Source organism: Amblyraja radiata, chromosome X (genome assembly GCF_010909765.2).
Source record: "Amblyraja radiata isolate CabotCenter1 chromosome X, sAmbRad1.1.pri, whole genome shotgun sequence".
NCBI classification, from domain to species: Eukaryota; Metazoa; Chordata; class Chondrichthyes; order Rajiformes; family Rajidae; genus Amblyraja; species Amblyraja radiata.
Window position 1 is genome coordinate 8,236,650 of NC_045999.1, and position 72,089 is coordinate 8,308,738.

The following is a 72,089-nucleotide window of genomic DNA, read 5'->3' on the forward strand; positions in this document are numbered from 1 at the left end:
GGAAGTTTACCAGGATCTTGCCTGGATTAGAGGGTGTTAGCTTCAAGGTGAGGTCGGACCAACTTGGATTGCTTTCTCTGGAACGCAGGGGGTCGCTTGGAGACCTGATGGAAGTATTTAACACTATGAGAGGCATAGATAGTCAGAACCTTTTATCCCAGGAGGGACAAATCAAACACTAGAGAGCACAGGTTTAAAGTGAGAGGGGCAAAGTGTAAAGGTACAAGAACTGTTCCAGAGCCGCTGTCTGAAAAAAGCTCTGAGAATAGCTAAGGACAAACTGCACCCCCTCCACACACACCTGGATCTCCTGCCATCAGGCAAGAGATATCGCAGCATCAAAGCCCGGACTACCAGACTGCTAAACAGCTTCCTGCCACAGGCTGTGAGGCTGCTAAACAGTCACTCTGTACTCACAGTCACCTGATTCTGCGGCTTTGCACTGACATTTTAATAACTCTGGCACTGGCCACTCAAATCAGCTGCCCTGGACATTTTAATGATTGTTTTTACTGTTATTATGTGTGAAATCTTTTTAAGTTCCATGTGCGATGCTCCGGTATTCCCTGGGAAACGTCTTCTCATTTTGCACTGTACAACTGTTGCTTTGCAAGCTGACAATAAAGGTTGATTGATTGATTGAGATGTGAGGGACAACTTTTTTTGACCACAGAGGGTGGTGGATGCCTGGAACGCACCACCAGGGTGGGTGGATGAGGCAGATACGATCGTGGTGTTTAAGAGGCTTTTGGATAAGCATAATGGATATGCAAGGAATGGAGGGACATGGATGTCTAGGTAGAGAAGAGATGGTCTTAGCATCATGTTCAGCACAGACGTAGTGGGCTGAAGGGCCTGTTCTTGTGCTGCACTGTTCTATGTTTTAACTGAACCTGTGAGCAGTGGAGTAAAACCATGCATTATATGAACATTTTTCAAAGCAACCTTACCTTTGATGGTGACACAGCCTTCGCCACTCGTGAGATTCTGATCGACTTTCCTGAAAACAGAAATGAAACGTCTATGTTGAAAATGTGTGTACACGCACACACGTACATGCACACGCACACACACGTACATGCACACACACATACATGCACACGCACACATACATGCACACGCACACACATACACGTACATGCACACGCACACATACATGCACACGCACACACATACATGCACACGCACACACATACACGTACATGCACACGCACACACACACGTACACGTACACACACACACACACACACGTACATGCACACACACACGCACGCACATGCACACACACGTACATGCACACACACACGTACACACACACACGCACACACACATGCACGTACATGCACACGCACACACACAGATGTGTACATGCGCACACACTCACGCACACGCACACGCACACCCACACACGTACACACACACGCACGCGCACACACACGCACACGCACACACACACACGTACATGCACACACACGCACACACACGCACATACACACACACACTGAACTTGTTTCTCTCATTTATTGCACTGTTTACAGAGTACTATGACCACAGATTGTGTTGTGCTGTTGAATGCAGAACTGCATTGTTCTATCTGAGACAATGGACAATAAAACTCTGGACTCCTGAATCTTGAACGACTGAACCCAATTAATGCAGCACGATCCAACCAGGTGAATATCACCAGCAAGCGTGTCGCAACGACACTGGACGAAGGGCAGAGGTGGGACAACCCGTCCGTAACGGACAATCCGCTGTGACGTGTTTAACGGCCAGTTGCCAGAACGGACGGGTCGGTGATTGAACCTGTTGTAGGGTGGACAGGTCTAGCACAGCGCTCCCTCAGTACTTCACTGGAGCTTGTCTGGGTTTCATGAAGAAAAAAACAGAAAAACTCACTTCGAATTAGGCGTGACGGGGATACACTTATTTTGGTCTTTATCCCATCCACAGTAAGGGTCCCTGGCTTGAAGACAAGTTGCACACGACCCGACATATTCCTCACACGCAACCAGTGGGAACCGAGCCAGCTCCATGGTCGAAGTCACGTACAGAAGTTTCTAGAAAGAAAAAGTGTTTTTTTTAATAATGATTATTTTCAATGTTTTTCGATGAACATTAAATACGGGAAAATATTTCTGGAAATTTTCTGGAAATATGTTATTATTAAAATTATTAATAATAATATTTCTGAAAGTATTTTATTAATATATGTTATTAAAACATAATTATTGGAACATAATTCCAGACAATGCTGTTAATAAATACCAATAGTTTAGTTTAGTTTTGGTTTAGAAATACAGGGCAGAAATAGGCCCTTCGGCCCACCGAGTCCGGACCGACCAGCGATCCCTGCACACTAACACTATCTGACACACACTAGGGACAATTTACATTTATACCAAGCCAATTAATCGACAAACCTGCACGTCTTTGGAGTGTGGGAGGAAACCGAAGATCTCGGAGAAAACCCACGCAGGTCACAGGGAGAACGTGCAAACTCCACACAGACAGCGCCCGTAGTCATGATCGAACCCGGGTCTCTGGCGCTGTGAGGCGGCAACTCGACTGCTGCACCACCATGCCACCCATAAAGGATCAAATGCCTTATTTTAAATGATTATTATTTTCAATGTTTTCTATAAACATGAAGTATGGGAATCATTTCCGGTCAATGCTAGAAATGAATACTCTGGGAAAATATTTGTGCTCAATGCTAATGAAAGGAAAATATTTCTGGTCAATTTTATTAATAAGTAATAATTAGGGGGAATATTTCTGGTCATTGATATCAATAAAAATTATTATAGGAAAATATTTTCCGATACTTAGTCTTTTTTAATACCAAAAATCCACGTGGTCACGGGGAGAACGTACAACTCCGTACAGACAGCACCCGTAGTCAGGATCGAACCCGGGTCTCTGGCGCTGCGCCACCATGCCGCTTGGGAAATTATTTCTGATCGATGGTATTAATAACTAATAAGTATGGGAAAACATTTCCCGTCAATGCTGTTATTCAATACTAAATAGAAACATTGAAACATAGAAAATAGGTACAGGAGTAGGCCATTCAGCCCTATGAGCCTGCACCACCATTCAATATGATCATGGCTGATCATCCAACTCAGTATCCTGTACCTGCCTTCTCTCCATACCCCCTGATCCTTTTAGCCACAAGGGCCACATCTAACTCCCTCTTAAATATAGTCAATGAACTGGCCTCTACTACCTTCTGTGACAGAGAATTCCACAGATTCACCACTCTCTGTGTAAAAAATTATTTTCTCATCTCAGTCCTAAAAGACTTCCCCTTTATCCTTAAACTGTGACCCCTTGTTCTGGACTTCCCCAACATCGGGAATAATCTTCCTGCATCTAGCCTGTCCAACCCCTTAAGAATTTTGTAAGTTTCTATAAGATCCCCCCTCAATCTTCTAAATTCTAGCGAGTACAAGCCGAGTCTATCCAGTCTTTCTTCATATGAAAGTCCTGCCATCCCAGGAATCAGTCTGGTGAACCTTCTCTGTACTCCCTCTATGGCAAGAATGTCTTTCCTCAGATTAGGAGACCAAAACTGTACGCAATACATAAAGGGAAGATAGACACAAAATGCTGGAGTAACTCAGCGGGACAGGCAGCATCTCTGGAGAGTCACCCATTCCTTCTCTCTAGAGATGTTGCCTTTCCCGCTGAGTTACTCCAGCATTATGTGTCTATCTTTGATTTAAACCAGCATCTGCAGTTCTTTCCTACACACTAAATAAAGGGACGATTGTTACAGCCAAGCGTATTAATAAATAATTATAGGAACATATTTCAGGTCATTGGTTCTACTGACTATCATTTCCAGGTCAGAGGGTGACCATTGATCTTTGAACTTACCCTGTCAGAGTCGAGGGATATGGACAAGATGGGAGCAGGTTGCTTCAACACAGTAAGCTGCGCTATGGTGAAGGTGGAAGTACCAGTCTCAAGAACCTTGTGGATTGTACCGTCTCCTGTGGGGTGAAGAAGATTGACCAGGGTTATAGAGAGGTGAGAACATTCATAGAGACATAGAAACATAGAAAATAGGTGCAGGAGTAGGCCATTCGGCCCTTCGAGCCTGCACCGCCATTCAATATGATCATGGCTGATCATCCAACTCAGTATCCTGTACCTGCCTTCTCTTCATACCCCCTGATCCCTTTAGCCACAAGGGCCACATCTAACTCCCTCTTAAATATAGCCAATGAACTGTGGCCTCAACTACCTTCTGTGGCAGAGAATTCCACAGATTCACCACTCTCTGTGGAAAAAATTATTTCCTCATCTTGGTCCTAAAAGACTTCCCTCTTATCCTTAAACTGTGACCCCTAGTTCTGGACTTCCCCAACATCGGGAACAATCTTCCTGCATCTAGCCTGTCCAACCCCTTAAGAATTTTGTAAGTTTCCATAAGATCCCCCCTCAATTTTCTAAATTCTAGCGAGTACAAGCCGAGTCTATCCAGTCTTTCTTCATATGAAAGTCCTGCCATCCCAGGAATCAGTCTGGTGAACCTTCTCTGTACTCCCTCTATGGCAATCCTCATTCACCATTCTCATACAAGGCATTCCACAGCGGTTGGCAATATGGTCAGAGATCCCAGCTCAAACATCTCGGAGGAACACTGCCCTTGGTTCATGTTCATAAATGATAGGAGCAGGATCAGACCCATTCGGCCCATCAAGTCTACTCCGCCATTCAATCATGGCTGATCTATCTCACCCTCCTAACCCCATTCTCCTGCCTTCTCCCCACAACCTCTGATACCCATACTAATCAAGAATCTATCTATCTCTGCCTTAAATATACAAATTGGCTTGACCTCCACAGCCTTCTGTGGCAATGAATTCCACAGATTCACCACCCAACAGCTGTCAGGGCCCATTTGGCCCATCAAGTCTATTCCATCATTCAATCATGGCTGATCTATCCCTCCTAACCCCATAACCTCTGACACCCAGATTTGCTGAATTATGAAACAGTAACCCTTGGTTAGCCAAGTAGGCCTCTCTTGCCTGATCTGTGACCTTGTATATGATGTTAGACAGATACAGTATTGTGTACAGTTTTGGTCTCCTAGTTTGAGGAAGGACGTTCTTGCTATTGAGGGAGTGCAGCGTAGGTTCACCAGGTTAATTCCCGGGATGGCGAGACTGACATATGGGGTGCTGGCTCGAAGGGCCGAATGGCCTGCTCTTACACCTATTTTCCATGTTTCTAATGTGTATCGACTGGCTATCAGCACCTACCCATGGCTAGGATCAGCAGGCGGTTCTCTCCACCCGGGCCGACAACGGAATCCACGACTATCTTCTTGATGTGCGGGTCATAACTGGTCATGAGTGGCCGGCCTCCGATGGGACTAATCCAAGTCTCCATTTCAGGGTGATCCTCTACAAGAGCGAGCACTTCGTCCGGCAATTCCTTTGTGTTTTTGACACACTGCGGTGAAGGGGGAGCAGTAACAGAAAGCAAGTTATTTGCCAGTCCAATGTGCTTCAGTGCCAAAGGCAAAAGATCAGAGAGTACCAGACTCAGGAACAGTTTCTTCCCCTCTGTTACCGGACTCTAAACGGAACCAAGGGATATGGGGAGAAAGCGGGAATGGGGTCCTGATTCTGGATGGACAGCCATGATCACATTGAATGGCGGTGCTGGCTCGAAGGGCCGAATGGCCAACTCCTCCACCTATTCTATACGTTTCTGAACAGTCCGTCCATAAATTGGGGAGCTGTTCCACTCAACACGACCCCATTTTGTGTCTATCTGTTTAGTTTAGTATTAGTGTAGTTTAGTGGAGATACAATGCGCAAACAGGCCCTTCGGCCCATCGAGGCCGTGCTGACCAGCGATCCCCATACATCTTATGCACTAGGGACAAATTTACAATTTGCACCAAAGCCAATTAACCTGCAAACCTGTACATCTTTGGAGTGTGGGAGGAAACCAGAGTGCCCGGAGGAAACCCACGTGGTCATAGGGAGAACGTGCAAACTCCGTACAGACAGTATCCGTAGTCAGGGTCGACCCCGGGTCCCTGGCGCTGTCAGGCAGCAATTCTACCGCTGCGTCACCCTAGACTGAACCACGTATTGGTCCAATTCCCCCCCACTGTACACCTCATGTGTAACGCTGATAGCCTGGCTCTCCATCGCCCCCCCCCCCTGCAGGGGAAGCTCGGAAGCCGCTGGTGACGCGAGGAGTGGGCCGGTGGGCGAGGGTCCGGGGTTGGCTGCAGGAGGCACTGACCCCGGGGGACACAGAGGCGGTCTGGCGGGTGAGGGGAGTGGGCCTCGCTTCACAGAAGCTAAACATCTCTGTCAACCTTCTCCGCCACAGTAGGCAGTGGAGGCCAATTCACTGGATGGTTTCAAGAGAGAGTTCGATTTAGCTCTTAGGGCTAAAGGAATCAAGGGATATGGAGAAAAAGCAGGAACGGGTTACTGATTTTAGATGATCGGCCATGATCATATTGAAGGGCGGTGCTGGCTTGAAGGGCCGAATGGCCTCTGCCTACATCTATGTTTCTATCCACCCATGATTGGCTCACCGTGCCTGGTCTTGGGTTACTGGGAACAGGCCCATTGGAATCCTTAAAGGCAGAAGTTTTAAAGACATCTCTAATCTCATCCATGGAGTAAACACACACGGCTGTTCCATTCCTGAAAAACAAAAGACACCATATTAGATCGGGGTTCAGCCTGTGGAAGAGAACTGGAACAAAGTGTATTACTTGGAGGAACAGCACCTTATATTTCACTTGGGCAGCTTACACCCCAGCGGTATGAACATTGACTTCCCTAACTTCAAGTAACCCTTGCTTTCCCTCTCTCTCCATCCCCTCCCCTTCCCAGTTCTCCCACCAGTCCTACTGTCTCCGTCTACCTCTGTCCCGCCCACTCCCGACATCAGTCTGAAGAAGGGTCTCGGCCATTCCTTCTCTCCAGAAATGCTGCCCGTCCCGCTAAGTTACTCCAGCATTTTGTGTCCATCTTCGATTTAAACCAGCACCTGCAGTTCTTTCCGACACAAAGTGTATCATTTCTCCTGCTCAGCAATGAAACCCATGCCCTCTCTCTGAATGACCTTGGATGCATTGTTGTCTGATATGATGAATACCATCTTGAACTTCTACCCTAGTGGCTACTCAGCGGTGAGGGGCGGCACGGTGGCACAACGGGAGAGTTGTTGCCTTCCACCGCCAGGGACCTGGGTTCGATCCTGACTAGGGGATGCTGTCTGCACAGAGTTTGTACGAGTGAGTTTTCTGCAGGAGCTCCAGTTTCCTCCCACACTCCAAAGACATGCAAGTTTGTCGGTTAATTGGCTTCGGTAAAATTGTAAATTGTCCCTAGCGTGTAGGTTTGAGCTGGTGAGCGCTAACGTGATCGTGTTTCCACGCAGTAATGCTCAGGTCTAAAGTGTCGGAGTACTTTAGGGATTGATGGAACAGTTTTCAATATGTTGTTATGGTCATAAGTTCAAACATTTTCGTTTAGTTTCGGGTTTAGTTTAGAGAAACAGCGTGGAAACAGGCTCTTCGGCCTACGGAGTCATCGCCAACCTGTGATCCTCGGCCCAATAACACTATCCAACACACACTAGGGACAATTTACAAAGTTACCGAAGCCAATTAACCTACAAACCTGTACGTCTTTGGAGTGTGGGAGGAAACCGAAGATCTCGGAGAAAACCCACGCACAAACTCTGTACAGATACAGACAGCACCCGTAGTCAGGATCGAACCCAGGTCTCTGGCGCTGTAAGGCAGCAACTCTACCGCTGCACCACCGTGCTTCCCACTTGTCCTGCATTTCCTGTGGACTCACCAATTACTGCTAAATACGCCGTAGACCCTTGTTTCATTGTCAACGGGCGACTTGTAAATGAAGGTGTCTTCAATCCTGTTGAAGTGGACATTGTTCGACTCGTTACAGAGCAGGCGGGCTTTGAGGAAGGTCGACCACTTCATCTGCAGTCGCCTTGGAGACCCACCATGGTCATCCTGTGGAAACAAGAGATCAGAGTCCATGACGTCCCGCACAAAGGTACCTTCTGAACCTTCTGAATTTTGTAGTTGACAGGGCAGTACTCTGCATATCTCCAACTTGGACAACTTAACATTTATACCAAGCCAATTTAACCTACAAACCTGTACGTCTTTGGAGTGTGGGAGGAAACCGAAGATCTCGGAGAAAACCCACGCAGATCACGGGGAGAACGTGCAAACTCCATACAGACAGCACCCGTAGTCGGGATCGAACCCGGGTCTCTGGCGCTGCATTTTGCTGTAAGGCAGCAACTCTACCGCTGTGCCACCGTGACTGCCCCGCGTGGATAGGACAAGTTTGGAGGGATATGGGCCAAACACAGGCAGGTGGGACTAGTGTAGCTGGGATATGTTGGCCGGTGTGGGCAAGTTGGGCCGAAGGGCCTGTTTCCACGCTGTGTCACTCTACGACTGTAGGGCATGGACATTTAGCCCAGGAAAGGTGGGATGGAGAGTCTCTTCCCATCCGGAGGCCAGGATAGTTTTGGTCACCATGTTACAGGAAATATGCAGTCTAGGTTGAAAGGCTTCAGAGACGATTTGTCAGGATGTTGCCAGGATCCGAGGGCTGAGCTAGTTGGAGAGGTTGAACAGGGTAGGATTCTATTCCCTGGAGCGCTGGAGGATAAGGTGTGATCTTATGGAGGTGTAGAAAATCATGAGAGGAATTTTGCCCAGAGTAGTGGAACCGAGAACAAGAGGACATATGTTTAAGGTGAAGGGGCGAGGAGGGGCGAGGAGAAAGAATTAATGGGAACCTGAGGGGTAACCTTTTTTTACACAAAGGGTGGTGAGAATATGCAATGAGCTGTCAGGGGAGGTAGTTGAAGCAGGGACTATCCCAACATATAAGAGACAGGTGGGGCTAATGTAGATGGGGCATGGTGGGGCGTGGTGGTCAGTGTGGGAACGTTGGGCTGAAGGGCCTGTTTCCAAGTTGTGTGTCTAGATGAAGAGAGGATGTTTCCAATAGTGGGAGAGTCTGGGACCAGACGGCACAGCCTCAGAATAAGAAGACGTATCTTTCAAAAGGAGATGAGGAGGAATATTTCTTTAGCCAGAAGAAGGTAGGTCTGTGGAACTCATTGCCACAGACAGCTGTGGAGGCCAAGTCATTGGGTATTTTTAAAGCGGAGATTGATAGGTTCTTGGGGAAAGATAGATCGGCCATGAGCAAATGTTAGAGTAGACTCAATGGGCAAAAGGCCTATTTCTGCACCGATGTCTTTATAGGACTGGATCATGGCATCATGTTCAGACCAGAAATTGTGGGTGGAAGGATGTGGTCTTATGCTATAGGCTATTTCTAGGCAAGAACTTTACGATGAGATGAGAGACCACACAATGTAAACACACAGTTGTTGGTAATAGATGGAGAAGGATTAACAACCTAACTGGAACGGGCAGCAAACCCGCCCCAGCGTGGAAGTCACACCCACCTTACACAACTCGGGGAAGGTGACACACTCGCCTTTACACACTCGGGGAAGATGATATCCCCACCTCGCATAGTCTGAGAGGGAGGCACACTCACCTTACACACTCAGGAAAGGACACACTCGCACACTCAGGCAAGGTGACACACTCGCCTTTACACACTCAGGGAAGGAGATACACTCACCTTACACACTCAGGCAAAGATACACTCACCTTACACACTCAGGCAAGGAGACACACTCACCTTACACACTCAGGCAAGGTGACACAACCACCTTACACACTCGGAGGCTGAGGCACACTCAGGGAAGGGGACATACCCACCTCACACACTCACGCAGGGAGACACAATCACCTTACACACTCGATGCCAAAGTCACATTCACCATGTACACTCAGCAGGGTGACACACACCGAGCACACTCAGGGAAAGAGACACGCGTGCCTTACACACTCGGGAGAGGAGACACGCCCACCTTGCACACCTGTGTAAGGAGACACTTCTTACACACTCGGGCAAAGAGGCACACCCACCTTACACACTCAGACAAGGAGAGACACACCTTACACACACAGCCAAGGGGGCACACACTCACCTTACACACTCAGTCGTGGGCACACACCTTACACAGGGAAGGATACACACCCACCGCACACACAGTGAAGGACACACCCATCTTACACACTTGGGAAAGGCGGCACACCCACATTACACACAGGCATTGAGACACACACAACTTACACACTCGGGCGCGGACACACCCACTTTACACGCTTGGGCAAGACTTTCTCAGCAAGGAGACACACCCACCTTGCACACTCAGGGAAGGGGACACCCACCTTGCACACTCAGGGAAGGGGACACACCCACCTTGCACACTCAGGGAAGGGGACACACCCACCTTGCACACTCAGGGAAGGGGACACCCGCCTTGCACACTCAGGGAAGGGAACACACCCACCTTGCACACTCGGGCGATGCGAGAAATCCATGGATCAACATCAGGATCGTTCTGTGAATTCCTTTCTCGGAAGAACATGTAAATCAGGTTGCCCACCGGAGACATTCCCACAAACTTGGGATCTGAAGGGAAGGAAGCAGGAATACAGATCATTGGTGCGGTGAACACTGGGAGAGGAGGGCCTGGTGAGGACCAGGGATCTTAGTTCAGTTTAGCGATACAGTGCAGAAACAGGCCCTTCAGCCCATCGAGTCCGGGCCGACCAACAATCTCCCGTGCACTAGCACTATCCTTTCCTTACAGAGGCCACTTAAGCTAGAAACCCTCACGTCTTTGGAGTGTGGGAGGAAACTGGAGCACCCGGAGAAAACCCACATGGACACAGAGAGTACGTGCAAACTCCTTACAGGCAGCACCTGTAACCAGGATCGAACCCGGGTCTCATGCGCTGTAAGGCAGCAACTCTACCGCTACGCTGCCCAAGGAACTGCAGATTCTGGTTTACTAAAAAAGACCTAAAGTGCTGGAGCAACTCAGTGGGTCAGACAGCATCTATAGAGAACATGGCAAGGTGAGGTCTGAAGAGGGGTCCCGACCCGAAACGTCACCTATTATGTTCTCCAGAGATGCTGTCTGACCCGCTGAGTTACTCCAGCACTTTGTGTCTTTTTTTTTTGCAAACCAGCATCCGCAGTTCCTTGTTTCTGTAAATATGGAAAGGCCACGTTTCAGGTCGGGACCCTTCTTCAGGTCTTCAATGAGGACCTGCATTTATATAGTGCCTTTCGTGAACTCGGAACTTTCCAAACCACACCGTGTGTATTTGTTGAAGTGGTGTATGGGAAACGCGATGATCTACCAATGAGGAAGTCCAGTTGCATAGTCTGCACCCTAAAGGTCTACTGACCATTTCCCTCCTCAGTTGCTCTCTGACCTGCTGAGTTCCTCCAGCACCGTTCCTCTATTTTGCTGGTATTTTGGTAATATCTAACTTGCAAACAACTTCCAACCGCTTTGAAGCATTTCTCGAATTCTTTGTGACTAACGATCTGGTTAGTAATGAGCCCTTTCAATCTAAGCAACTCAGCGGGGCAGGTAACATCTCTGGAGAAAAGGATCCAGTCTGAATAAGGGTCTCGACCCAAAACGTCGCCTATTCCTTTTCTCCAGAGATGCTGCCTGACCCGCTGAGGAGTAACTTTTTCACACAAATGGTGGTGGGTGTATGGAACAAGCAGCCAGAGGAGGTAGTTGAGGCTGGGACTATTCCAACGTTTAAGAAACAGTTAGAAAGTTACACGGATAGGACAGGTTTGGAGGGATATGGACCAAACACAGGCAGGTGAGACTAGTGTTGCTGGGACATGTTGACCAGTGTGGGCCAGTTGGGCCGAAGGGCCTGTTTCCACACTGTATCACCCTGTGACTCAATGTCTCTGTATGCAGTTCCTTCTTTCACATGAAACTTAAGTCCTTGATTCAGAAGTGAAGGGGCTGTCCCACTTGAGTTACCTAATCCGCGAGTTTGCCCTCGACTCATACTCGCAGCATGGTCGACACGAGGTTGCAGGAGGTCTTTGTAACTCTCCTTCTTGCTCCATGGAGGAACTCCCCCATGGAGCACGTGGCCAGCGTGTAGTCGCTTTCCAAAACCACCCAGGCGCGGACGTATCCCCGGAAAAGGGGCAGACTGGCAGCCGGCTCGGGCAGCGCCCTCCACCGCCTGGCGCCTTGACTCGTGGATGGCCAGCTTGGCCAGGCCCAGGGGCAAACCGACCAGGACATCTTCAGCCCTACCCTCTCCCCTACGCACAGGGTGTGTGGGTGAAAAATGCAACCAGAAGGCAAGGAGCAGCCCCTTTAGATATTGGAACAGTGGCTGCAGCCTCACGCACTCCATATACACGTGGTACACAGACTCTACCAGCCCGCAACAGTGGCAGGTGGCTGGTGAGTGTGAACCGCGAGAGAAACAGGTTGCAGGGAACACCTCGGTGCAATAGCCTCCACCCCAGGTCCCCGATGTAGAGGGGGAGAATCCCTGCGTAGAGGGACCTCCACCGGGGGGCCCCCCTCGCGACCGGACAGCATCACCGACCGCCACTTGGTGTCCGGAGGGTGCACCTGGGCGTGGACGTGTAGGGTGTGGAGGAGGGGCCCGTACGGGACACGCCTCCTTGCATCTCGGAGGGAGATGAACGGTGTCGAGGAAAGGCGGCTCAAGTTGTGCGTGACCGGGTCCCGGGATGGATTACGGCGCCTGGGTCCAATAAATACTTCCGGCTGAGCGGGGGCTTGCTCAGCCGCGAGTGCTCCACATGTTCGAGCCCCCCCGACACCCGGGGGGTGGGACAAGGGCTGGCCAATCTCACGCCCGGCGGAGGGGGGGTGGGGGGGGAATATATTCCCTTGACGGTGAGGAGGTCAGTACCTGTGATGGACCAGGCAGTGTCCACCACTCTCTGTAACCTCCTTTGTTCCTGGGCATCCGAGTTGTCAAACCAAGTTGTGTTGCAACCAGTCACGATGGTCTCCAATGAACAGCTGAGCTACAGTTGATCAACAACAGCAACTGACCAGGGCGGTCATGGTGGCGCAGCGGTAGAATTGTTGCCCTACAGCGCTTGCAGCGCCGGATACACGTGTTCGATCCCGACTACGGGTGCTGTCTGTACGGAGTTTGTACGTTCCCCCCGTGAGTTTTCTCCGAGATCTTCGGTTTCCTCCCACACTCCAAAGACGTACAGGTTTCCAGGTAAATGTAAAAATTGTCCCTGGAGTGTGTGGGATAGTGTTAATGTGCGGGGATCGCTGGTTGGGACGGACTCGTTGGGCCGAAGGGCCTGTTTCCACCCTGCATCCCTAAACTAAATTGAGGAGTTCATCCAAGATGACACAATGTGTGGTCTACCCCATGTGGGACTGAAGCTGACCATCACAAGCTCCGTGGCAAGGAATTATCTGAAGCTTTTAACAGCCGAGACTTGGTTGTCTTAGGTTTGGTTTCATTCCAGCTGAAATTCTATGTCCATAGGTATGATTTGACAGACTTCCTCTTTAGTGAAAGAAACTGCACCATGCCAGTTCCTTAACAATAAATCGGCTATGGGTGAAGTGTGTTTCGATTCCTGCTACATTAGTGAGTTTTGGGGAACCCCAGTCACCAGCTTATTCTGCACAAAGAGCAGCTAGAAGTTTAGTTTAGTTTAGCTTAGAGATACAGCGCAGAAACAGGCCCTTCAGCACGCACCGACCAGCGATCCCCGCACATTAACACTACCCTACAAACACTAGGGACAATTTACACACACACCAAGCTAATTAACCTACAAACCTGTACGTCTTTGGAGTGTGGGAGGAAACGCAAGATCTCGGAGAAACCCCACGCAGGCCATGGGGAGAACGTACAAACTCCGTACAGACAGCAACCGTAGTCGGGATCGAACCTGGGTCTCCGGCGCTGCAAGGGCTGTAAGGCAGCAACTCTACCGCTGTAACACCAAGGCCCTGTACAACTGCAAAAGGACCTTTTTGCCCCTATACTCAAATTCTCTAATTATGAAGGCCAACATGCCATTAGCTTTCTTCACTGCCTACTGTACCTGCTTGTTTACTTTCAGTGACTGATGTACAAGGACACCCAGGTCTCGTTGCACTTCCCCTTTTCCTAATCTGACACCATTCAGATAATAATCTGTCTTCTTGTTCTTGCCACCAAAGTGGATAAGCTTATATTTATCCACATTAAAACTGCATCTGCCATGCATTTGCCCACTCACCCAACCTATCAAAGTCACCCTGCATCCTCATAGCATCCTCTTCACAGTTCACACTGCCACCCAGCTTTGTGCCATCTGCAAATTTGCTAATGTTACTTTTAATTCCTTCATCCAAATTATTAATACATATTGTAAAAAGCTGCGGTCCCAGCACCGAGCCTTGCAGCACCCCACTAGTCACCACCTGCCATTCTGAAAGGGAACCGTTAATTCCTACTCTTTGATTCCTGTCTGCCAACCAGTTCTCTATTCTTGTCAATACCCTACCCCAAATACCATGTGCTCTAATCTTGTCCACTAATCTCCTGGGACCTTGTCAAAGGCGTTCTGAAAATCCATGTACACTACATCCACTGGCTCTCCCTTGTACATTTTACTTGTTACAGTGAACTCCATGAAGTTCTTGTTTTAACACATAGAATGGTGGCCCAGTGGTGCTTGTTTGTACGGAGTTAGTACCTTCTCCCGGTGACCACGTGGGTTTTCTCGGGAACTTTGGTTTCATCACATATTCCAGAGACGTGCAGGTTTATAGGTTAATTGACTTGGCATGATTGTAAATTGTCCCCTAGTGTGTGTAGGATAGTGTGCGTGCGGGGATCGCTGGTCGGCGCAGACTCGGTGGGCCGTAGGGCTTGTTTCCGCGCTGAATCTCTGAACTAAACGAAACTAAAATGGATTCCTTCATTCTTTCATTCATTATGGTCTCTCGGTTGTAGGAAGATAAACAGGTCAGGTCACGCGGTGAAGAGTTTGGGGGAGGGGGGAGGATGCGTGCTGGAGGAGAGGGGGGATTGGAACTTCACGCTTACCGTTCATCCACCTGATATCAGCCCTTAGCCGCTTGATGTCGTCACTCCTCCTGTAGCCATCGAATACCATCTTGTCATTATCAAAAGGGGCCGCGGAATAGATCCTCTGCTCTGTAGGGCAAGATAAAAGCACACACACACTCAGTAGACTGCCCCTGGACCTCTAACGTAATGTTCATTGAAGTTGCAAAGGTGCTTACCAACAACTAAAGAAGCAAAGCCTTGTCGTGGAGGACTGGGTAGAACATATTTTCCCAAAACACGTTTCTGCCCATTGATAAATTCCTTCATTTCACCGTTATGCTGTAAAAGAAAGTAGTTTGGTAGTATTATCATTTAAATTTGATGGCCATGCCTCTTTTCATTGACCAATAAACACTGTGAGATGGCAACACTTTGAGTGCCCAGGTCTCGACCCAAAACGTCACCCATTCCTTCTCTCCAAAGATGCTGCCTGTCCCATTGAGTTACTCCAGCATTTTGAGTCCATCTTCCTTCCAACACATTTCCTCGATTAGTTTGATTTAGAGACACAGAGGTTCCCGGAGGTTTTTGTCAGTCTCCCTACCTGCTTCCACTACCTGCAACCTCCGACAACCACCTGCAACCTACGGGAACCGCACGGAAACCTTGGGTGGGGCGCAAAGTCTCCAGAGGTTTCCGTACAGGTTTCCTAAGTGGGACAGGGGCATAACACCATCCTACACGCACTGGGGATGATTTACAATTATACCGAAGCCATTTAACCTACAAACCTGCTCGTCTTCGGAGGGTGGGAGGAAACCAGAGCACCAGGAGGAAACCCACCCAGGTTACGGGGAGAACGTACAAACTCTGTACAGACAGCACCCGTAGTCGGAATCGAACCTGTGTCTCTGGCGCTGTAAGGCAGCAACTCTAACGCTGCTCCACCGTGCTGCCCTAAAATGCATATGGCGGGCATAGACTCAATGGGCCGAATGGCCTTCTTCCATGCTGCAACCTTTGTAAAAGTAATGATGTTGGGTTAACTCCTCATCTTTAAACAGTGGCCAGGGCAGTAAATGGTGAGGGTACACAAAAATGCTGGAGAAACTCAGCGGGTGCAGCAGCATCTATGGAGCGAAGGAAATAGGCAATGTTTCGGGCCAAACCCCTTCTTCAGACTGATGGAGGGTGGCGGGGAGAAGAAAGGAAAAAGGAGGAGGAGGAGCCCGAGGGCTGAGGAAGGGGAGGGGACAGCAAGGGCTAACAAAATTGAGAGAATTCAATGTTCATGCCTGCAGGATGCAGTCTACCCAAGCGGAATATGAGGTGCTGTTCCTCCAATTTCTGGTGTTGCTCGCTTTGGCCATGGAGGAGACCCAGGACAGAGAGGTCGGATGGGGAATGGGAGGGGGAGTTGAAGTGCTGGAGGTCAGGTTGGTTATTGCGGACCGAGCGGAGGTGGTCGGCGAAACGATCGCCCAGCCTCCGCTTGGTCTCACCGATGTAGATCAGCTGACATCTAGAGCAGTAAATGGTGAGTTTGCTTGTTCTCTGTGCGAAGATTTCCTGTAACTGGGTTTCCTGCCTTCAAACAAATATCACCTGAAACAGCATTCTCGGAAATAGTGAGTATGTGAGAGATGAAATTAAGTTGAATCTTGAAACTTGAAATAATCTTCTGACAATTTGGCTCCTTCCTTGGAAACGTCGCCAGGCATTTCAGAGACTACGTCAATATATCCGTTCAAATTGCTTTCTTGCAATTAATATTGGGTTAATACTGTACCCAGCAAAGCACAAAGTGCTGGAGGAACTCAGCGGGTCAGGCAGCATCTGTGGAGGGGTCGGGCCAACGATGTTTCGGGTCGGGACACTTCTTCAGACTGACGTCGTCCTTCAGAACTTTGAAGAAGTTCTCCCCCTCATTCTGAAAAAGGGTCCCGAACCAAAACGTCACAAGCCCATTCCCTCCACAGATGCTGCCTGACTCGCTGAGTTCATAAGTTCATGAGTGATAGGGGAAGAATTAGGCCATTCGGCACATCAAGTCTACTCCGCCATTCAATCGTGGCTGATCTATCTCTCCCTCCTAACCCCATTCTCCTGCCTTCTCCTCGTAACCCCTGACTACCGTACAAATCAATAATCCATCTGTCTCTGCCTTAAAAATATCCATCGTCTTGGCCTCCACAGCCTTCTGTGGCAAAGAATCCCACAGATTCACCACACTCTGGCTGAAGAAATTCCTGCTCATCTCCTTCCTAAAGGAATGTCCTTTAATTCTGAGACAATGGCCTCCAGTCCTAGACTCTGCCACCAGTGGAAACATCCTCTCCACATCCACACTATCTAGGCCTTTCACTAGGCCTTTCACAGATACTTACAGACAGCCAGCATAGTGAGTGGGGCGAGCCAGTTGCACACACTAGGAGTTTATTTGCATCGTACCTCTGCAGGACCATGATATAATTCCCACAGGAAACCTGGAATATAAAGGACATGATCAGTAACGGAGGCTAAACAATTGGTTCCTTTTGCACGCTGATATGGTTCCAAGGAGAAGGTTTATTGAGAAATATCCATTCAAGAAAACAGCTCTATTGGGAAGGGAAGGAGAGATGGGGGCAGGACAAAGCCAAGCAAATTGAGATTAGGCGAGTTAGATAGTTGAGTTAGTCAAGAGAGAATTAGATTTAGCTCTTAGGGCTAAGGGAATCAAGGGATATGGGGAGAAAGCAGGAACAGGGTACTGATTTTGGATGATCACCCACTATCATATTGAATGGCGGTGCTGGCTTGAAGGGCCGAATGGCCTACTCCTGTACCTACTTTCTATGGTTCCATGTTTCCAGGTGGCTTGATAAATGGATTTTAAAGGTAGGAGTTCTAGAGGAATTAAAAAACAAAGTGCTGGCTTGAAGGGCCGAATGGCCTACTCCTGCACCTATTTTCTATGGTTCTATGTTGCTATGAGTTTGGTTTAGTTGAGTTTAGTTTATTGTCACGTGTACCGAGGTACAGTGAAAAGCTTTAGTTGCGGCTAACCAGTCAGCGGGGAGACAACACATGATTATAATCGAGCCATTTACTGTGTACAGATACATGATAATGGGGATAGCAGGAATAACAGTTAGTGCAAGATAAAGTCCAGTAAAGTCCGATCAAAGGTAGTCCGAGGGTCTCCAATGATGTAGATGGTTGCTCAGTAGCCCGAGTGATGGGTGGATACAGATGAGGGGGCTGACTGGCAGATGGGTGAAGTGACAAAGGCTGGAGGTGGAACGGAGACAAAAGGTTGTGGGAAAGGGAGAGGAGGGAGTGAAATGCTTTGGTTTGGTTCCAAGGAGAAAGTTTAATGGCAAATTCCCATGCATGAGAACAGTGAGAGAGGGATGGCAGAAATACGTGGTGTCAGGGTCATCCTTGAGCCTTGTGCCAGGATATTGATTCCCCCCCAGTGTCTAAACAAATGGACGGACTCCGAGCGATTCTGGAGCAGAAACTCACCGAGTTTTGCCCTCGACATTTCTCAGGAACATTGGGCAGGTGGATCTATAAGGTGAAGAGACAGGAAAAATGATCACTACAAGACAATCCTCATTAATACAACACCAGGGCGTCACGGTGGCACAGCGGTAGAGTTGCTGCCTTACCTGCAGCGTCACAGACCAAGGTTCGATCCTGACTACGGGTGCTGTCTGTATGGAGTTTGCACGTTCTCCCTGTGACCTGCGTGGGTTTTCTCCGAGATTCCTCCCACACTCCAAAGACGTGCAGGTTTGTAGGTTAATTGGGTTTGTTATAAATGTAAAAAATTGTCCCTAGTGTGTGTGTGTGGAATAGTGTTAGTGTGGGAGGAAACCGGAGCACCCGGAGGAAACTCACAGGGAGAACGTGCAAACTCCACACAGACAGCATCTGAGGTCAGGATCGAACCTGGGTCTCTGGTGCTGTGAGGCCACAGCTCAGCAGAAAGTTACCATTATATGGTAAAACAGTGGGACGGGCAGCATCTCTGGAGAGGAGGAATGGGTGACGTTTCGAGTCGAAACCCTTCTTCAGAATCAAAACGTCACTCATTCCTTCTCTCCTGAGATGCTGCCTGCCCCGCTGAGTTACTCCAGCATTTTGTGTCTATCTTTGGTGTAAATAAGCATCTGCAGTTCCTGCCTACACAATGTGTAGGTGATGTCTGGAGTATTAGAAGAGTATTAATAGTTAACAGCTTAACTTAAACTGGCAGCCAAGAGAAACATCCACTTCTAATCATAGCTTAAGGTCAGGGAGTTTTTTTTACTATAAACAGAACGAACAGTTTCGGCTTTGTTCTGATGTCAACACATCTCCATGCGTCAGCAGTTGCCCCAAGGATATCTATTGTCTGTCAATTATCGAATGCTGCGTTATCTAGCTTTTATGCCTTCCATTCAAATAATATAGGTGGGAAAGAAAATGCTAACACTGTTTAAAGAATAACTCAGTGCACCCTTATCTTGGAATGTGCATTGGTGCAAGTTCCTTTCTCTGAAACACTTTGTTCCCAATTCTTGTTCATGTCTGAAAATACAGGGGTCCGTGAACACAACACTTCCAAAAACACTGATTATTAAACCAAACAACCAAACGGCCAATATTTTGAACAAAAAAGGCACTGGAGTAACTCAGTGGGTCAGGCAGCATCTCTGGAGAAGTGACCTCGCTAGAATTTAGAAGATTGAGGGGGGATCTTAAAGAAACGTACAAAATTCTTAAGGGGTTGGACAGGTTAGATGCAGGAAGATTGTTCCCGATGTTGGGGAAGTCCAGGACAAGGGGTCACAGTTTAAGGATAAAGGGGAAATCCTTTAGGACCAAGATGAGAAAAACATTTTTCACACAGAGAGTGGTGAATCTCTGGAACTCTCTGCCACAGAAGGTAGTTGAGGCCAGTTCATTGGCTATATTTAAGAGGGAGTTAGATGTGGCCCTTGTGGCTAAAGGGATCAGGGGGTATGGAGAGAAGGCAGGTACAGGATACTGAGTTGGATGATCAGCCATGATCATATTGAATGGCGGTTCAGGCTCGAAGGGCCTACTCCTTCACCTAGTTTCTATGTTTCTATGTTTCGGGTCGGGACCCTTTCATCAGACACTTCTTCAAGGTGCTGCCTGACCCACTGAGTCAACCCAGCACTGTGTCTTTATTTTTTGTAAGCCAACATCTGCAGCACCTTCTTTCCACAGCCAATATTTTGTTTCAAGACCAACTGAAATTAATTTGTCAAGTGAAAGGAATGTGTAGCAGATTCCCAACAACCCCATACGTTTATGAGCCAAACACAGAGTGTTGGAAGAACTCAGCGGGTCAGGCAGCATCTGGGGAGGGAATGGACAAGCGATATTTCCGGTCAAGTTAAGTTACATTTATTTCTATAGCACATTTAAAAAACAACTCTCGTTGGCCAAAATGCTTTACATTGGTGGAGGTACTAACTTTATACAACATTGGTTCATAGATTAAGTACATACATAAATACATACATATAGCCCTCCCTCAGAGGACGTCAAGAAAGGCTCGAGAGTAAAGATGAGTTTTAAGTCCCGACTTAAAGGAGTCGATGGAGTTTGTTCCTCCTGCTTGCGCTGGGCCTCACTCTGGCAATGGAGGTGGCCCAGGACAGAAAGGTCAGTGTGGGAAGGGGAAGGGGAGTTAAAATGGTTGAAAGAGGAGATCCAGCAGGCCTTGGCGGACCGAGAGCCAGTGTTCTGCAAAACGGTCATCGAGTCTATGCTTGGTGTCACCAATGTACATTAGGAACATCAAATTCCATCTCCAGACCTGCTGAGATCCTTCCAAGCACTTTGTTATTGGCTCATAAATGTGTGGGGTCTTGACCCGAAACATCACCGATCCATGTCCTCCAGATGGCCCCGACGCGGAGGGCCTGATCGCCGGCTACGGGAGCCAAGATCGTCCCGTCTACAGAAAGCTCGAGGCCCCCGACCGTGGGATAACAAAGATGGGAAGAGATTGAACTTTTCTTCGCCTTCCATCACAGCGAGGAATCTCCATCTTCATCTTGCGTGTGGCGTGCACAGCCTAAAGTTGTCGGCCAACTTGATCTTATTTGATTGTGCACGCCAGGTTGATTGCATTCGTCGAAACAGGGCGGACCAAGTGAAGGTTGCAATCTCCCCACCCCCACAGTGAGGAATGTGGAGGAGTCACTGTGGTGGATGTTTAGGTTAAAATGTATTTTGTGTTGGTCTGGTGCTTTTGTTTGCTAGAACTGTACGGCAAATGAACTTTCTCATCTGTTGCAAAACATACTTGGCTAATAAAGTATGATTCTGACTATGATTCTTATTACATAAATGTGTGGGATTGTTATGGATACTCTGAATCTTCTGATCGCTCAGTTTAAATTGATTTCAGGTGGTCTCAAGTCAAAATATTGCAGTTTATTTTGTCTCCAGACATTCACGTCTTTCTTTCATTTATCCCTCTCTCCTTTGAAGGCTGATTAAAGTCGGTATTACGAGCCTAAACCTGTACTTTATTAGCATCCAGCTGAGTGCCTTTGGGCATACCACTTTTCCACAAGGAAAAAAAATGACACAAAGTGCTGGAGTAACTCAGCTGGTCAGGCACTATCTCTGGAGAACATGTCTAGGCTAAGTCTCAGCAGGTAAATCGGCATCTGCGGTTCCTTGCTTCCTCCTTCTCAACAACCTTGCCCCACTCAGTCTTAGTTTAGTTTAGAGACACAGCGCAGGAACAGGCACTTCGCCCCACCGGGTCCGCGCTGACCAGCGATCCCCGCACACTTACACCATCCTACACGCACCAGGGACGATTTTACACTTATACTGAGCCAATTAACCTACAAACCTGTACGTCTTTGGAGTGTGGGAGGAAACCGGAGATCCCGGAGAAAACCACCGCTGGTCACGGGGAGAACGTACAAACTCCGTACAGACAGCACTCTCTGGCGCTGTAAGGCAGCAACTCTACCGCTGCGCCACAGGGCCACTCCTATGCCTTTTCCCCTGTTGCAGCAACTTGTTTTCACTCACCCACTCCCATTCTCCAGACTGACTTTTCCAAACAGACTTGTACAGTTTCAGACAGATTCCTTTCATCTATTCTATCTCCCTTGTGGTTAATTTGAGGTATCAAAGTGATTTGTTGCCTATGTTTTGCAGTTGGAATGTAGACTTTAGTAGTCAATGTTCATCATGTCATAAGAGCAGAATTAGGCCATTCGGCCCATCAAGACAACTCCACCTTTCAATCATGGCTGATCTATCTTTCCTTCCAAACCCCATTCTCCTGCCTTCCCTGTGCGGTTCCGTATACATTTCAAGACCCTCCTCTATGCCTACAAAGCCCTCAATGGGCTTGCCCCCACCTACATTAAAAGTCTTCTCACCCACCACTCCACCTCCAGGTCCCTGAGATCGGCCGACTTGGGGTTGCTGGACATCCCGCGGTCTAGGCATAAGCTTAGGGGCGACCACACCTTTGCGGTTGCAGCTCCTAGACTGTGGAACAGCATCCCCCTTCCCATCAGAACTGCCCCCACCATCGACTCCTTTAAGTCAAGACTAAAAACTTATCTATACTCCCAAGCCTTTCCTGACGTCCACTGAGCGAGGGCTACATGTATATAGTTTGTTTGTTTATACTATTCTTATAACAAATGAAAAGCACTTTGGCCAACGAGAGTTGTTTTTTAAATGTGCTATATAAATAAATGTGACTTGACTTGACTGACTTCTCCCCATAGCCCCTGATACCCAATCTAACAATCTTCGCCTTAAAAATGCCCAATGACTTGGCCTCCATCTCTGTTGAGGTCAGGATAATGGGAAGTAACATTTGCAAACTACTTAAGAGACTTGCCCAAGGAGCTGGCCGAACAACCTCGATCCCATTGTGGACTTTGGTGTTTGTCTACATGATGAGCTACAATGCTGAGAACTACATTCTGCACTCTGCATCTTCCCCTTTGCCCGACCCACTGTACTTGAGGTGACCTGATTGTATCTGTGTAAGGTATATCTGATCTGTTTGGATAACATTCAAAACAGAGCTTTTCACTGCACCTTGGTACAGGTGACACCAATAATACATTGTAGAAGGGTTCAGACCCGAAACGCCACCTATCCATACTCTCCAGAGATGTGGCCTGACCCACTCAGTTAGTCCAGGACTCTGTGCCTTTTTTTCTAAACCAGCATCTGCAGTTTCTGGTGTCGAGTCTGAAGAGGGGTCCCGACCTGAAACATCAACTATCCATATTTTTTCTCTGACCAAGTAACCTTTGCATCCGTTCTCTCCCCGTCCCTCCCCCACCCAAGTCATCGTACTGGTTTCAAAGTCTTCCTCGTGAGTCTCATTGCCTGTAACTCGATTTCACCTAGCCCACAGCTGATGTTTCCTTTATCATAGAAACATAGAAACATAGAAAATAGGTGCAGGAGTAGGCCATTCGGCCCTTCGAGCCTGCACCGCCATTCAATATGATCATGGCTGATCATCCAACTCATCATTACTTTTTTTGAATATCTTTCATTCATTTGTTCTATATCTCTCGAAATCACCGTCTATATCTCTCGTTTCGCGTTCCCCGACTCTCAGTCCTAAGCGGGGTCTCGACCCGAAACGTCACCCATTCCTTCTCTCCAGAGATGCTGCCTGTCTCGCTGGGTTACTCTGGCTTTTTGTGTCTATCTTCGGTTGAAACCAGCATCTGCAGTTCCTTCCTGCGCAATTCCCCAGAGATGCTGCCTGACCCGCTGGGTTATGCCCCTGTCCCACTTAGGAAACCTGAACGGAAACCTCTGGAGACTTTGTGCCCCACCCAAGGTTTCCGTGCGGTTCCCGGAGGTTTTTGTCAGTCTCCCTACCTGCTTCCACTACCTGCAACCTCCGGCAACCACCTGCAACCTCCGGGAACCGCACGGAAACCTTGGGTGGGGCACAAAGTCTCCAGAGGTTTCCGTTCAGGTTTCCTAAGTGGGACAGGGGCATTATTCCAGCACTCTGTGTCTTCCTATGTAAACCAGTATCTGCAGTTCCTTGGCTTTGTAACCCGTGCTGCACAAGAATGCTCGCGAAGCATTTTACCTTCACATTCTTACACTTCCCGAAATTACGTGCAATTATTTGCCAGGACATGTGTCCCCTGTGCAAGTTGAAACATTGCTGGTTTAAACTGAAGGTAAACACAAAAAGCTGGAGTAACTCAGCGGGTCCCACAACACCCATGCCAGCGCTCCACAAATCCCCCCCCTCCCCCCCCCCCCCCCCCCACAGGCCACCAATATTGGAATTGGTGGAGAGGTGGAATATTGCGTTGGGGGACCAGCCCTCCCATGTGAAGCTGGGACCCAACGGGTCCCACTCAGTCTAGTAGATACATAGATACATAGACAATAGGAGCAGGAGTAGGCCATTGCGTGTAGGAAGTGGATGAGAAAGTGGGATAACATAGAACTAGTGGTAATAGGTGATTGATGGTCAGCATGGGCTCAGTGGCCAAAGGGCCTGTGTATCAATAGACAATAGGTGCTGGAGTAGGCCATTCGGCCCTTCGAGCCAACACCGCCATTCAATGTGATCATGGCTGATCATCCACAATCAGTACCCTGTTCCATCACAGCTTAAGGATAAGGGGGAAATCCTTTAAAACCGAGATGAGAAGAACTTTTTTCACACAGAGAGTGGTGAATCTCTGGAACTCCCTGCCACAGAGGGTAGTCGAGGCCAGTTCATTGGCTATATTTAAGAGGGAGTTAGATGTGGCCCTTGTGGCTAAGGGGATCAGAGGGTATGGAGAGAAAGCAGGTACGGGATACTGAGTTGGATGATCAGCCATGATCATATTGAATGGCGGTGCAGGCTCGAAGGGCCGAATGGCCTACTCCTGCACCTAATTTCTATGTTTCTATGTTTTTATGTTTCTCCCCATATCCCCTGACTCCGCTATCTTTAAGAGCTCTATCCAACTCTCTCTTGAAAGCATCCAGAGAATTGGCCTCCACCGCCTTCTTGAGGCAGAGAACTCCACAGATTCACAACTCTCTGGGTGAAAAAGTTTTTCCTCATCTCCGTTCTAAATGGTCCACCCCTTATTCTTAAACTGTAAACTATAGAACAAATGAATGAAAGAAATGCATAAAAGTAACAAAGGAAACGGGCCATTGCTAGTCGTGGGCGAGGCGAAAATGAGTTACAGGCAAGTTGAAATTCCAGTCTCAGGAAAAAATTGTTTTCCGGAATGAAAATCAAGGAACGTTTTAGAAGGGGAAGCTACACATAATTTGTTTTGATGCAGATTGGTTTTCCCGTCTAGTCTATAATGAATGCCTGAGGTGGGCAGGGTGCCACACTAATGGGCACTTTCAGTAAAAGTCTGCACAAACACAGGAATAGAGTCACTGGCAAAGAATTTTACTTCGTCAATTAAATCCCTGGTCGGCACAGCGGTTACGGTAAAATGAGCGGCATAGACAATCGCTGACAATACAAAGTGCTGGGGTAACTCAGCGGGCCAGGCAGCATCTCTGGAGAAGATGCAGGAACAGGGAACTGCAGATGTTGGTTAATGCCCAAAAGGATACAAAGTGCTGGAGTAACTCAGCGGGCCAGGCAGCATCTCTGGAGCAGATGCAGGAACTGGGAACTGTAGATGCAAGATTCCAAGATGGCGTCCAGCCCAGGTGACTATTTGCGTGCTGGGCACAGAAGCAGATCTACAAACTCATATTGCAATCGCTCCACACTCTTAAATCTCTCCTTCTGTGACCATTAAACATTATTCCCTTATCGTGTATCTATACACTGTAAATGGATAGATTGTATCCATATATTGTCTTTCGGAGGTACACAAAAATGCTGGAGAAACTCAGCGGGTGCAGCAGCATCTATGGAGCGAAGGAAATAGGTAGCGTTTTGGGCCTCAGACTGATGTCTTTCCGCTGACTGGTTGGCACGCAACAAATGCTTTTCACTGTACCTCGGTACACGTGACAATAAACTAAACTGAACTGAGCTGACTTGGTTAACACAAAAGGGCACAAACTGCTGGTGTAACTCAGGTGAGGTTTCAGGTCGAGAACCTTTTTCAGACTATTTATAGTGTGAGGGGTGGGGGGGAGGGGCGGAAGAAAACTAGAAGATGGGAAGAGGTGTATCCATGTTCTCCAGAGATGCTGCCTGACCTGTTGAGTTACTCCAGTACCCTGAGTCCTTCTGGAGAACATGGATAGGTCATGTTTCGGCTCGGGACTCTTAAGAAGATCCTGACCCTGAACATCACCTATCCATGCTCTCCAGAGGTGTTGCCTGACCCGCTGAGTTACTCCAGCACTTGGTGTATTTTTTTTGCGTCTGCAGTTCCTTGCGACTCCATGTTACTGTTGGCGATGCGGTTATCTTTTTTATTTCTTTAAGCTCGTTTCATATCTCTTTCGTTCTGCATGCGAGGGTATTAATAGCATGTCTAAAGAGTTTTTTTTAACAGGTTCAATGTGTGACTGATAATATCAGCTCTCCATTGTTGACCCACCAATCGATGGGGTCGGTGGTGGAGAGACGTGACAACTTCAAGTTCCTGGACGTGCATTTCTCTCAAGATCTGTCCTGGGCCCAGCACATTGATGCAATCGTAAATAAAGGCCATCAACACCTCTATTTCCTCTGAAGATTGAAGAGATTCAGTGTGTTGACAAATAATCTCATGTCCCACCACAGGCATATGACAGAGAGCATATTGGTTGCATCGAGGCCTGGTTCGGCAACTCGGACATCCAGGGACAGAGGAGATTACAGAGAGTGGTGGACACTGCCCAGTCCATCAGGGGTACTCATCTCCCCACCATCCAAGTTGTGTTTAGTTTAAAGATACTGCGCGGAAACAGGCCCTTCGACCCACCGAGTCCACAATGAACAGCGATCCCCGCCCACTAACACTATCCACAACACACACACTCAGGGCAATTTACAATGATACCAAGCCAATTAAGCTATAAGGTAGAAGGTACAGGAGCCTGAAGACTGCAACAACCAGGTTCAGGAATAGCTACTTCCCCACAGCCATCAGGCTATTAAACCTGGCTCGGACAAAACTCTGATTATTAATAACCCATTTTCTGTTATTTGCACTTTATCAGTTTATTTATTCATGTGTGTATATATTTATATTATGGTATATGGACACACTGATCTGTTTTGTAGTCAATGCCTACTATGTTCCGTGTGCTGAAGCAATGCAAGAATTTCATTGTCCTATACAGGGACACATGACAATAAACTCACTTGAACTTGAACTATAAACCTGTACGCCTTTGGAGTGTGGGAGGAAACCGAAGGTCCCGGAGAAAACCCACACAGGTCAGGGGGACAGGGGGATAATAGACAACAGGCAATAGGTGCAGGAGTAGGCCATTCGGCCCTTCTAGCCAGCACTGCCATTCAATGTGATCATGGCTGATCATCCCCTTCTCCCCATATCCCCTGACTCCGCTACCTTTAAGAGCATTCTCTAGCTCTCTTTTGAATCCAGCCTCCACCGCCCTCTGAGAAGGTACACATTCCGAAGACGTACAGGTTTGCAGGCTAATTGGCTTGGTAAAATTGTAAATTGTCCCTAATGTGTGTAGGATAGCGTTAATGTGCGGGGAACGCTGGTCGGTGCGGACTCGGTGGGCCGAGGAGCCTGTTTCCGCACTCTATCGCTAAACTAAACTAAACTAAACTCAGCGGGTCAGGCTGAATATGAGGAGGAAAAAGATAGATGATGTTTCGGGACGGGACCCATCGTCAGATGGATTGTAGTTGGCACAGGAAGCTGGGGAGGGGTGGGGACAAGTCATAGGTGGGTACAGGTGAGGGGAATTTAATTTAAATCTGTATCCACCTATCACTTGTGTTGGAAGGAACTGCAGATGCTGGTTTAAATCGAAGACAGACACAAAATGCTGGAGTAACTCAGCAGGACAGGCAGCATCTCTGGAGAGAAGGAATGGGTGACGTTTCGGGACGAAATGGCCGGCATGGAAAAAATTGATTTTTTTTTACTCTTAGGTTTAGTCGAAGTAGGTCGTAGTAGGTTGGCATGTTATTCGTAGGTAATCGTAGGTAGTCTTCATCATGGTCGAAGGGAGTCAGAGGAGGTCGTCTTCACTCTCCACTATTCGGTGTCCAATTTTCCCGAAGCTAGTCAAAACTAGTCTTCAACATAGTCGAAGGAGGTGTTCTACTTTGGCGATATATCACGACCATGACACTTATTTAAATTCTCCTAAATTCGCAAATGAGGTCCCCGCAATGGGACAGCCCCTTCAGGATTCGACTGCTGACAACACCCCAATCTATAACAGCACTTCCTTATCTTACGCTGGCCGTTTACTCAGAATTGACGGCCCGTGTTTTGAAACATACTAATTTTAGTCGGCGTGGAGATGCTCGGACTTGGGGGAGGGTTGAAAGGAATTCTGGCAAGCCTGGCTCCGCTTGGGATCCGGGAACCAGCCGGAGAGGGAAGCCATGGAGACGGGGATGGAGGGAGAAGGCAGTGGATGCAGGACACAGGGCCTGGTATTGGTGGCACGGTGGCACAGTTGCTGCTTTACAATGCCAGAGACCCGGGTTCGATCCTGACTACGGGTGCTGTCTGTATGAAGTTTGTACGTGTAGCAAGGAACTGCAGATTTAAATCGAAAATAGACAAAAAATGCTGGAGTAAAGCAGTGGGATAGGCAGCATCTCTGGAGAGAAGGAATGGGTGACGTTTCGGTTCGAGACCCTTCTTCAGACTGACTCTGAAGAAGGGTTTTGGCCCGAAACTTTGCCTATTTCCTTCGCTCTATAGATGCTGCTGAACCCGCTGAGTTTCTCCAGAATTTTTGTGTACCTTCTCTACAGAAACTGGTTGTCCCGCTGAGTTACTCCAGCATTTTGTGTCTATCTTTGAAGTTTGTACGTTCTCCCTGTGACCGCGTGGGTTTCCTCCGGCTGCTCCGGTTTCATGAGGAAGGACATTATTGCCATAGAGGGAGTGCAGAGAAGGTTCACCAGACTGATTCCTGGGATGTCAGGACTGTCTTATGAAGAAAGACTGGATAGACTTGGTTTATACTCTCTAGAATTTAGGAGATTGAGAGGGGATCTTATAGAAACTTACAAAATTCTTAAGGGGTTGGACAGGCTAGATGCAGGAAGATTGCTCCCGATGTTGGGGAAGTCCAGGACAAGGGGTCACAGCTTAAGGATAAGGGGGAAATCCTTTAAAACCGAGATGAGAAGAACTTTTTTCACACAGAGAGTGGTGAATCTCTGGAACTCCCTGCCACAGAGGGTAGTCGAGGCCAGTTCATTGGCTATATTTAAGAGGGAGTTAGATGTGGCCCTTGTGGCTAAGGGGATCAGAGGGTATGGAGAGAAGGCAGGTACGGGATACTGAGTTGGATGATCAGCCATGATCATATTGAATGGCGGTGCAGGCTCGAAGGGCCGAATGGCCTACTCCTGCACCTAATTTCTATGTTTCTATGTTTCTATCACACGCTCCAAAGACGTGCAGGTTTGCAGGTTAATTGGCTTGGTCTCCTTGTAAAATTGACCCTAGTGTGTGCAGGATAATGTTAGTGTGCGGGGATCGCTGGTCGGCGCGGACGCGGCGGATCGAAGGCGCTGTTTCCGCGCTGTATCTCTGAACTAAACAACACGATAGAAGTTGCTTTCTGCCCGAATCATCCATTTACTGGAGATTTAGTTTGATACCGACACCAACATTTCAGAAGTTGAACCAAATACTAGTTGTGTTTAAAATATGCAGGGTGATAATGCAGAACTCTATCAAGCATGAATCATACAACCAATCCCCTTCCTCTGCAATGTGGGTGAAGCTGATAAGATGCGGCTTGCTCTTACCATACAGTAAACATATTATTTCCTTTTTGTTGATAACAAACAGAATTTCCAGCATTAATCTGAGTTCATTTTGCACTAAATTAAATTAAATTAAATTTCTTTATTTATATAGCACATTTTTAGTCAACTTGCATTGACCCCAAAGTGCTTCACATAATTACATTCACACACACAGGCAAAGGTGGGTGAAGTGTCTTGCCCAAGGACACACACAGGCAAAGGTGGGTGAAGTGTCTTGCCCAAGGACACAACGACAGTATGCACTCCAAGCGGGATTCGAACCAGCTACCTTCCGGTTGCCAGCCGAGCACTTAGCCCATTGTGCCATCTGTCGTCCACTATCATATTTTAATGGTGCAATATGTCATGGTAAATGTCATTCTACAAAGGGTATTCCCACCGTAGATAGCAGCCTGCTGAATTACTGCTTCCGACATTTCACACTGTTTAACAAAATGATCGCTGACAAAATTCTTTCAGGAAAAATCCCAATTGGACAGGACCCATTCTCTCCGTTTCTCTCTACCATCTCTGTCCAACCATCTCCCAGTCAATAACCACCCTCACCTGTATCCACCTATCAGTCTGAAGAAGGGCTTCGGCCCGAAACGTTGCCTATTTACTTCGCTCCATAGATGCTGCTGCACCCGCTGAGTTTCTCCAGCATTTTTGTCTACCTTCCACCTATTACTTGTCAGGTTAGACGCAAAAAGCTGGAGTAACTCAGCGGGTCAGGCAGCATCTCTGGAGAGAAGGAATGTTGGAAGGTTTGGGGGCCGAGACTCTTCTTCAGACTAGAGTCCTCCACCATCTGGCCCCCCCCCATATCTCACTGACCTCCTCTCCCCCTACCAACCCTCACGGTCCCTCAGATCCACATCAGCCGGTTTCCTCTCCATCCACAAGTCCAACCTCCGCAGTTTTGGGGACAGAGCCTTCTCCAGGGCAGCTCCCAGGCTCTGGAACTCCCTCCCCCAACTGATCCGCAATTCCGTGTCCCTCACCATCTTCCAGTCCCGCCTCAAGACCCATCTCTTCACCTCTGCCTATCCTTAGCCCCACGTCCCCCTCCCTTTTCATCTGTGCATGAATTGCCTCATATTGTGTTTTGAACTGAATTTTGTCTAATTTGTGTACTAGTCATGTCTCTACTATTTATTTCATCCCCCTTACATGTTTTTCCTCTACTTGCTAAATTTTTGTAAGGTGTCCTTGAGACTCTTGAAAGGCGCCCATAAATAAAATGTATTATTATTATTATTAGAGTCAGGGGAAAGGAAAACGAGAGATATGGACGGCAATGTAAGGAGATATGGAACAAATGAATGAAAGAAATGCAAGCAATCTACAATGATAAAGGAAACTGGCTGTTGACCGCTGTTTGCTAGATGTGAACGAGAAGCTGGTGCGACTTGGGTGGGGGAGGGATGGAGAGAGAGGGAATGCAGGGGTTACTTGAAGTGAAAGAAATCAATATTCATACCACTGGGCTGTAAGTCTTTCTCCCGCCCCTCCTCTCATCCAGTTTCCTCCCCCATCCCAACGCAATCATTCCGAAGAAGGTTCCGGACCCCAGAACGTCACCCATCCATGTTCTCCAGGGATGCTGCCTGACCCACTGAATTACTCCAGCACTTTGTGTCTGGGAAATCCATCTCAAGTTCAAGTGTTCAAGTGTGAGTTTATTGTCATGTGTCCCTGTATAGGACAATGAAATTCTTGCTTTGCTTCAGCACACAGAACATAGTAGGCATTTACTACAAAACAGATCAGTGTGTCCATATACCATGATATAAATATATACACACATGAATAAATAAACTGATAAAGTGCAAATAACAGAAAATGGGTTCATAATAATCAGAGTTTTGTCCGAGCCAGGTTTAATAGCCTGATGGCTGTGGGGAAGTAGCTATTCCTGAACCTGGCTGTTGCAGTCTTCAGGCTCCTGTACCTTCTACCTGAAGGTAGCAGGGAGATGAGTGTGTGGCCAGGATGGTGTGGGTCTTTGATGATACTGCCAGCCTTTTTGAGGCAGCGACTTCGATAAATCCCCTCGATGGAAGGAAGGTCAGAGCCGATGATGGACTGGGCAGTGTTTACTACTTTTTGTAGTCTTTTCCTCTCCAGGGCGCTCAAATTGCCGAACCAAGCCATGATGCAACCGGTCAGCCCTAACCCTAACCCTAACCCTGCATCTAATCTGCAGATAGATTTAAACCGAAGATAGACACAAAATGCTGGAGTAACTCAGCGGGACAGGCAGCATCTCTGGAGAGAAGGAATGTGTGACGTTTCGGGTCTAAAGAAGGGTCTCGAGTTGAAACGTCGCCCATTCCTACTCTCCAGAGATGCTGCCTGTCCCGCTGAGTTACTCCAGCTTTTTGTGTCTGTATTCATACGAAATGAGGTGACCTAGGTATCGACGACCTGTTGGTGAATTCAGGAGCAGGTTAGTTCGACTGTACCTTATTCGGGGTGGACGAGTTATCGAAGTTAATCCGATAGAGAACTCCGTTTCCACCGACGTACAGGGTCCTTCCTTCGAGGAGTGTGGTGGCAAATTGTTCAACTTGCTGAAAGTGAACCCGTTTTGTGTTGTGATCTGTCGGGACACAGAGCAGCATATCGTTAATGACCTTTAGCTTAGAGATACAATGCTGAAACAGACCCTTCGGCCCACCGAGTCCGTGCTGACCAGCGATCGTCACACACTATCCTGCACACACTAGGGATAATTCTACACTTATACCAAGCCAATTAACCTACAAACCTGTAGGTCTTTGGAGTGTGAGAGGAAACTGAAGATTTCAAAAAAAAACACGTGGTCATGTGGGGAACGGTAAAACTCCATAAAGAAAGCACCAGGGCTGGAACCCGGGGGTCTGCCGCTGTGAGCTCTGTAAGGCACTGTGCCACCATGCAACTCCTTAAACTAATTACATTAGTCGCAAAGGCTTCGCTTGCCAATAGATTCAGTCACAGAAAGTGGAAATCAAGCACTCGGTTCATTAAAGCAACCCATGTTCTCCGGATCATAAGATCATCAGTTCTAGGAGCAGTTAGGCCATTCGGCCCATCAAGTCTACTCCACCATTCATTCATGGCTGATCTATCTCTCCCTCTCAACCCCATTCTCCTGCCTTCTCCCCATAACCCCTGACACCCTGATACTCTCAATGGAAATATTGAAGCATATTAGCATCAGGTTGGCCCTGGGAAATAGGTAAGGCAGGTACAATAACAGCATTGAAAATCATTTAGACAGGTATATGGATAAGAATGGGATAGAACAGAACTTAGATCAGTACAGTAGACAGACACAAAATGTTGGAGTAACTCAGCGGGACAGGCAGCATCTCTAGAGAGAAGGAACGGGTGACGTTTTGGGTCGAGACCCTTCTTCAGACTGAGGGTCAGGGGAGGGGGAATCTAGAATGAAAGGGTACAAAGAACAGATGGATGACAGGCTTGTAAAGAACAAATCAAAGACAGCAACGATGATCAGGGAAAGGTGGAGCCCACAATGGTCCATTGTTGGCTGTGGGGAGGTGATAACGAGGGGGCACGAACAGTGAAACTAAGCAGGACGACAGTGAAACTAGTAGGCCGACTCGAGTGGGGGGGGGGGGGGGGGACGGAGAGCACAGGAACTTCGCCACAAGTTCTTCTCCAGCAGTCCCCGCTGAGCTCCAGGGAGCAATGTCCCTTCTCGCAGGGTTGTTAGTATTCTGTGTGTCCTGGCCAGCACAGCCATGCCGATATTTTGCAGTGGATGGAATGAAAGACCATTTAAACAGGCACAATGCACCCTTGTACATCAAACAACCACGACACTGTTCGGGAACCTCCTGACTGAAGTCAGCCACATTCTTGGACGTTTACAACAGGATGGGAAGAGAAACACAACACTGTGACCCATTTCACAACAACATTTCTGTGCTAACACTGTTTGACAAGAATCCCAAAGTTTCACCGTGTAAGTGTTTTGTAAAAATGATGAAGAGTGGAATTTTTTATAACTTCCTGTAAATCTTTCACATTTAGGTTCATGTCAAAAATGTAATTTATTTTCAAACTGCCGACATCAGCTTTTGAACCAGCTGCTCTTTTATCAGGGTGGGTAGAGCCCTTTGGTTTTGGTTATGTTTAGAGGTACAGCTTGGAAACTGGCCATTCGGCCCACCTTGTCCATGCCGACCAGGAATCACCCATATAAGAGTGAGACCAAGCGCAGGCTTGGCGATCGCTTCGCCAAACATCACCACCCGCTCGGTTCGCAATAACTAACCTGATCTCCCGGTGGCTCAGCACTTCAACTCCCCCTCCCATTCCCAATCCGACCTTTCTGTCCTGGGCCTCCTCCATGGCCAGAGTGAGTCCCACCGCAAAATGGTGGGACAGCACCTCATATTTCGCTTGGGTAGTTCACACCCCAGCGGTATAAACATTGACTTCTCCAATTTCAGGTAGTCCTTGCTTTCTCACCACTTCCCCTCCCCTTCCCAGCTCTCCCACAGGCTACTGCCTCCACATCTTCCTTTCTCCCCCCCCCCCCCTCCCCCCGACATCAGTCTGAAGAAGGGTCTCGACCCGAAACGTCACCTATTTCCTTCGCTCCATAGATGCTGCCTCACCCGCTGAGTTTCTCCAGCATTTTTGTCTACCTTTGATATTTCCAGCATCTGCAGTTCTTTCTTAAACATATAATAGTTCTGTTCTACACACTAGGGAGAATTTACGGAAGCCAATTAGCCTACAAACATAGAAACATAGAAACATAGAAACATAGAAAATAGGTGCAGCAGTAGGCCATTCGGCCCTTCGAGTATGGCTTTCAAGTGTGGGATGAAACTTAAGGGCGGTCACGATGGCACAGCAGTAGAGTTGCTGCCTTAGAGCGCTTGCAGCGCTGGAGACCCGGGTTCGATCCCGTCCACGGGTGCTGTCTGTACGGAGTTTGCACGTTCTCCCTGTGACCCGCGTGGGTTTTCTCCGAGATCTTCGGTTTCCCCCCTCACACTCCAAAGACGTACAAGGTTGCAGGTTAATTGGCTTGGTGTATGTGTGGTGCATGTAGATTGTGTTAACGTGCTGGGATCGCTGGTCGGTGCAGACTCCGTGGGCCGAAGGGCCTGTTTCCGCGCTGTATCTCAAAAACAAAGCTGAACTAAACCGGAGCATCCAGAGGAAACCCACGCACTCTCGGGGAGAACGTACAAACTCCATACAGACAGCACCCGTATAGTCAGGACCAAACCAAGGTCCCTTGCGCTGTGGGGCAGTGACTCTAACGCTGCGCCATCGTGCCGCACCGATAATTCTATTAAATCCCACTTTGGCTTTCTGCCGACAGAAAGACTGATCTTGAGATGGAAATCTACCAATGCACACAAGGACGTGGATAAAAATAGAAACACTTAGAAGTGATGGATCCATTTAGCCAGGTTGCTGACACTGCCCATGACGCAGTACTTAATACTGCAGTGCACCATTTTGTAATCACATATCATCAGTGATTTTCCGAGAAAAGGTGGCTCTAACATTACGGTGCTGATAAATTACCTGTGCAGGAGCAGTGGGCTTAGGTTAATCAGTAAGGAGATAATCCATCACAGGGCTGAATCAGGGGACACAGAGGGATAAGCAGTGCAGCCACTGAAATATCACAGAGAGATGCAAAAAGCTGGAGTAACTCAGCGGGTCGGGCAGCATCTCTGGAGAAAAGGAACAGGTGACGTTTCGGGTCGAGATCCTCCCTCAGACTGAGTCAGGGAAGAGGGAAACTAGAGGTAAAGAAGGTGATGTGGAGAGATATGGAACAAATGAATGAACGATATGCAAATAAGTCAAGAGTCGGAGGACAGGGGGATTCACCAGAGGGTTTAATCTCCCAGAGGGTGATGAATCTGTGAAATTCTTTGCCACAGAAGGCCGTGGGGGCCAAGTCAGTGGATATATTTAAGGCAGAGGTAGATAAATTCTTGATTAGTGCGGGTGTCAGAGGTTATGGGGAGAAGGCAGGAGAATGGGGTTAGGAGGGAGAGATTGATCAGATCAAGTCAATTTTATTCAACTCTCGTTGACCAAAGTGCTTTACATCAGTGCAGGTGCTAACATTCTCCAAACACTGGTACATAGATCTAACAATACATACATAAATACTGTACATACATATAGCGTTCCCTCAGAGGACCTCAAGAAAGGCTTGTGAGTAGAAATAAGTTTTAAGTCTAGACATAAAAGAGTTAATGGAGGGAGCAGTTCCGGATGCTGTTCCATAGTCTAGGTGCTGAAGCCCTGAGCTTATACCTGGACCGCAGGATGGCCAGCCATGATTGAATGGCGGAGTAGACTTGATGGGCCGAATGGTGGGGGGTGGGGGAGGTGCGAGAAGGAAGAGGGACCATCGAGGCGATGATTAACTCTTTGTAGCTTTGTCGCCTCGCTTTACAATTTTCATAGTCTTTGCGTACTCTGGGCATCGCATGCAAAACAATGAATTTGATTGTGCCACGCAGATGGGTCAATAAAGAGTCATGAATCATGTTGATCAGGATCGCAGGTTAACATAATCTCTTCCGTCTGCACCTGATCCATTTCCCTTCATCTATAACCCTATCCAAAAACCTCTTCAACACCACTGTCGTATCAGCCTCCACCACCACCCCCGGCAGCGTGTTCCAGCCACCCACCACTCTCTGTGTTAAAATCCTGCCCCGCACATCTCCTTTAAACTTTCTCACCCTACAGCTTTGCCCTCTAGTCTTTGATATTCCCACCCTGGGGAAAGGGGTTCTGGCAGTCTACCTTATCTATGCTTTAGTGTTAACGGAATCAAGGGATATGGGGAAAAAGCAGGAACTGGGAGCTGATTTTGGATGATCAGCCATGATCATATTGAAAGGCTCGAAGGGCCGAATGGTCTACTCCTGCACCTATTTTCTATGTTTCTATGATTTTCGTAATTTTATACGCTTCTATCAACTCCCCTCAACTTCTGACAATCCGGAGAAAACAAACCAAGTTTGTCCACCCTCTCTGTACAGGTAATGGCCTCTAATCCTGGCAGCCTCTAATCCTGGCAGCCTCTAATCCTGGCAGCCTCTAATCCTGGCAGCCTCTAATCCTGGCAGCCTCTAATCCTGGCAGCCTCTAATCCTGGCAGCCTCTAATCCTGGCAGCCTCTGGCAAACCTCTTTTACACCAGCAGTATTTCTGCTGCGACACATTTAAATGCCCGCTCCACACTGCAGGAATACGTGTTGAGGGACACACTGAAGCTTGTTGCAGCCAACACCAAGGCTCTGTGGGGCAGGACCACAGTCTAGGGTCCTTCTGCTGCTGGACATTGAGGGGCAGACCCGGTGGGGACACCCCTCAAACAAGGGAAGGGACATCACCCCAGAGCGCCACATGAGTGGCAAGGCTGCCTGGTATAAACTGGTCCAGAGCTACTATCTACCTTGCTGGTGACCCTCTGGCGCTGTAAGGCAGCAACTCTACCACTGCACCCTCCTGTCACCGTAAAGTCCGATGCAAATTGGAGGAACAATATCTCATATTTCGCTTGGGCAGCTTACAATCCAGCGATATAAATCTTGATTTCTATCATCTCAAGTAACTCTTGCTTTCCCTCTCTCTCTGGCCCTTCCCCACATAGTCTTGGTACTTGTTTTACTGTTGTCCTGTTGTTCGTGTCTGTACAACTCATTATCACCTATCCCACAGCCAACAATGGACCATTGTGGGCTCCACATTTCCTAGGGTATCATTGCTTTTTGCATATCTTCCCTTCATTTGTCCCAAGTAGCATCTGTATCCCTCGTTCCATTTTCCCCCGGACTCTCAGTCTGAAGAAGGGTCTCGACCCGTAATGTAACCTATCCCTTCTCTCCAGGGATGCTGCCTGACCCGCTGAGTTACTGCAGCCGTTTGTGTCTATCTTCAGTTTAAACCAGCATCTGCAGTTGCTTTCTACACGTCCTGTTTCACTTCCATTCATGCGGTCTCGCATAGTAAGACTGAGATTCAGATCCAGACCGCACTCCAGTTATAGGCACTCTCTCTCTTCACTCATGTAGGTTTCCAACTGGCTAAAGGAACTTGTATCCTCTGTCCTGCCACCTCCCAGCCCCCTGATACCCAGCGGAAAATATCCCCGAGTCTGGAGAAGGGTCCTAGCCCGAAACGGACCCAGGAAAAAAGACACAAAATGCTGGAGTAACTCAGCGGGTCAGGCAGCATCTCTGGAGAACATGGATAGGTGAGGTTTTGGGTCGGAACGATTCCCAACCCGAAACGTCACCTTTCCATGTTCTCCAGTGAAGCTGCCTGACCCGCTGACTTTGTGAGTAGGAAGGAACTGCAGATGCTGGTTTACACCGAAGACAGACAAAAAATGCTGGAGTAACTCAGTGGGACAGGCAGCATCTCCTGTCAGAAGAAAGGTCTCGACCCGAAATGTCGCCTATTCCTTCTCTCCAGAGATGTTGCCTGACCAGCTGAGTTACTCCTGCACTTTGTGTTTTGTTCAAGACTACAGCATTTGCAGTTTCTTGTGTTTAGAAGAGAGGCATACAGGCGACCAAGAACAATAGACAATAGGTGCAGAAGTTGGCCATTCGGCCCTTCGAGCCAGCACCACCATTCAATGTGATCATGGCTGATCATCCCCAATCAGTACCCCGTTCCTGCCTTCTCCCCGTATCCCGTGATTCCGCTATTTATAAGAGCGCTATCTAGCTCTCACTTGAAAGCATCCAGAGAACCTGCCTCCACCGCCCTCTGAGGCAGAGAATTCCACGGACTCACCACTCTCAGTGCAAAAAAGTGTTTCCTCGTCTCCGTTCTAAATGGCTTACTCCTTATTCTTAAACTGTGGCCCCTGGTTCTGGACTCCCCCAACATCGGGAACATGTTTCCTGCCTCTAGCATGTCCAAGCCCTTAACAACCTTATATGTTTCAATGAGATGCCCTCTCATCCTTCTAAACTCCAGAGTGTACAAGCCCAGCTGCTCCATTCTCTCAGCATATGACAGTCCCACCATCCCGGGTATTAACGTGGTAAACCTACGCTGCACTCCCTCAATAGCAAGAATGTCCTTCCTCAAATGAGGGGACCAAAACTGCACACAATACTCCAGGTGTGGTCTCACTAGGGCTCTGTACAACTGCAGGAGGACTTCTTTTCCTCCTAGAACGATGTAGGTAGGATATAGAAACATAGAAATTAGGTGCAAGAGTAGGCCATTCGACCCTTCGAGCCTGCACCGCCATTCAATATGATCATGGCTGATCATTCAACTCAGTATCCTGTACCTGCATTCTCTCCATACCCCCTGATCCCTTTAGCCACAAGGGCCACATCTAACTCCCTCTTAAATATAGCCAATGAACTGGCCTCAACTACCTTCTGTGGCAGAGAATTCCACAGATTCACCACTCTCTGTGTGAAAAATGTTTTTCTCATCTTGGTCCTAAAAGATTTCCCCCCTTATCCTTAAGCTGTGACCCCTTGTTCTGGACTTCCCAAACATCGGGAACAATCTTCCTGCATCTAGCCTGTCCAACCCCTTAAGAATTTTGTAAGTTTCTATAAGATCCCCCCTCAATCTTCTAAATTCTAGCGAGTACAAGCCGAGTCTATCCAGTCTTTCTTCATATGAAAGTTCTGACATCCCAGTAATCAGTCTGGTGAACCTTCTCTGTACTCCCTCTATGGCAAGAATGTATTTTCTCAGATTAGGAGACCAAAACTGTACGCAATACTCTATGTGTGGTCTCACCAAGACCTTGTACAACTGCAGTAGAACCTCCCTGCTCCTATACTCAAATCCCTTTACTATGAATGTTAACATACCATTGGCTTTCTTCACTGCCTGCTGCACCTGCATGCCTGCTTTCAATGACTGGTGTACCATGACACCCAGGTCTAGTTGCATCTCCCCTTTTCCTAATCGGCCACCATTCAGATATGGATCAAGTGGGGGGGGGGGGGGGGGCTAATCACTAGTTAGTGATGAGGACAGAAAATAATGATGGGAATATTGAATAACGGTTGCAGAGAGAAACGACTTAAGATCGATCAATGGATACACAGACACAGAAAGATATTTGGAGACAAATTAATATCACAACCGATCTGGCGCCTCATCGCCCGCTACCGAGGACAAATCTATAAACAGCGGTGGGTCTGTTGTCCGCCTTTATGGGCTGGAAGCGGATCACCCACCCGGCGATTGAGGTCCAATCCCGGGACCCACTGCTATCCCGGAGACCATCAGCTCCATGCCATCCCCGGCGCTCCCTCGCTCCTTATACCCGGGGGTACACGGGCTTCCCGGGCGCTCCCTCACTGACAGACCCCGGGGATAGATACCCGGGTCGCGGACACTTACCCGGCAATGTGTGTTTGAGCCGCGGGCTGGTGGTGGTGGTGGCGGCGGCGGCGATGAACAGCAGCAGAGCGGGTAACAAGAGGACCATGATCTCGGAGCGGTGGTGGTCGTGGATACTGATCATTGAAATTACCTGCGGAGAGGGAAGGAGGAGAGGAGAGGGCTGGGGAGGGGAGGAGAGGGTAGGACAGGGGAGGGGAGGGACGGTGACGGGGTGGGATCCGATTCGACGCTGCCGACTTGGGGAGGATCAATCTCTCGCCTCCTCCTCCCCTCTCTGGGTGCCGGGGTTTCCAGCTCCCCTCCTCGTGGTGGACCCCTTCCTCAGTCCGGTTAGTAGCGGGGAGAGGGGTGGGGGGAGAGGGGAGAGGAAGGAGATGAGGGGTGAAGAGAGGTGAGGGGAGAGAGAAGAGAGGGGGGCGAGGGGAGAGATAACGGGAGAGAGAGAGGGAGAGAGAGTGAGAGAGATAGAGAGGGAGAGGGAGAGAGAGAGAGAGAGAGAGAGAGAGAGAGGGAGAGAGAGAGGGAAGAGAGAAAGATGAGGAGAGGAGAAGGGGAAAGGGTAAGGAGATGAGGGGAGAAGAGAGGTGAGGGAAAGGGAGAAAGAGGGGGAGAGAAGAGAGGGGGCGAGGGGGGCAGAGAAAAGGAGAGAGAGAGAGAGACAGAGAAAGAGTGAGAACGATAGATAGATAGATAGATAGATAGATAGATAGAGAGAGAGAGAGAGGGGGGAGAGAAAGATGAGAGGAGAAGATTAAGGGTAAGGAGAGGAGAGCTGAAGAGAGGCGAGGGGAGAGAAATGGGGAGAGAGAATGGAGGAGGGAGAGAAGAGTGCGGGGCGAAGGGGAGAGAGAGAAAGGGAGAGAGAGAGAGAGACAGAGAAAGAGTGAGAAAGAGAGAGATAGATAGAGAGAGGGGGAGAGAAAGACGAGAAGAGGAGAAGAGGGAAGAGAGAAAGATGAGGAGAGGAGAAGAGAAGAGGGAAGAAAAAGGAGAAGAGGGGAGAGAGAATGGAGGGGAGATAAGGGGAAGGGGGTGGGAGAAGAGGAAACACCTGCACGTCTTTGGAGTGTGGGAGGAAACCAGAGCACCTGGAGAAAACCCACGCAGGTCACGGGGAGAACGTACAAACTCCGTACAGATAGATCCCGGGGTCGAAACCCGGGTCTCCGGCGTTGTAAGGCAGCAACTCTACCGCTGCGCCACCGTGCCGCCCAAATTGGGAAATTGACCGAACATATTTTGCAAATTGAATATCAACAACTCCTTTAATATTCATAAGAACATTAAGTACAATCTTCTTTTCCTATTTCTCAATGAAGAGTTGCAAAATGTCTTCATTGCAACAGAGTTCCGGTTCACTGTAACTTCTACCCGTTGATAACACACTCATCTGAGGCGGTTTCTCTGTGTCGAAATAATGTACCAACTTGCTACCCCTCCAGTTTCTGTGGGTTTTGCGGTGACTGAAGAGACCCTTGGAGATGAGGCAGGAGTAGCTGGGGAGGGAGGGGGGGGGGGTTGGGAAGTCAGTGGATTATTTCTACACCCCTATCAGGCTCAGTCCATAGTCCACAGAATCCAACAGATTCACCACCCTCCGACTAAAGAAATATCTCCCCATCTCCTTCCTAAAAGACCATCCTTTGCTTCGGAGGCTATGACTTCTAGTTCTAGACTCTCCCACTAGTGGAAACATCTGTGACCAGTGGAGTTACGCAGAGATCAGTGCTAGGACGAAATGGTCTTCAGTCTGAAGAAGGGTCTCGACCCGAAACGTCACCCATTCCTTCTCTCCAGAGATGCTGCCTGTCCCGCTGTGTTACTCCAGCATTTTGTGTCTACCTTCGATTTAAACAGCATCTGCAGTTCTTTCCTACAGACTCCTACCAGTCTCATTAGGCTTCCCTGAGCGTTGTCAAAGAGATGCCTTCCTGAATGCTGCTTCTCAAGGTTGACAGAAGGTTATGGTGAAGGCCCGCTATTCTGACTGGAGGTCATAAGGAATAGGAGTAGAATTAGGCCATTCGGCCCATCAAGTCAACTCCGCGATTCAATCATGGCTGATCTATCTCTCCCTCCTAACCCCATTCTCCTGCCTTCTCCACATAACATCTGACACCCGTACTAATCAAGAATCTATCTATCTCTACCTTAAAAATATCCTCCGACTTGGCCTCCACAGCCACCTGCGGCAAAGAATTCCACAGATTCGCCATTCTCTGACTAAAGAAATTTCTCCTCATCTCCTTCCTAAAAGAACGTCCTTTAATTCTGAGGCTATGACCTCTAGTTCAAGACTATGACCGCTAGTTCTGAAAAATGACCTCTGTTTACAAGACTCTTCCACTAATGGAAACATCTATGACCAGTGCAGTTACACAGAGATCTATGCTGGGACGAAATGACTGTGTAGGAAGGAATTGCAGATGCTGGTTTTAACTGAAGTTAGACACAAAATGCTGGAGTAACTGAAGAAACCAAAATGCTGAAGAAGGGTCTCGACCTGAAACGTCACTAGGACCTCTGTTTATGATATATATATATATATATATACACCACTTGGATGTCAATGAATGAATGAATTATACTTTATTGTCACTTGTATCTAGGTAAAGTGAAATGCTTTGTTTTATGCTCAACATTGTGCAGTAACTAGTGTCTATAAGTAACTAGTGTAACTACTGTAACTAGTATTCTTGCCATAAGGGAGTACAGAGAAGGTTCACCAGACTGATTCCTGGGATGTCAGGACTTTCATATGAAGAAAGACTGGATAGATTTGGTTTGTACTCGCTAGAATTTAGAAGATTGAGGGGGGGTCTTATAGAAACGTACAAAATTCTTAAGGGGTTGGACAGGCTAGATGCAGGAAGATTATTCCCGATGTTTGGGAAGTCCAGAACAAGGGGTCACAGTTTAAGGATAAGGGGGAAGTCTTTTCGGACCGAGATGAGAAAAACTTTTTTACACAGAGAGTGGTGAATCTGTGGAATTCTCTGCCACAGAAGGTAGTTGAGGCCAGTTCATTGGCTATATTTAAGAGGGTGTTAGATGTGGCCCTTGTGGCTAAAGGGATCAGGGGGTATGGAGAGAAGGCAGGTACGGGATACTGAGTTGGATGATCAGCCATGATCATATTGAATGGCGGTGCAGGCTCGAAGGGCCGAATGGCTTATTCCACCTATTTTCTATGTTTATATGTTTCTATGAAAACTAGTGTCCTTCACAAGTCACAGTGAAACTCTTTGGTTGTATACCTTGGCAAGGTATGCAATAGTCGCCCATAAAGGGCGCTTACACGACAATCTTCATGGTAGTCCCCCCCATTGCCCATTGTTCTTCACTGTGATCCCCTCTGAGTCCCCATTGCCCTTCCCCCCGTGCTGGGTCCATTCCCCTTTGGCGTCCTCATTTCCGCGTGCGTGGTCCGTCCTTGTCCGTCATTCAGCGCCTTCATCGCCCGCTGCACCGACCTCTCCACTAACGCAGCCGGGTCCTCTCCTCTCCGGACGCCTCCGTGGTACCGACCCGGGCCCCAACCCTGTCGCTTCGGGCTCCAACCCTGCGCAACAAAGGACGAGCTTCCCTCCAGAGATGCTGCCTGTCCCGCTGAGTTACTCCAACATTTTGTGTGGCTATCTTCGATGGACAACAGATGCAGCTTTGCCAGAGACGTCAGTATTCCTGCAACCAACCCGGATTTCAGGGGAGGGCGGAGGTTAAGGAGGACAACCAGGCATCGCATTTCTTTCTTCATAGAATTGGGCGTGGGATATGAGTTATCTTCCACACAGGAACTTCTAAGCAATGGCCATCAAGTGTTTTGTCTAAAACATTTCCAGGTTGCCGTGCCTATTCCGTATAAGTAGCTGAAATTAAATTACTAGGATATGAATAAAGATGATTAATAGTAAGATTAAACGAGAACTTACCAGTTTGAAGTTTGATCTGTATTTTATGAGGAGTTACGATGAGGGATTACGTGAAGAACCCCGCCAGGACGCATGCGTGTCATTCTTCAAAGCAGCGGTGTGAAATCACAGATAACTGTAATGACTAAACATAGTAAGATTAGAGAAGAGATACCAGTTAAGTATATGATCAAGGGTGGGAGCGGAGGGCACGTATTCCCTCAACGTTACTCCTCATAAAATAACGATCAAACTTCAAACTGGTAAGTTCTCGTTTAATCTTACTATTTTACTTCGGAGTCACGTGAGTGACTACGTGAAGATTTTAAAGCTCTGTGATTTCATGCCGTGGAAACGAGTCCATGCATCACATTGATTATGGGGAGAATAGTGTTAACATCATTTAACATCAATACGTTATTGAAAACCCAACGATAAATATATTAACACCAAATTATAGCCCCTATTTATGGGGTAAATTATATTACAGAACTTAAAATTGTTTCTGCAAATGTTCCAGGTTCAATGACTGGTTTGTTATAAAATCGTTGGAAAGTTTTCTCCGTTGACCATCCTGCTGTCTTGAGGATTTGGTCCATAGGAACATCCAACTTCATAGCTGCCGATGTAGCTGCAGCCCTGGTGGAGTGAGATTTAAAAATGCTAGTGTCTACTCCAGCCTTTAATAGGACCTGTTTTAGCCATCTAGAGATGGTCTGGACTGTCACTGTTTTGAGTGGCTGTTTGTAGCTGATTAAAAGTGACAATTCTTTCCCTCTGATGATCTTAGTATACTCCATCTATAATAGCAAGTGTGTTACAATACAGAGATGATCATCTGTCGGGTAGGCCCTGAATTCTGTTTTTAGGCCTGCTGACCCCTGTCTGTTTTGTTTGACTAATTCATTGTTTCGTGTTGGGTTTCCTCCATTACTCCTTTTTTATATGGCCAATGTAGTTCAGCATGCGCTTTTGATTTTTCTTTGCCTGTAAGCACGAACATTCGGTTCGGTACATGCTGAACTGGAGGATTATGTTTTTGTATAAATTCTATGGTATAACCCTATACTTCTGAAATATAAGTGTCGGTAGTTCATTTATTCCATGCATCCAGATAGAATTGTAATCTCCCACCAACCTCGTAATGAACCAGACCCACCTACCTCCATGGTTACTATTGGTAGGTTTGTTACTTTTTCGGCATCCTCCGTGGACGTTGAGGCGCCGGTGTCTGGATCTGTAGTTGGGTCGGTGTTGAGGGTTAGAGCATTCCCCAGGAAGGCCGGTCTGGGCCATGGCCTAAAAAGACCAATGTTGAGTGTTCCTGCCTTTGAGCTTTCACCAGTTTGGTTTGGCCGACTGGTGGTGCGTAGGGGTGCTTATTTCTGGCCGAAGTAGTTTTAAGACGTTGCTTTAATGAGCCCCAGGGTTTTACCCTCTTCGTCAAGTTCTTTTACCTGTTTTGATAAGTTGCCTCCAAATAGTAATATTGGTGGTTTGGAGGTTCCAGGTTTGCATAGTCCTACAAATTAGGGTCTAAAGCCGGTTGGATGGCACTTCTTCCTAATGCTGTTTACTCGTATTGGTAGTTGCAAAATAAAGTCAGTGCATCCTGGTGATCCGTTGGCTGCTGCTTGCTGGCTGCCCGCAACTCCGCGGTTCTCCCCCACCACCTTTTTCGCAGCCTTCGTGGATCTGGTCCATGTCTCTACCTGTAAGGTAAGTGGAAGGAACGCAGTCTCCTTACCTGCTGTTCCCGGCTTTCAAATTCTGCCGCTAAGGGGAACGTCGTTCCCCCTGCTGTGACTCGTTGCAATGCGTGTAGCGATATGGCACGCATGCGTCCTGGCGGGGTTCTTCACGTAGTCACTCACGTGACTCCGAAGTAAAATATATATATATATATATATTCTACAAAGACACACAAAAAGGCAGGAGTTTATTTCTTTCTTCAGCGTCAGATCTACTAAGTTATTTTTGTGTCACAGGAAGCTGGAATATAAATCCAGATTGGATTGTCCTTGTATGTACAGAGCCCCAGTGAGACCACACCTGGAGTATTGTGTGCAGTTTTGGACTCCAAGGACATTCTTGCTATTGAGGGAGTGCAGCGTAGGTTTACAAGGTTAATTCCCGGGATGGCGGGACTGTCATATCCTGTCGTAACTCAGCGTCTCTGAAGAAAGGGAATAGGTGATGTTTTGGGTCAAGGCCCTTCCTCAGACTAAATATATTGTTTTGCTTACTGTACATAGAACTAATTATAACTCCACAGAATGAATAGTCTTAAGTCTAGTTTAGTTTAGTTTAGAGATACAGCGCGGAAACAGGCCCTTCGGCCCACTGAGTCCGCACCGACCAGCGATCCCCGCACACCAACGCTATCCTATACACACGAGCAACCCTTTTACATATACACCAAGCCAATTAACCTATGAACCTGTACATCTTTGAAGTGTGAGAGGAAACCGAAGATCTCGGAGAAAACCCACGCAGGTCATGGGGAGAACATAAAACTCCGTTCAGGCAGCGCCCGTAGCCTGGATCGAACCCGGGTCTCTGGCGCTGTAAGGCAGCAACTCTACCGCTGCGCCACTGTGCCGCCCTTAGATTATGTTTATTGTTGAGTTTATTAAGTTCCTTAAATTTAGATTAAGTCGACTAAGTTTATTTCTTTCTTCAGCGTCAGAACTAATAAGTATAAATCCAGACTGCATTGTCCTTATATGTACAGAGCCCCAGTGAGACCACACCTGGAGTATTGTGTGCAGTTTTGGACTCCTAATTTGAGGAAGGACATTCTTGCTATTGAGAGAGTGCAGCATAGGTTTACAAGGTTAATTCCCGGGATGGCGGGACTGTCATATCCTGAGAGAATGGAGCAGCTGGGCTTGTACACTCTGGAGTTTAGGATGAGAGGGTATCTCATTGTTAAGGGCTTGGACACACTAGAGGCAGGAAACATGTTCCCGGTGTTGGGGGAGTCCAGAACCAGGGGCCACAGTTTAAGAATAAGGAGTAAGCCATTTAGAACGGAGACGAGGAAACACTTTTTCTCACAGAGAGTGGTGAGTCCGTGGAATTCTCTGCCTCAGAGGGCGGTGGAGGCAGGTTCTCTGGATGCTTTCAAGAGAGAGCTAGATAGGGCTCTTAAAAATAGCGGAGTCAGGGGATTTGGGGAGAAGGCGGGAACGGGGTACTGATTGGGGATGATCAGACATGATCACATTGAATGGCGGTGCTGGCTCGAAGGGCCAAATGGCCTACTCCTGCACCTATTGTCTATTGTCTATTGTCTATAACAATGCAGGAGAAACTCAGCAGGTGAGGCAGCATCTTTGGAACGTCTCGACCCGAAACGTCACCTATTCCTTCGCTCCATAGATGCTGCCCCACCCGCTGAGTTTCTCCAGCATTTTTGTCTGCCTTCGATTTTTCCAGCATCTGCAGTTCTTTCTTAAACATCCCAGATACTAATACATACTAGTCTGAAGAAGGGTCTCGACCCGAAACGTCACCCATTTCTTCTCTCCAGAGATGCTGCCTTTCCCGCTGAGTTACTCCAGCATTTTGTGTCTGCCGATCTCTGGTTTAAACCAGCATCTGCAGTTCATTCCTACACATAAGACTTGTACTGCAATCTCCCTAAACTGAACAGACATCGCCACTCCAGCACAGATCCAAATCCTCTTGCGATTGAAAGCGGGTTAGATGAGGCAGACTGAAAGAAGCTTAGATGGGATGGATTGAAACTGCCAGCCTTGGTGGGCAGTATAGACAGACAATGGTCTGACGATTTCAGTGTAGTTTAGTTTAGAGATACAGCGCGGAAACATGCCCTTCGGCCCATCGAATCCTTATCGAACAATGATCACCCACACACTAATACTATCCTCCACACTTTACAGAATTTACAGAAGCCAATTAACCTACAAACCTGTACGTTTTTGGATGGCGGGAGGAAACCGGAGCACCCGGAGAAAACCCACGCAGGTCACGGGGAGAACGTGCGGACTCCGTACAGACAGCGCCCGTAGTCACGATCGAACCCGGGTCTCTGGCGCTGTGAGGCAGCAACTCTACCGCTGCGCCACCGTGCCGCCCCTCTACGTTTAGGCCTAGCGTTATTATTGTCCCGTGTGTCGCGATAGAGAGACAAGATTTGTGTTGCCTGCTGTCCAAGCAGATGAGATTAGACCACGTATAAATCCAATCAACTCAAACTCAAGTACAATCAGTCTGAGGAAGGGCCTGGACCCAAAACGTCACCCATTCCTTCTCTCCAGAGATGCTGCCAGTCCCGCTGAGTTACTCCAGCATCTTGTGTCTATTGTCAAATACAATAAGTTGAGCAAAGGGAAGATATAACATTGTAGCTCCCCAGTTCCACAGACAAAGTCCAATGTCCGCAGAGGGGTACCGGTGCCCTAGACAGTACCCTATAGCTTAAGGAAGTGAACTCAAAGTGCTGGGATATTCATCTCTCGGATTCCTATTAAATCTTTTCCTCCGCACCTTAAACCTATGTCCTCTGGTCCTCGATTCACCGACTCGGAGCAAGCAGGGCCGGATTTACGTATATGCTAGACAAGCTTAAGCTTAGGGCCTCGAGATCTAGGGGGGCCTACTCACCTCGCTGCCTCTCTGACCATCCGTCTACCGGGACCTCCTACTATTCGCCCGCTGACCCTGGCCACTCCACCGCCCTCCAGCAGCCCGCAGCCATCGCCTTCCCTGCAGCCTGGACTCAGCACCGGGCCTGAAGTCTCCACGCTGTAGTTTCCCACTCCCCTGGGTTTGACTGCGCTGGGCCTTAGTGCTAGGCCCCCCAACCCTGGTCATCTCAGTGGCTGTTCCACTGGGTCTTCCCCATCCCCTCAAACCATGTGACCCCAGCTCTTCCCCACCCACACTACAGTCCTCATACCCCCCTCCCCCCTGACCACCCACCACCCCTCCACCAGACATCGCCTGTGCCTCAGTCCACTCACCTGCCTTCCTCCGGCCCCAACCCCCATCCCTGCCACAGGTCCAACACTCCAGAGCTTCAAACGGCGATCCATGTAAGGCATCGCCCGCTCCGCAGTGAATCCAATATGTATTTTAAAACCAACTGTTTAATGACAACATACAGAAGGATCTAAAAGTGTCACACTGACACTGTCGGGTAGTCATGGTCCTCTAGTCGTGGGGGTGGGGGATTGGGAGGGAGGGGGGGCTCACAAGTGAAATAGCTTAGGGCCTCTCTTCATCTAAATCTGGCCATGGGGGCAAGAGTCTTTGTGCGTCCACCCGATCTATTCCTCATTGACTAAATATATCGTTTAGTGTTGATTGATAAATAATATCTTGCGGAATAGACTCGATGTTCCCCGCCCACCAAGTGGTGACACAACTTCCTCTTCGGGCATTTCTGGGCATATGGAGCTGGACAATACACTGGCATTTCCCGTGAACTCAGTCTCTGGAAACAGCTGATTGAAACTCTGAGTGAAAAATTCTTGACATTTGACATCAGAGGCTTGGGTTTTACATTGTTCCTTTGGGGATATGAAAGGAGGAAGGGGCCATTTGATTTACTGCCTTGGTGATTCAGTGGGAAACCAGACGTCCTCCCCCTGTGTTATACCACGGCTGAGTGGTCTACTCTCTAAGTGTGTCGGAAGGAAATGCAGATGCTGGTTTACACCGAAGATAGGCACAACATGCTGGAGTAACTCTGTGGGACAGGCAGCGTCTCTGGAGAGGAAGAATGGGTAAACCGGCTTTAATCTACAGACTCAGGAAAGGATCTCATGACAATGATTTTAGATTTTTGCCCAGTTCCTCAAAAGTTGCTCACAACAGTGGCCAAAGGCCACTCTCTCTGTGTCTGCTTTGGGAATCACTTCTGCTCTGACACATTTATTAACCTTGTCCATATATTGAACCAGGAAGGGGTTGGTCTACACCTCTCCCTCCTCACCCCACTCATCTTCTGTCCACCTTCCCCCCCCCCCCCCCCCTCCCCTTCCGCCTTCTCCCAACGTCTACATTCTCCTGGCACATCGAGTCGAGCCGCCTCTGCAGCAGCCATTGCACAGAGGCAGAGTCGCAGATTTGATACCGACCTCGGGTGCTGCCTCTGTGGAGTTTGCAGGTTCTCCCTGCAAAATCCCCGCAGGTTTCCTCCCATGTCCCAAAGACGTGAAGGTTGTAGGGTTGCCAACTGTCCCGTATTAGCCGGGACATCCCGTATATTGGGCTAAATTGGTTTGTCCCGTACAGGACCGCCCTTGTCCCGTATTTGACTGCTACTACTTGGGTCGAGGGGACTGTTGGGTTGGAAACATAGAAACATAGAAAATAGGTGCAGGAGGAGGCCATTCAGCCCTTTGAGCCAGCACCGCCATTCATTGTGATCATGGCTGATCGTCCCCTATCAATAACCCATGCCTGCCTTCGCCCCATATCCCTTGATTCCTAGAGCTCTATCTAACTCTCTTTTAAATCCATCCAGTGATTTGGCCTCCACTGCCCTCTGTGGCAGGGAATTCCATAAATTCACAACTCTCTGGGAGAAAAAGTATTGTCTCACCTCAGTCTTAAATGACCTCCCCTTTATTCTAAGACTGTGGCCCCTGGTTCTGGACTCGCCCAACATTGGGAACATTTTTCCTGCATCTGGCTTGTCCAGTCCATTTATAATTTTATATGTTTCTATAAGATCCTTCTAAACTCCAGTGAATACAAGCCTAGCCTTTTCAATCTTTCCTCATATGACAGTCCCAGGGATCAATCTCGTGAACCTACGCTGCACTGCCTCAATCACAAGGATGTCCTTCCTCAAATTAGTAGACCACAACTGTACACAATACTCCAGATGTGGTCTCACCAGAGCCCTATACAACTGCAAAAGAACCTTTTTACTCCTGTACTGAAATTCTCTTGTTATGAAGGCCAGCATTCCATTAACTTTCTTCACTGCCTGCTGTACCTGCACGCCAACTTTCAGTGACCGGTGTACAAGGACACCGAGGTCTCGCTGTACCTCCCCCTTACCTAACCCCGTTGAGATAATAATCTTCCCCCTTATTTTTGCCGCCAAAGTGGATAACCTCACATTTATCTATATTACACTGCATCTGCCATGCATCTGCCCACTCGCTCAACCTGTCCAGGTCACCCTGCACCCGGCTGGGCTTTGTGCGCAGTCCAGCACCCGGGCCAACTCATTACTCACCCAGCCACGGCCGAGGCGGTCAACAAATTTTTCAAGGACCCAAGCAGTCGTTCCAGGTGCGGCAGAGGTTCACCTGCACCTCCTCCAACCTCATCTATTGCATCCGCTGCTCTAGATGTCAGCTGCTCTACATCGGTGAGACCAAGCGTAGGCTTGGCGATCGTTTCGCCGAACACCTCCGCTCGGTGCGCAATAACCAACCTGATCTCCCAGTGTCTCAGCACTTCAACTCCCCCTCCCATTCCGAATCCGATCTTTCTATCCTGGGTCTCCTCCATGGCCAGAGTGAGGACCACTGTAAATTGGAGGAGCAGCACCTCGTATTCCGCTTGGGCAGTCTGCACCCCAGCGGCATGAACATTGACCTCCAATTTCCGGTAGCCCTTGCTGTCTCCTCCCCTTCTCAGCTCTCCCTCAACCTTCTGGCTCCTCCTCTTCCTTTCTTCTTCCCGCCCCCCCCTACCCTACATCAGTCTGAAGAAGAGTTTCGGCCCAAAACGTTGCCTTTTTTCTTCGCTCCGTAGATGCTGCCGCACCTGCTGAGTTTCTCCAGCATTTTTGTCTACCTTCGAACTGCCATCGGGAAATTGTCCCGTATTTTGACCTTTTGTCCCTGATTTGGGAGTGAGAAAGTTGGCGAGCCTAGCGGGTTCTTGGTTCTTGGTTCTTGGTTTCTTGGTCCTCCAAAATATTCCAAATGGAATTTAAACTGGAGGTGGTGAATTGTATCTCTGGGGCTGTAAGACAACAACTCTCCCACTGTGCCATCGTGCTGCCCCACAGTAAACCACTTCATTTCATGTAGTTCATGATCCTGAATTAATTGGGAACATTTCTTTGATTGTAGATCCTCGTAATGAAAGCAAAGTGCACAAAAATAATGTCACTTGCTACCAACAGTCTTAATCGGAGTTTCCAATGCAAAGTAATATGTTTCATTAAACTGGCATTAACTAAAAAATACTCTCTGTTCTGTGTTGAGGTGGCACGGTGGTGCAGCGGTAGAGTTGCTGCCTCACAGCGTCAGAGACCCGGGTTCGATCCCGACTACGGGTGCTGTCTGTACGGAGTTTGCACGTTCTCCCCGGGACCTGCGTGGGTTTTCTCCGGGTGCTCCGGTTACCTCCCACACTCCAAAGACGTACAGGTTTGCAGGTTAATTCACCTTCATAAATTGTTCCCTAGGGTGTAGGGAGTGGATTGAGAAAGTGAGACAACATGCAACTAGTGTGATGGTGATCGATGGTCAGCTCGGACTCGGTGGGCCAAAAGGCCTTTTTTCCACGCTGTTTCTCTAAACTAAACCAAACCACTTTATTTTTGCAATTCATAATCCCAAATCTTTTGGGAACATTTATCTGCAAAATCTTCTCTTGCAAAGTTAGTAGAAAGTTCGCAAAACAGAATATTCCCTGCTGCAGTCTAATGCCCCTGTCCCACTTGGGAAACCTGATCAGAAACCTCTGGAGACTTTGCGCCCCACCCAAGGTTTCCGTGCGGTTCCCGGAGGTTTTTGTCAGTCTCCCTACCTGCTTCCACTACCGGCAACCTCCGGCAACCACCTGCAACCTCCAGGAACCGCACGGAAACCTTGGGTGGGGCGCAAAGTCTCCAGTGGTTTCCGTTCAGGTTTCCTAAGTGGGACAGACAGGGGCATAATTTGGTGTTTCCAATGTATTGAGTATTCTGGGCTGCACAGTGGCTCAGCGGTAGAGTTGCTGCCTCAGTTGCCACAGGGTATGGAGGAGAATTCCACAGTTCAATTCCTGACATTTTGCTTATTTGGACTAACACTTGAGATGCTCATTTAGTTTAGATTAGAGATACAGCACGGAAACTCCTTTGTCCACCGAGTCCCCACAGACCAGTAATCCTCGCGCATTAACACTATCCTGCACACACTAGGGACAATTTGCACTTATACCAAGCCAATTAACCTACAAACCTGTACGCCTTTGGAGAGTTAGAGGAATCGGAAGATCACGGAGAAAACCCACACAGGTCACGGGGAGAACGTGCAAACTCCGTACAGACAGCGCCCGTAGACTGGATCGAACCCGTGTCACTGGCGCTGTGAGGCAGCGACTCTACCACTGCGCCACCGTGCCACCTGCGGACTTTAACATCGTGGAGCTCGCGGTCTCCGGTCAGAGACTGACATCGGGAACGGCAAACCGCAGGATCTTCCACCGCCCCAACGCGGAAGCTTCGACTGGCGGCTGCGGGAGCTTCGATCGCCCCAACGGATAGTTCGACTGCCCCGACCGCGGGAGAAAAATGAGGGAAGAATATTAGTTAGACTTCATTGCCTTCCATTATAGAGGAAGATGGGAGTTTAAGAGTTAACGTGTATATGAAAGATTGCATGTTGCGCATGGTGAGCCTGCTTTACTTATTTAGAATTACCAGCTAATGAATAACTGGTGGTTTCGTAGAACTGCAAAAGGTGTTGTGGCTGAAAAGGGAAGAGGCCCTATACCAAGTAGTGCTGCAGAGATAAACACGTCTGTTGCAGACAGTAAGAACTGGTGCAAGGAATGTGCGATTAGTTGTGTGATTAGCTGGACGTGTGAATATTCACGTATAAATATACAGCCTGTGCACAGATTCACTGTGTGGGACCGCGAGCGGCATCGAGCACGCAATCATACGCGGGTTTGTGCTCACACTCCTGCATGTGTAACAATGAGGAATTGTTACATTCTTAGTGACTAATGTGGTTTGTTGTCTGACAGCGCGGAGAGAACTTTAACCCCATCACAGTTGGGAATCTGCTGCGGAGAATGTTGATGTTAACTTTTATGAAGATGTGTGTCTTGTTGCTCTTTTAGTATGGCGGTATTGTAGTGCGTGGGTCTCAGAATGAAGCACGAAGTCGTGTTTTGAGAGGCACTTTTTATTCTGTTCCTCCCGGTTGTAGGGAAGACCAAACGAGAGGAAGATGGCACCCAACCCCCTGCCTTTAAAGCCTCCGGCTAAGGGCCGCCTCCGGACTGAACCACTCCTGTGCCGAGGGGTTCGACACTATGGTGGCACGACCCTTGGGAGCCGCCACAGTATGGTAATTTGCATATCATTGGTACAGGTGACAATAAAATACATTTGAACCTTTGAAACCTTTGAGATAGATACATAGATCCCCATTTTTTAAGGCTCAGCACCTTTGTAATTCTCGAGTTTCGTTTTGCATAGGTTATTGTGCTGAATTAAGCTTGTCTTGGTGTTGCACAAGCTCGGGTTCAGTGTGCTGGAGTTGCCTTTCCATTGGCCTTAGAAGCCAGTTTCAAGTCAGAAGTCACATTTCGCTTGGGCAGCTTACAACCTTTCTCACACTTCAGGCAGCCTCGGCATTTCCTCTCTCTCTATCCCTCCCCCACCCAAGTCTCATTTTCAAACAGCTAACAATAGCCTGTTTCCTTTATCATTGATACTTTTCTGCTTATGTTTTATTCATTGTTCTTTATCTCTCCACATCATCGTCTATATCTCTAGTTTCCCTTATCCCTGATTAGTCTGAAGAAGGGTCTCGACCCAAACGTCACCCAATCCTTCTCTCCAGAGATACTGCCTGTCCCGCTGAGTTACTCCAGCATTTTGTGTCTATCTAATGGTATGAACGTTGATTTCTATCATTTTTAAACCCTGCCTGCCCTCCCTCCCCCACCTACCCCCATCCCCCACCCTAGACATCCTACTAGTTCCACTGTTCGCATCCCTTCGTTATCACCTCTTCCCCAGCCAACAATGGACCATTGTGGGCTCCGTCCTTGGTGATCTGTCAGCAGCCCTGCTTTGTACTGGCTTTTTCCTTCCCCTCCCCTTTACGTTCATCTGAAGAAGGGTCCCGACCCGAAATGTTCAGTTCAGTTCAGTTTAGTTGATTGTCACGTGTGCCAAGGTCCAGTGAAAGGGCTTTTTGTCGCGGGCTAACCAGTCAGCGGAAAGACTATACATGATTACAATCGATCCATTTACAGTGTAGAGGTACAGATTGAAGAGCGTGGAGCCATTGCAAAGAGAGTTTGGAGAACTGCTTCTGTGGCTGGCACGCAAACAGTCGCCTGTGACAGGCGCCATCTTTCGTCACCCTTTCTTTTTCTCCACAGATGCTGCCTGACCCGCTGAGTAACTCCAGGATGCTGTGTCTGTCTCAAGACGGAGGTTCCTGGCAGCACCAATGCCCAGGGCCCAACATGAAAAGCAATGCACTAACTGGACAGCACAGTGACACAGCTCTAGAGGAGCAGATACCTCACAGCGCCAGAGGCCCCGGTTCGATCCTGACTACAGATGCACGCTCCAAAGACGTACAGGTTTGTCTGTCAGTGGCTTCGGTAAATTGCAAATTGTCCTGAGGGTGTGTAGGATAGAGCAGGTGTGCGGGGATCGCTGGTCGGCACGGGACTCGATGGGCCGAAGGGCCAGTTTCCGCGCTGTATCTCTAAACTAAACTCACAGGGAGACAAAATGCTGGAGAAACTCAGCGGGTGAGGCAGCATCTACCGAGCGAAGGAAATAGGGGTCGAGACCCGAAACGTCACCTATTCCTTCGCTCCATAGATGCTGCCTCACCCGCTGAGTTACTCCAGCATTTTGTCTACCTTCGATTTTTCCAGCATCTGCAGTTCCTTCTTAAACAAGTTATTTCAAAGTGTTATTTAGTGAATAGCATTTGAATGAAGCACAAGTCAAGCACGCAGGCTTGCTTAGAAAACACGATGGTGTCTGGGAAAATAATTGAGCTCACTTCAATGAAGCAGGAAAGATATTGGGCCTTTGTCCAAGGACATGGTCCTGTGAGCAAGAGGATAAGATAAACATTTGTTGCTCAAACACATTGGAGACAAGCTGGGGACATAGATGTTACACAATAACTCTTGTTCCGAGCATGAAGAAGAACAGTTAGTTCCTAAACTATAGTCAACCTTTGTTTGTAGATTTGGTTAGAATCACGGGATTAATGATTATATAAGTGCACGCTTGAATGAGAGTTAGATTTCGGTTTCAGTTCAGAGAGATACAGCGCAGAAACAGGCCCTTCGGCCCACCGAGTCCACACCGACCTGCGATCCCCGCACATTAACACTATCCTACACACACTAGGGACAATTTGCACTTATACCAAGCCAATTAGCCTACAAACCTGTACGTCTTTGGAGAGTGGGGGGAAGCCGAAGATCTCGGAGAAAACCCATGAAGGTCAAAGGGGAGAACGTGCAAACTCCGTACAGACAGCACCCATAGTCGGGATCGAACCTGGGTCTCTGGCGCTGTAAGGCAGCAACTCTATTGTTGCACTACTGTGCCGCCCTATATGCTAAAATAACTGTTGTTCCAGGCATGAAGAAGAAGTTAGTTAGAAAGTCATAGTCGATCATTGTAGGTAGATTCGGGTAGAATCACCGGCTTATTGTTTATGTAAGTGCATGCCTCAATTACATCATCAGAGTTCATCTGGGGCTGTGACCCCAGAACTGCACTAGGATCCACGGGCTTTAAGGTACAACTGCACCAAGAAGCTGTTCCCAGGAAGCTTTTAGAACAAGCCCTTTGATGAACACAAGTAACTGCAGGTGCTGGTTGTCAAAAAAAAGACAAAGTGCTGGAGTAACTCAGTGGGTCAGGCAGCATTTCTGGAGAACATGGATAGGCGACGTTTCAGGTCGGGACTCTTCCTCGGGCAGTTTGTTTCAGATTGATGGATTGATAGATACAGCATGGAAACAGGCCCCTCGGCCTACCTGAATCCAAGCCCACCACCGATCACCCTTTCACACCAGGTCTGGGGTATCCCACTTTTGCATCCATTGCGCACACACGCACACACACACTAGGGACAATTTTGGAGCGTGGGAGGAAATCGAAGGTCAGGGTGAGAACCCAAGCGGGTCACGGGGAGAACGTGCAAACTCCGTACAGACAGCACCTGTAGTCGGGATTGAACGCGGGTCTCGGCGCTGTAAGGCAGCAACTCTACCACTGTGCCACAGTGCAGCCCTGAAGTTTTAGCTATATCAGTTTTATATTTTTCATTTATTGTTCCGAATCCTCGAAACTAGCCCTCAGTATAAGATTTGTGTTGAACCTCCTCTACCTTGCTGTACCTGAACGTATAATGATCACCCCAACTTCATTTGACTTGGGTGGCTCAGCAGTAGAGTTTGAGGGGCTTCTCTACCACACTCTGCCCCCCATGTCCAGCAGCGGAAGGTCCCTAGACTGTGGTCCTCCCCCACCGAGCCTTGGCGTTGGCTGCACCGAGCTTCAGTGCGTCCCTCAGCACGTACTCCCGCAGTCAGGAGCGGGCCAGTCAGCAACATTCCCCGACGGACATCTCGCTCCGCTGGGTGGTCAACAACACTCGGGCCGACCAGACAGCGTCTTTCACCGAGTTGATGACCTTCCAGCAGAACTCGATGTCCATCTCTGAATGTGTCCCTGGGAACAGTCCGTAAATCAGTGAGCCCTCTGTGACGGAGCTGTTCGGGATGAACCGTGACAGGGATCCTTGCATCGTTCTCCAGACTCTCTTCGCAAATCCACACAGGTGGGCAGCCGTCCCCTCTCCATAGCAGCCATCTCCGAGGGCAACGTGCGCTGGTAGTGAGGTTCCAACGTGCGATTTAATTACAATCACCTCTTAACCACAGGGGAATTAGGAATGGACTATTATGGTAGTGTGGTTCTGGTTACCCATGACATTAAAGATGTAGGCTTTACCAGCATCCTGTCTGGATTACGGGTATTAGTAATACCTGTATTACTCATTTTTGGGCTGATTTCAGAGAAAGAGAGGAAACTAAATAGAAGTGTAGAGATAAGAAAGGCATTGATGGTCAGAACCTTTATCCCAGTGTGGAAATGTCTAACACACGATAGCAATAAGGCGAGAGGGCGAAATGTTAATGGAGAAATTCACAAGTTATAGGAGTAGAATTAGGCCATTCGGCCCATCAAGCCCACTCCGCCATTCAATCATGGCTGATCTCTGCCTCCTAATCGCATTTTCCTGCCTTCTCCCCACAACCCTTGACGCCTGTCCTAATCAAGAATTTGTCTCCCTCTGCCTTAAAAATATCCACTGACTTGTCCTCCACAGCCCTCTGCGGCAATGAGTTCCACATAGAAACATAGAAAATAGGTGCAGGAGTAGGCCATTCGGCCCTTCGAGCCTGCACCGCCATTCAATATGATCATGGCTGATCATCCAACTCAGTATCCCGTACCTGCCTTCTCTCCATACCCCCTGATCCCTTTAGCCACAAGGGCCACATCTAACTCCCTCTTAAATATAGCCAATGAACTGTGGCCTCAACTACCTTCTGTGGCAGAGAGTTCCAGAGATTCACCACTCTCTGCGTGAAAAATGTTTTTCTCATCTCGGTTCTAAAGGTACTTAATCCTCTATCCTTAAGCTGTGACCCCTTGTCCTGGACTTCCCCAACATCGGGAACAATCTTCCTGCATCTAGCCTATCCAATCCCTTAAGAATTTTGTAAATTTCTATAAGATACCCCCTCAATCTCCTAAATTCTAGCGAGTACAAGCCGAGTCTATCCAGATTAACCATCCTCTGACTAAAGAAGTTCCTCCTCACCTCCTTTCTGAAAGAGCGCCCTTTAATTCTGAGGCTACGACCTCTGATCCTAGACTCTCCCACCAGTGGAAACATCCTTGCCTTTCAGGCCAAGTGCGGGACGTGTGGTCTTTTACACAGAGGGTGGTGGGTGCCTGGAACGAGTTTCCGGGGGTGGTGGTGGAAGCAGATATGAAGTGGCTTTAAGGGGCTTTCAGATAGACACATGGATATGCAGGGAAAGGAGGGATATGGATCACGTGCATGCAGAGGGGATTTGTTTAACTTGGCATCATGTTCGACATGGACACTATGGGCCCAAAGCCTTTTCAGTGCTGAATTGTTGAATTTAGTTTAGAGATACAGTGTGGAAACAAGGCCATTCTGCCCGCCTGGTACATGCCGACAATCGATCACACTAGTTCTATGTTATGCCACTTTCTCATCCACTCATCCAGGGACAATTTACAGAGGGCCGATTAGCTTACAAACCCGCACGTCTTTGGGATGTGGGAGGAAACCGGAGCACCCGGAGGAAGCCCACGTGGTCATGGGGAGAGCAGGCAAACTCCACACAGACAGCACCCGAGGTCAGGATCGAACCTGGGTCTCTGGCAGCATGAGGCAGCTGCTCCACCCGCCGAGCCACCGTGCCGACTGTACTGCACTTTGTTCTATGACAGTAACAGCCAGCATTGCAACAACATCGCAGCCCTCGACCACGATAAATGAAAGGAAAATTGAAACCAACTCCCTCGGTAGTTTCTGCGTGTCCTCTCCTTATGAGTGATTCCCATGGCTGTTTCTCAACGTTCCCGCAGTCGGGGTCAACACATGTGATTTTGTGGCTTTCAGACCATTGTATTGAAATGACAGCCAACACGACTTCAACATGCCCCAAAGGAACAAAGTCATTGAAGATCTTTCGATGTGTGGTCACTCTCAGCTCGCCAAGCGATGATAGCACAACGCTGCAGCAGGTAGTACTGCTGCCTGACAACAGTTTAAGAATAAGGGGTAGGCCATTTAAGTAAGTAAGTAAGTAAGTTTATTGGCCAAGTATTCACATACAAGGAATTTGCCTTGGTGCTCCGCCCACAAGTAACAACATGACATACAGTGACAGTTACCAATGACTCAGAAAACACTAAATATTAATAATAATAAAACATTTAGGACTGCGATGAGGAAAAACTTTTTCAGCCAGAGAGTTGTGAATCTGTGGATTTCTCTGCTGCAGAAGGCAGTGGAGGCCAATTCACTGGATGTTTGCAAGAGAGAGTTGGATATAGCTCTTCGGGCTAACGGAATCAAGTGGTATGGGGAGAAAGCAGGAACGGGGCACTGATTCTGGATGATCAGCCATGATCATATCAAATGGCGGTGCTGGCTCAAAGGGCCGATTGGCCTACTCCTGCACCTATTGTCTATGTTTCTAACATCACCATCCCTGACTCCATTTTCAGTCAGAGGATGGTGAATCTGTGGAACTCTTTGGATATATTTAAGGCAGAGATCGATCAATCTCTCCCTCCCAACCTCATTCTCCTGCCTTCTCCCCATAACCCCTGACACCCGCACTAATCAAGAATCTATCTCTGCCTTAAAAATATCCACTGACTTGGCCCCCACAGCCTTCTGTGGCAATGAATTCCACACATTCACCACATATTTATTTAGTTATGTAAAAGTGTGTTTTTTTGTGTTTTTTTTGTGTTTTGATGTGGGGGAAGAGGGTACGGTGCGGGGGATACCGTCCTTCAGCCGCCTCCTGGTGAAGACGCGACTATTATTCGAGTCGCGTCCTCGCCCCCCCCACCAGCGGCCTACCTACTGGATTGGCGCGGCCTTTCCTGCGACCAGAGCTCCAGCAGCGGCAGGACAGCGCTGTAACATCGCGAGGCTGGCGATGCCTTACCGGGGGTCGCCGTCTGGAGCCCGGAGTGCTGGACCTGCTGCACCGACATCATGGAGCTGCGGTTTGCGGGTTTGCGGGCTCCCAACGCGGGCGGCGCTGATCAACAACGCGGGGTCCTGTGACTCTGCCCGGCTCGGCCTGCGGACTCGGGAGCTGCGGACTCCGGCTGTGGGAGGCGGCTGATCAGGAGGTCCAGGCCGCTGAGGAGGAGGATGTTCACCGTCGGGGTTCGGCGTCGGCGTTCCACCAGCCCGGCGTGGGGGCCTGGACATCGGGCCGCCCGGTACGGCGACTGCGGGTGCTAGGAAGGCCTCGACCACGAGTGAACATCTGGGAAGAACAGAGGGGAGGCTGGCTGGACTATGGTGCCTTCCTCACCTTGGTGCCACTGTGTTATGTTGTGTCGTGGACTTTCAGTGTTTGTGTTTTGTTTTTTTTAATTCTATTTTATTTTTAATATGTTTTATTATTTATTATTATTTATTTATTTTTATTTTTATGATACTGCCTGTAAGGGAAATTCATTTCGTTGTCTCTAACTGAGACAATGACAATAAATTTGAATACAATACAATACAATACAATCTATGCCTCTCATGATTTTATATACTTTTATCGAGTCTCCCTTCAACCTCCGATGTTGCATGGAAAACAATCCCAGGTTTATCCAACCCCTCCCAGTGGCTGAAACGCTCTAATCCAGGCAGCATTGTGGTAAACCTGCTCTGCACCCTCTCCAAAGTCAAAGTCAATTTTATTTGTCACATACACCCGAAGGTGCAGTGAAATGAATTTGCCAGCAGCGATACACCTAGAGGAACACACAATACACAATACAATTTAACATAAACATCCACCACAGCATTCTTCACAGTGGTGGAAGGCAGCAAAGTTCAGCCAGTCCTCATTCTCCCAGTAATGGGGTGAATAAAACTACAGGCAATGCTCCAAAACATGACTAAGCAAAGTCTTATGGAACTGCATCTATAAGACTATAATCTATTTAAGAAGGAACTGCAGATGCTGGAAAATCGAAGGTGGAGAAACTCAGCGGGTGCAGCAGCATCTATGGAGAGAAGGAAATAGGCAACGTTTCGGGCCGAAACCCTTCTTCAGACTATAATCTATATCTGGCCTGACTTGAAATATGGATTCGTAAGCAATGAAAATTATACTTTACATTTTGATAATGAAATTAACATATTAATTAAGGTCAACAGCGAAGATAGACATAAAATGCTGGAGTAACTCAGCAGGTCAGGCAGTATCTCTGGAGTGAAGGAATAGGTGACGTTTCAGGTCAAGACCCTTCTTCAAACTGAAGTCAGGGGAGAGGGAAACTAGAGGTATGAAAAAGTTCAAAACAAACGGAGCCGGCACTCGTGACCAAGGAAAGGTGGAGCCCACAATGGTCCATTGTTGGCTGTGGAAGAGGTGATAACGAAGTGTTAGGAACAGTGGAACTAGCAGAACGACTAGGGTGGGGCAGAGGAACGGAGAGAGAGGAACTACTTCAAGTTGGAGAAATCAATGTTCATACCGCTGGGGCGTAAGGTGCCCAAGCGAAATACGAGGTGCTGTTCCTCAAATTCGCGTTGGGCCTCACTCTGACAATGGAGGAGGCCCAGGACAGAAAGGTCAGTGTGGGAATGGGAGGGAGAGGGGGAGTTAAAGTGTTTGGTAGATCAGGTAGGCCAAGGCAGAGTGAGAATTTTGAGAAGTAATATTCTGTCTGTTGGGTTACTGTGGCGAACAGTTTTAGTTTAGTTTACTATTGTCATGTGAAAAACCTTTGTTGCGTACCATCCTGTCAGCAGAAAGACAACACATGATTACAATTGAGCCATTTACAGTGTGTAGATAGATACCTCATGAGGGAGTAACCCGCCGAAAACTGAGGAAGCTTGGCATGAACGCCAGCATCCTCACAAACTTCTAGAGTTGCACCATCGAGGCTGCATCACAGTCTGGTACGGGAACTGTTCAGCCCACAGCCACAAATCTCTACAGAGAGTGGCGGAGGCAGCACACAGCACATCACTGGCAACTGTCTCCCGGCCATTCAGGACATTTACCACAGGCGATACCTGTGGAAGGCACACGGCATCATTAAGGACCACAGCCACCCGGCACGCAGATTGTTCTCATTGTTACCGTCAGGCAGGCGATACAGGAGCATGGCTGCATGTACCACCAGACTTAAGAACAGTTTTTACCATCAGGATTCTGAACTCATAAACACATCATATATGTTGATTATTTTATTTCATATTGTCTTTTACTGACTAATGTCACTTTTACCTTATCTTTTTTTTACGTTAATTTTATCCTTGTATTATCATTGCTGAGGTGATCCGTTGTCTTGTCAAACACATTGTACTGTTGACCCTGTGTTAACCTACATATGACAAATAAAACTGAGCTGAACTAACGTTTAAAGCAAGGTAAAGCCAGCAAAGTCCGATCAAGGACAGTCCGAGGGTCACCAATGAGGTAGTTCAGCACTGCTCTCTGGTTGTGGTAGGATGGTTCAGTCACCTGATAACAACTGGGAAGAAACTGTCTCTGAATCTGTGGGGGGGCAGCCACGGTGGCACAGCGGCAGAGTCGCTGCCTTAGAGCACTTGCAGCGCCAGAGACGCGGGTTCGATCCCAACTGTGGGTGCTGTCTGTGTGGAGTTTGTGCATTCTCCCCGTGACCATGTGGGTTTTCTTCGAGATCTTTGGTTTCCTCCCGCACTCCAAAGACGTACTGATTTGTAGGTTAATTGGCTTGGGTTTATATACTTGGTATAAGTGTAAATTGTCCCTAGTGTGTGTGTAGGATAGTGCGGGGGTCGCTGGTCGGCGTGGGCACGGCAGGCTGAAGAGCCTGTTTCCGTGCTGTATCTCTAAAAAAAAATCTGGAGATGTGCGTTTTCACACTTTTATACCTTTTGCCCGATGGGAGAGGGGAGAAGAGGGAGTGGCCGGGGTGCAACTTGTCCTTGATGATGCTGCTGGCCTTGCCGAGGTGTAAACGGAGTCAATGGAAGGGAGGTTAGTTTGTGTGATGGTCTGGGCTGCGTCCACAATTCGCTGCAATTTCTTGCGGAAGGTTTGTGGGTTAAACTCTTCCCAGAAGAACGTGAAGGGGGATTCTGCTCTGGAAGGGAAGATATCGGGGGCAGTGAGGGGAACTCTGAAATTATGAATCAAACTCTAAATAACATCCAGCGATCCCCAAGAATTCCCATCACCTGACTGCATCCAAATGGTAGATACAAGAGTACATTTATAAGAGTAAACAAAGCAAAAAGTGTTTTAAACAAAAACAAATGTAGAAATGTAGGAAAAGTTTAGAGGGATAAGAGCTAAAACTGGGCAATCAGGACCAGCTTAGACTGAGACATCTTGGTCAGCATGGATGAGATGGGCTGAAGGGCCTGTTTCTATGCAGTGTGACTCTATGCAATACTCAGCGTTATTTCTCTCAGAGGTATTTTTGTTCATAGGTTCATAAGAAGTAGGCCATTAGGCCCATCAAGTCTACTCCGCATTCAATCATGGCTGATCTGTCTCTCCCTCTTAACCCCACTCCCCTGCCTTCTCCCCATAACCCCTGACACCCATACCAATCAAGAATCAATCTCTCTCTGCTTTAGAAATATCCATTGACTTGGCCTCCACAGCCTTCTGTGGCAATGAATTCCACAGATTCACCACCCTCTGACTAAAGGAATCATCTCCTCATCTCCTTCCTAAAGGAACGTCCTTTATGTCTGAGGCTGTGACCTCCGGTCCCAGATTCTCCCGCTGGTGGAAACCTCTGATCCACATCCACTCCATCTGGGCCTGGATAACTAATTGGACAGTTAAAGATTCGAGTCCTTAAGTCTTATTACTGGTTGGGACTTCGACTTCAAAGAAAGGGAGAAACCGTGGATTCCGGCTGTTGGTGGGAAATTGCCTTTGAAGGATTCGAGATCTAAACTAATGAGGCACCCCACCCCTTCACGAAATAAAACTAAATTACAGGCGTGCCTGCTTGCCACTTTGATGAATTCCCGTAAGAGGTCTAATTTGGAATATTTCACCCTGTTCATTTTTTAATATAGAACATAATAAGCCTTGATTAGGTCCCTTAAGGCAGGGAAAATGCTTTGGTCTGATGTAGAAATAAGGAACTGCAGATGCTGGTTAATACACAAAAGTGCTGGAGTAACTCAGCAGGCCAGGCAGCGTCTGTGGAGAACATGGATAGGCGACGTTTCAGGTTGGGACTGCAGAAGGGTCTCGACCCGAAATGTCGCCTGTCCCCATGTCACCAATTTGACTGTGGAGGGTAGGAACTGGTTCATCCCGGAGACGGGCACAAAAAAGCTGGAGTAACTCAGTGGGTCAGGCAGCATCTCTGGAAAAGATTGTGAGCAGTTTTGGGCACCGTATCTGAGGAAGTATTTGCTGGCTCTGGAGAGGGTCCAGAGGAGGTTTACAAAAATGATCCCAGGAATGAGTAGGTTAACTAACATATAATGAGCGTTTGACGGCACTGGGCTTGTACTCGCTGGAGTTTAGAAGAATGAGGGGGGGACTCTACAGAATAGTGAAAGGCTTGGATAGAGTGGATGTGGAGAGGATGTGGACTAGAGGTCACAGCCTCAGAATTAAAGGACGTTCTTTTAGGAGGGAGATGAGGAGGAATTTCTTTAGTTGTTTCTGAATTAACTATGTCACTCTCCATCCTAATGAAGAACTCAACCATATTATGGTCACTCTTGCCCAAGGGGCCACGCACAACAAGACTGCTAACTAACCCTTCCTCATCACTCAATACCCAGTCTAGAATAGCCTGCTCTCTCGTTGGTTCCCCTACATGTTGGTTTAGAAAACTATCCCGCATACATTCCAAGAAATCCTCTTCCTCAGCACCCCTGCCAATTTGATTCACCCAATCTATATGTAGATTGAAGTCACCCATTATAACGGTTTTACCTTTGTTGCACGCATTTCTAATTTCCTGTTTGATGCCATCCCCAACTTCACTACTACTGTTAGGTGTCCTGTATGCAACTACCACCAGCGTTTTCTGCCCCTTAGTGTTTCGCAGCTCTACCCATACCGATTCCACATCCTCCAAACTAATGTCCTTCCTTTCTATTGCGTTAATCTCCTCTCTAACCAGCAACGCTACCCCACCTCCTTTTCCTTTCTCTCTATCCCTCCTGAATATTGAATATCCCTGGATGTTCAGCTCCCAGCCTTGGTCACCCTGGAGCCATGTCTCCGTGATCCCAACTATATCATAGTCATTAATAGCTATCTGCACATTCAACTCATCCACCTTATTACGAATGTTCCTTGCATTGAGACACAAAGCCTTCAGGCTTGTTTTTACAACACTCTTTGGCAGCCTTATACAATTATGTTGAAAAGTGGCCCTTTTTGATTTTTGTCCTGGTTTTGTCTGCCTGCCACTTTTACTTTTCACCTTGCTACCTATTGCTTCTACCCTCATTTTACACCCCATCTGTCTCTCTGCTCTTGTACCCATCCCCCCGCCACATTAGTTTAAATCCTCCCCGACAGCACTAGCAAACACTCCCCCAAGGACATTGGTTCCATTCCAGCCCAGGTGCAGACCGTCCTGTTTGTACTGGTCCCACCTCCCCCAGAACTGGTTCCAATGCCCTAGAAATGTGAATCCCTCCCCCTTGCACCATTTTTCAAGCCACGTATTCATCTGAAATATCTTCCTATTTCTACTCTGACTGGCACGTGGCACTGGTAGTAATCCAGAGATTATTACCTTTGAGGTCCTACTTTTAAGTTTATCCCCTAGCTCCCTAAATTCATCTTGTAGGACCTCATCCCGTTTTTTACCTATATCGTTGGTGCCAATATGCACCACGACAACTGGCTGTTCACCCTCCCCCTCCAGAATGTTCTGCAGCCGCTCAGAGACATCCCTGACCCTTGCACCAGGGAGGCAACATACCATCCTGGAGTCTCGTTTGTGGCCGCAGAAACGCCTATCTATTCCCTTTACAATTGAATCCCCTATTAGTGTTCGGCTGGCGACCGGAAGGTAGCTGGTTCGAATCCCGCTTGGAGTGCATACTGTCGTTGTGTCCTTGGGCAAGACACATCACCCACCTTTGCCTGTGTGTGAATGTGTGTGAATGTGTGTGAGTGATTGGTGGTGGTCGGAGGGGCCGTAGGCGCAGATTGGCAGCCACGCTTCCGTCAGTCTGCCCCAGGGCAGCTGTGGCTACAGAAGTAGCTTACCACCACCGAGTGTGACTGAGGAGTGAATGAATAATGCGATGTAAAGCGCCTTGAGTATTAGAAAGGCGCTATATAAATCCCATCCATTATTATTATTATTATTACTATAGCCCTTCCACTCTTTTTCCTCCCCTCCTGTGCCGCAGAGCCACCCACGGTGCCATGAACCTGGCTGCTGCTGCCTTCCCCTGATGAGCCATCTCCCCCAACAGTATCCAAAATGGTATATCTGTTTAGGAGGGAGATGACCGCTGGGGACTCCTGCCTATTGCTACGCTGGCTAGTGGCCACCCGTTCCCTTTCTGTCCGCTTAACATTTACCTGCGGTGTGGCCAACTCACTGTACGTGCTATTCACGACTTTCTCAGCATCGTGGATGCTCCAGTATGAATCCAACCGCAGCTCCAACCGTTCAATGTGGTCTGCCAGGAGCTGCAGCTGGACACACTTCCTGCACACGTAGTCACCAGGGACACCGGCCATATCCCTGATCTCCCACATGTTGCAGGATGAGCAAACCATGGGGCCGATCTCAACTGACATGGCTTACCCCCAAATTAGCTCACTCCCACTATAAAAATCTTAATCTTTTAAACTGTACCTTTACTAAAAAGCACTGTACCCTTAACTCACTGAACCCTTAACTCACTGAACCCTTAACTCACTGAACCCTTAACTCACTGAACCCTTAACTCACTGAACCCTTAACTCACTGAACCCTTAACTCACTGAACCCTTAACTCACTGAACCCTTAACTAAAATGTACAAACAGAAAGCAGAAATACAAACCTGGGGTTATTCCAATCACCTGCTTCCTCTAGTCCGCTTCCACAAATCAGCTGCTTCCTCGAGACACTTCTTTTGAAGTGTGACGTCCAGGTTCAGGAACAGCTACTTCCCTAAAGCCATCACAGACTATTAAACACAACAACCTCAAATAAATTCTGAACTACAATAGACTATTATTATTACTACCTGTACTGTTATTATTGGACTACTTTTGTGTGTTTTTTGTGTGTATGTATTGTGTGTGCATATGTATACAGTATATATATATATATATATATATGTATATGTCTGTGTATATATACAGGGCTGCCAACTCTCACGCATTGGGCGTGAGACTTCCGCATTTCACTCTCACACTGATCACAAATTTCTCACGCTCTGTCGTGAGAAATTCTGCGATCAACGAGAATTTCAAAACTCATATCGTGTGCATGGTCCACGGGTGTTGGAGAGCCAGGGCTGAGGGAGGGATGGAAGGTGAAGCAGCGGAGGGGACAAATGCGGACGGGGAGCCGGGCTGGCGAGTGTTTGCCGGGCTGGCGAGTGTTTGCCGGGCTGGCGAGTGTTTGCCGGGCTGGCGAGCCGCCCGGCTGCAGAGTCCCGGGCCGTCGTAGGCGTCGGAAGCGTTGCACCGCTGCCGTGAGAGTCTTTGTGCCGAATTCGCCCTGGAACAGGCAGCATCTCTGGAGAGAAGGAATGGGTGACGTTTCAGGTCGTGACCCTTCCAAGGGTCTCGACCTGAAACCTTTAGAAGGGTCTCGACCCGAAACGTCACCCATTCCTTCTCTCCAGAGATGCTGCCTGTCCCGTTGAGTTACATTTTGTGTCTCTCTTCGGTTTAAACCAGCATCTGCAGTTCCTTCTCACACAACGAGACTCAACAAGACGACTTTGAAGCTGGTACCCCTCTGGGGTGGGGGAGGGACGGAGAGAGAGGGGATTTTAAAGAAATCTATATTATATGTAAAGTATATACATATGTGCGTGTGTGCTTGTGAGTGTGTGTATACACACACTGATCTATTTTCTCTCTCTTGTTTATTATATTGTTTACAGTGGACTATATTTACACAGGTTTCGGCCCGAAACGTCGCCTATTTCCTTCGCTCCATAGATGCTGCCGCACCCGCTGAGTATCTCCAGCATTTTTTATCTACCTTCGATTTTCCAGCATCTGCAGTTCCTTCTTAAATACTATATATACATATTCTGTTGTGCTGCAGCAAGTAAGAATTTTGTAGTTCTATCTGGGACATGTGACAATAAAACACTCTTGACTTGACACAGTTTGTGAAAGTGGACATGAAGTTATGTCGGAGTGTACGCATTCCACGGATGACTCCCTGTTCACGCTTAAAGTTGTTTTGCCACAGGAGTTTCCTGAGATCATCTTTCCGGAACGTTCCATGGTCATACATGGCGTCTCGTTCCCTGGCAGCACACAGATGCTTCCTGTATCTGCGCGCTGAGCCCACCCGTATCCGTGCGCTCATCTCCGTGTCCCACGCCGGTCACCATTTGTGGCAATGGTCAGAGTGAAGTCTGAAGAAGGGTCTCGACCCGAAACGTCATCCATTCCTTCTCCCCAGCGATGTTGCCCGTCCCGCTGAGTTACTCCAGCACTCTGTGTCTATTTATTCATCAGCTACTGTTCATCACATCCGGCATGTTACGGCCTTCTGCCCCGCTTCGTTAAACCGTCATCTCTCACTCCAGTACTCATGTCCATGAGACAATGAGACACCCATTGTTGCCTGATGGTTTTACACTTCACTGGCCCACTGTCATTCCCTCTTCAGTTTAGTTTAGTTTAGAAATATAGCGCGGAAACAGGCCCTTCGGCCCACCGCGCCGACCAGCGATTAACACTGCCCGACACACACTAGGGACAATTTTACACTTACAACAAGCCAATTAACCCACACACCTGGACGTTGTTGGAGTGTGGGAGGAAACCGAAGATCTTGGAGAAAAACCGCACAGGTCACGGGGAGAACGTACAAACTCCGTACAGACAGCACCCGTAGTCAGGATCAAACCTGGGTCTCTGGAGCTGTAAGCGGGCAGCCATGATAGATAGATAGATAGATAGATAGATAGATAGATAGATAGATAGATAGATAGATAGATAGATAGATAGATAGATAGATAGATAACGTTATCTCCCCCTCCCAGTTACAATCAGTCTGAAGAAGGGACCCAACCCGAAATTACTGGGTCGGGACCCTGGGTAACTCCAGCACTTTGTGTACCGTTAGTTTAGATTGTGATTGCCATGTGCACCGAGGTACCGAGAAAACCTTTTGTTTGTGTGAGTACAGGAGCCTGAAATGTGTAACGACCAGGCTTAAGAGCAGCTTCTTCCACACAACCATCAGGAGGAGAGAGGAGGGGGGAGGAGATAGGAGAGGGGGGGAGGAGAGGGGGGGGAGGAGAGGGGGGGAGGAGAGGGGGGAGGAGAGGGGGGGAAGGAGAGGGGGGGAAGGAGAGGGGGGGGAGGAGAGGGGGGGGAGGAGAGGGGGGAGAGGAGAGGGAGGGGGGAGAGGAGAGGGAGGGGTTGAGAGGGGAGGAGAGGGGGCAGAGGAGAGGGAGTGGGGGGGGAGAGGAGATGGAGGGGGGGGGGGGGGGGAGAGGAGAGGGAGGGGGGGGAGAGAGAGTGCCTTTTTACTTCAACCCAAACCCAAACAACCATTTGCAGGCAGTGCTTTTTTACCTCTAACCATATTTTCATTTTCAAACCAAATTAAGGGTACTCACAGTGCTGTCGACATTTGTCAGTGTCATTCAAAGCTCTGATTGAGGCACACCACTTGCAGAGACTGATTGAGGCACACCACATGCAGAGACTGATTGAGGCACACCACATGCAGAGACTGATTGAGGCACACCACATGCAGAGACTGATTGAGGCACACCACTTCCTGGTTTTATAGTCCCTCCCCCTCCCTCCAGCGGGGGCAGCAGAGAGAATGGGGAATTTTGTAAAAACATTAATATCTCTGTCAATTTTCATAGACGGGAAAAATCCTCGGCACACATGCGGCGGAGGGGGGCTCTGAGCGAGGTGGCCAAACATGACAGCCGTAGGTGGTGGCGTACTCTCGGAAACCGCAGCACAGATCGCCAAAACCGGTCAAGAACAGAGTTTTAGTAATATATAGATATGTGTTCAGGTTCATAAATGATAGCAGAGTTAGACCAATCGGCCCATCAGGGGTGACACATTGGTGTAGCGGTAGAGTTAGTTCCTCACAGCACCAGACACCTGGATTAGATCCTGACTTGTCTGTACGGAGTTTGTACGTTCTCCCCGTGACCTGTGCGGGTTTCCACTGAGATTTTTGGTTTCCTCCCACACTCCAAAGACTTACTGGGTTAGCTGGTTTGGTGTAATGGTGCATTGTCTCTAGTGTGTGTAGGATACTGTTCAGGAATCGCTGGTCTGTGCGGACTCGGCCAGCCGAAGGGCCTGTTTCTGCACTGTAACTAAACCAATGTGTAGGAAAGAACTACAGATGCTGGTTTATATCGAGGATAGGCACAACATGCTGGAGTAACTCAGTGTCCGGCAGCATCTCTAGAGAGAGGGAATGGGTGACGTTTCGGGTCGAGATCCTCCTTCAGACCGAACGTACGTGCCATCTCAAATGTACGATCAGGAAATTCTGACTGTTAACTTTCCATTCGAGAAGCAGGCTGAAATACGCACCTTATTTCCTGCAACTCTCACAACTGCAGCAGAGACCAAAAGGTGTTTGAACACGACCCACTCAGGCTGCCAGAGAACTTTGCTAAATGTTTAATGTGGTCGGTGTTACTATTTATTTAGCGAATGCAAAGTCCTTTAGCCAAGCAGTTGCCTCTTGATCTGCTGTATGAAGGGTGACAAGTCCTCCTTTGGGTCTTTGTTGAGGGCATGCTTCAACGATGTGTTGCATTGTTTGCTGCTCTCCACAAGCACACCGTGGGGTTGGGCTGCTGCCCCATTTGTGAAGGCTGGCCAAGCAGGGGCTCATGTCAGGGACGACAGATGGCACAATGGGC

General features: G+C 48.2%; 1 protein-coding gene across 1 annotated transcript; it reads right to left on the minus strand.

Moving 5' to 3' along the window:
* Positions 1 to 876: 876 nt before the first annotated feature.
* LOC116968183 (semaphorin-7A-like) lies at positions 877 to 40,487 on the minus strand. The gene is made up of 13 exons (XM_033014826.1): positions 40,359 to 40,487; positions 32,426 to 32,562; positions 18,545 to 18,589; positions 17,422 to 17,520; positions 15,271 to 15,373; positions 15,071 to 15,181; positions 10,480 to 10,601; positions 7,860 to 8,035; positions 6,581 to 6,692; positions 5,280 to 5,472; positions 3,886 to 4,001; positions 1,900 to 2,060; positions 877 to 1,000 (listed from the first exon to the last, which is right to left on the minus strand). The coding sequence occupies exons 1-13, from the start codon at positions 40,480 to 40,482 to the stop codon at positions 877 to 879; spliced, it is 1,623 nt and encodes a 540-aa protein (XP_032870717.1). The 5' UTR covers positions 40,483 to 40,487.
* Between the last annotated feature and the right edge of the window lie 31,602 nt (positions 40,488 to 72,089).

What these genes read in the sequence shown, in the direction of transcription:
- LOC116968183 (XM_033014826.1), bottom strand. Translation starts at nt 40,482, where the DNA reads ATGATCAGTATCCACGACCACCACCGCTCCGAGATCATGGTCCTCTTG. An exon ending in CCTGCTGATCCTAGCCATGG is followed by an intron (nt 4,002 to 5,279) that starts GTAGGTGCTGAT and finishes TTCACCCCACAG; the next exon opens with GAGACGGTACAATCCACAAG. An exon ending in CCCGTCACGCCTAATTCGAA is followed by an intron (nt 1,001 to 1,899) that starts GTGAGTTTTTCT and finishes TTCTGTTTTCAG; the next exon opens with GAAAGTCGATCAGAATCTCA.